We start from the raw sequence: 72,089 nt of genomic DNA on the forward strand, positions 1-72,089 counted from the left end.
TGATTTCCCTTGCACAAAGCCATGTTGACTATCCTTTCCAAATACATGTACATCCTATCCCTTAGGATTCCCTCCAACAACTTGCCCACCACTGAGGTCAGGCTCACCGGTCTAATGAACCACCCTTCGTAAACGGTGGCACCACGTTTGCCAAACTCCAGTGAAAATGAATCTTACTTAGTTGCCAGAACATGAAGTCCCTTAGCATCTCCTCATAAGCGATCAATTTTTCTCCCATGAACTGAAGGATTTTCCAATTGGAAGATATGAGGAGCTGAATGTTGGCCACCCTATCACAGTCTTGGGCCTTTCATCCCAACTGTGAGCTGTTTGCTTCCTGCAATGTGAGAAAGGGAGGAACTGAGTGAGGTGAAAATGGCTGGCATGACTGTTTGTGCTGATGCAGGTAGAGGAAAGTGGTCAGATGTTCTGGGTGCGTGAAAAGGAAGAGCAGAGGGCATTCAGGGTTAGTAATTTTAGGGTTGGCCAGAATTAGAGCTATATGGGGAAGATGCAATAGTGAAAGTGGCAGACCATGAGCCTGAGTGGGAGAAGGATGCACGAGCAATCTCAGAGCGAGGAAGAAGATGGTGACACTTTCCCGTGTGAAAGAGAGAAGATCATTAATGTTCTTATGGTGTTTCTGGGCATTGCTGCAATCTGTGGACTGGATGCAGGGATGATGTATTCCTTTGTTGTGGAGTCTAGAACCAGGGGACACAGTCTTAGGATACAGGGTAGATCATTTAAGTCTGAGATGAGGAAAACTACCTTCACTCAAATGAAAGTGAACCTGTGGAATTCTCTATCATAGAAGGCTGTAGAAATCAAGTCGCTGAATACATTAAAGAAAGAGATAAATTTCGAGGTTTCAAAGTCTTCATGAGGTATGGGATGATAGTGGCATTGTGGCATGAAGATAAAGGATCAGACATGATCCTGTTGAATAGCAGAACAGGCTCAAAAGATCAAATGGCCTCCTGTTTCTATGGATACCTCTGACCTGTGTGGATACTTTGAATGGGGCTGGCAGGTTATGGTGCCATTCTCTCCTATGTTGGTCCTGGGGAAAGAGGATGGTCCTCCTCTTTACCATCTCATCCAACAAGCCCTCCCCATTCCTGTCGGATTGAAATTTGAGTCTGGGATTTAAAATTGGCACGGTGGCACAGTGGTTAGCACTGCTGCCTCACAGCACCAGAGACCCAGGTTCAATTCCTGCCTCAGGCAACTGTCTGTGTAGAGTTTGCACATTCTCCCCATGTCTGCGTGGGTTTCCTCCGGATGCTCCGGTTTCCTCCCACAATCCAAAGATGTGCAGGTTAGATGAATTTGCCAAGCTAAATTGCCCGTAGTGTTAGGTGAAGGGGTAAATGTAGGGGAATGGGTCTGGGTGGATTGCTCTTCGGAGGGTCGGTGTGGACTTGTTGGGCCGAAAGGCCTGTTTCCACGCTGTAAGTTATCTTATCAAATATGGTGCCTGTGATATTATGCCAGAAGGTTGTGACACTGGCAAGCAGTTCTGACATTGGCAAATGGTTCTGACACTGCTGAGTGCAGGATTATACATGAGCGATGCCATAGAGATGAAGTACAGACTCAATGAAATGAGTAGTGGAGAATTGCATGAGAAAAGTCAACAGGGTTTATGGAGGGAAACCCTCTGTAAAGCTCCACAGAAGTGACACAGACAAAATATGGGAAAATTCAGCTTGTGGCAAGTGTATTATTGTCAATCTGTATGAACTCTTGTGCAACCCAAGACATAGCAAAACTATTCCACAGCTAATCAGTCAGAGCTCTGCAGTCATGCCACACTCAATCGTGAATGGGGGAGGACATTCTTGAGAAGATTCCATGAATATACCCATCCTCTATGATGGTAAATCTCAGCATGTGACCAAGGACAAAGTGCGAGCTACTTTCCACATCCTTGCCCAACGCACCTAGCTGCTCATTGTCTTCTGGCTCCAGGAAGACCTAGAACACTTCAGTGATATTCAGTGTTATTCTACAAAAGTCAAACGAAGGCAAGATTATACAATTAAAAGTAGGGCTTTGGGTAGTGTTGCAGAACAAGATACCTAGGAGTTCAGCTACATGATTGTTTGAAGTTTGCATCACAGGTAGACAGGATGGTGAAGAAGGCGTTTAGCACACTTGCCTTCATTGCTTAGACTTTTGAGTATAAGGGTTGGGACATTATGTTGAGGTAGTACAGGACATTGGTGAGACCTCTTCTGGAATACTGTATCCAGTTCTGGTCTCCCTGTTATAGAAAGAATATTATCAAGCTGGAGAGGGTTTAGAAGAGATTTACCAGGATGTCACCAGTAACGGACAGTTTGAATTATCAGGATAGATTGTGAGTTTTTCACTGAAGTGTATGAGGTTGATGGGTGACCTTATAGAGTTTATCAAATCCTGAGCAGTATAAATAAGTTGAATGGCTGGCGTCATTTCCCTAGAGTGGGGCATTTCAAGACTGGGGGCATATTTTTAAGGTGAAAGGAAAAAGATTTTAAAAAGACATGAGTAGCATTTTTTGTTTGCACAGTTACCCACCCATCCACCTCCTCTAACCTTAAACGCCAGGGACACATCAGGTAAGCTTCACTTCTTTTTAAATTTCTGATAAGGGGACGAGCATGGATGCCAGTGCAGGAAGAGGAATGTTCCTCCTGCATGATCTCTGAGGTGAGGGACGCCATTAGTGTCCCATCCAAGTACATCTGCAGGAAGTGCACCCAACTCTTGCTCCTCCAAGACCATGTTAGGGAACTGGAGAGGGAGCTGGATGAACTTCAGATCATTCGGGAAGTGAGTCTGTGTTAGATAAACATTACAGGGAAATAGTTACTCCTAGGCACAAAGAAAGCTGGGTAACTGTTAGAAGGGGAAAAATCTTTCAGTGGAGAGATCCCCTGTGGTCGTTGTCCTTAAAAACATGTATACTGTTTTGGATACTGTTGGGGGAGACAACTTACCAGGGGTGTGCAGTGGGGCCCAGGTCTCTGGCACAGAATCTATCCCTGTTGCACAGAAGGGAAGTGGGGGGTGGGGGGAGGGAGGAGAGTGTTAGTCACTGGAGAATCAATAGTTAGATGGTCAGATAGAAGGTTTGTTGGAAACAAAAGAGACTCACGGTTGGTGTGTTGCCTCTCAGTGCCAGGGTCCGTGATGTCTCGGATCATGTCTTTGGGGTCCTGAAGGGAGAGGGTGACCAGCCCCAAATCGTGGTCCACGTAGGTACCCAACAGCATAGGTAGAATGAGGGTCAGGGATGTAAGGCAGGATTTCAGGGAGCTAGGATGGAAGCTAAGAGCTATAACAAACAGAGTTGTTGTCTCTGGTTTGTTACCCATGCCACATGATAGCGAGCCAAGGAATAGGGAGAGATATCAGCTGAACACGTGCATGCAGGAATGGTGCAGGAGGGAGGGTTTCAGGTATGTGGATAATTCTGGGGAAGGTGGGACTTGTACAAACAGGACAGTCTTCACTTGAACCAGAGGGGTGCTAATATCTTGGGTGGGAAATTTGGTGGTGCTATTCGGGTGGGTTGAAACTAGCTCAGCAGGGGGATAAGAACCAGAGGTGTAGTTCCAGTACACAAGAGGATGAGAGTAGGGAGGGCATGGACAGGATTTCAGGGTCACAGGAATGTGTTGGCAGATAGCAAACTGGATTGAAGAGTGTCTATTTCAACGCCAGGAGTACCTAGAATAAGGTAGGTGAGCTTGCAGCATGGATAGGTACCTGAGACTTCAATGTTGTGGCCATTTTGGAGACATGGATAGAGCAGGGTCAGGAATGGATGTTGCAGGTTTCAGGTTTAGATCTTTCATTAAAATCAGGCAAGGCGGTAAAAGAGGGGGAGGTGTGGTTTTATTAGTCAAGGACAGTATAACAGTGGCTGAAAGAGCTTTTGATGAAGACTCATCTAATGAGATAGTATGGGCTGAAGTTAGAAACAGGATAGGAGAGGTCACACTGCTGGGAGTTTTTTTTATAGGCCTTTGCAGAGTTCCCGAGAAGTGGAAGAGAGGATTGGCAAAATGATTCTGGGTAGGAGTGAAAGGAACAAGGTGGTCATTATGGGGGAATTTAACTTCCCCAACATTGACTGGAAATGCTATAACTCTAGTACGTCGGATGGATCAGTTTTTGTCCAATGTGTACAGGAGGGTTTCCTGACACAGTATGTCGAAAGGCCGACAAGAGGGGAGGCCACACTGGATCTGGTACTTGGTAATGAACCAGGGCAGGTGTTTGATTTAATGGTAGGTGAGCATTTTAGAGAGAGTGACCATAATTCGGTTAGGTTTAGTTTAGCGATGGAAAAGGATAGGTACATGCCACAGAGCAAGAGTTATAGATGGGGAAAGGGAAATTATAATGCAATGAGGCAAGACTTAGGAGGCATAGAATGGAGTAGCAACATGCAGGGGATGGGGTCAATCGAAATGTGGAGCTGTTTAAGGAACAGATATTGTGTATCCTTGATAGGTATGTCCCTGTCAGGCAGGGAGGAAGTGATAAGGTAAGGGAACCATGGTTTACTACAGATATTGCATCTCTTGTTAAACAGAAGAGGGAGGCTTATGTGACGTTGAGATGAGATGGTTCAGATGAGGCAATGGAGAGTTACAGATTAGCTAGGAAGGATTTAAAGAGAGAGTTAAGAACAGCAAGGAGGGGACATGAGCAGTCTTGAGCAGGTAGAATAAAGGACAACCCAAAAGCTCTCAAAGGTATGTGAGGAATAAAAGGATGACTAGGGTAGGAATAGGGCCAGTCAAAGACAGAAGTGGGAAGTTGTGTGTGGACCCAATGGAGATCGGAGAGGTGCTAAACGAATATTTCTCATGTTTTCACTCAGGAAAAGGAGAATGTTGTAGAGGAGAAGATTGAGATAAGGACTATTAGACTAGATAGTATTGAGGTTGGTAAGGAGGATGTGTTATCAATTCTAGAAGGTGTGAAAGTAGATCAGTCCCAGTGCCGGATGGGATTTATCCGAGGATTCGCTGGGAAGCTTGGGAGGAAATGATGGAACCTTTGGCCTTGATCTTTGAGTCACCATTGCCTACAGGTTTAGTTCTGGGTAACTACAGACCAGTGAGCCTGATGTCAGTGGTCAGAAAGTTGCTGGAGAAGGTACTGAGGGATAGGATCGATTTATATTTAGAACGGAATGGGCTTATCAGTGATAGGCAATATGGTTTCGTGCAAGGGAGTTCGTGCCTTACCAACTTAATACAGTTCTTTGAGGACGTGACCAAGTTGATAGGTGAAGGAAGGGCTGTTGATGTCATATACATGGACTTTAGTAAGGCATTTGATAATGTTCCCCACGGTAAACTAATTAGAGAAAGTGAAGTCACATGGTGTGCAGGGTGTTCCAGCTAGGTGGATAAAGAACTGGTTGAGCAACAGGAGACAGAGAGTAGTAGTTGAAGGGAGTTTCTCGAAATGGAGAAAGGTGACCAGTGGTGTTCCACAGCGATCAGTGTTGGGGCCACTGTTGTTTGTAATATACATAAATGATCTGAAAGAGGGCACTGTTGGTATGATCAGCAAGTTTGCAGATGACACGAAGATTGATGGAGTAGCAGAAAGCAAAAGGGACTGTCAAAGAATACAGGAGAATATAGATAGACTGGAGATTTGGGAGGAAAAGTGGCAGATGGAATTCAATCCAGACAAATGTGAGGTGATGCATTTTGGGAAGTCTAATTCTAGAGTGAATTATACTGTTAAAGGAAGAGCTTTGGGAAAAGTTGATGAGCAGAGAGATCTGGGAGTGCAGGTCCATTGTACCCTTAAGATTGCTGGTCAAGAAGGCATATAGTTTGCTTGCCTTCATTGGATGGGGTATTGGGTATAAGAGATGGCAGGTCATGTTAAAATTGTGCAAGACATTGGTTTGGCTGCATTTAGAATACTGTGTACAGTTCTGTCATCACATTACCAAAAGGATGTGGACACTTTGGAGAGGGTGCAGAGAAGGTTTATGAGGATGTTGCCTGGTATGGAAGGTACTAGCTATGAAGAGAGGTTGCGTAGGTTAGGTTTGTTTTCATTAGAAAAAAGGAGATTAAGGGGAGACCTGATTGAGGTTTACAAAATCATGAAGAGTATAGACAGAGTAGTTAGAGATAAGCTTTAAGGATTCAATAACGAGAGGTCACGCTTTCAAGGTGAGAGGTGAAAAGTTTAAGGGGGATACACGCGGCAAGTGCTTTACGTAGAGGGTGGTGGGTGTCTGGAATGTGTTGCCAGCAGAGATGGTACAGGCAGGCTTGGTAGATTAATTTAAGATGCGTCTGGACAGATGCATGAGTAGGTGGGGAGCAGAGGGATACTTAGAATTGGGCGACAGGTTTAGGCAGTAGATTTGGACTAGCTCAGGCTTGGAAGGCTGAAAGGCCTGTTTGTGTTCTATGTTCTTTGTTTGACTGGAGGATTGCAAATGTTGTGCCCTTGTTCAAGAAGGGCAGTAGAGATGACCAGTGAGCCTTACATCTGCTGTTTGAAAAGTTTTGGAAAGGATTCTAAGAGATAGGATTTATAATCATTTATCAAGCAACAATTTGATTGGAGATAGTCAACATGGTTTCATCAAGGACAGGTCATGTCTCACAAATCTCATTGAGTTTTTTGAGAAGATGATCAAGCATGTGGATGAGGGTAGGGTAGTAGATGTGGTGTATATGGACTTCAGTAAAGCCTTTGATAAGTTTCCACATGGTAGGCTTTTAGACAAAATGGGGAGGCATGGGATTGAGGGTGATTTAGCAGTTTTGATTAGAAACTGGCTTTCTGTAAGAAGATAGCGAGTGGTGGTTGATGGAAAATATTCAGTCTGGAGTTTGGTTACTAGTGGTGTGCCACAAGCATCTGTTTTGGGACCACTGCTGTTTGTCATTTTTATAAATTAAATGGACATAGGCATAGGTGGATGGGTTAGTAGGTTTGCAGATAACACTAAAGTCAGTGGAGTGTTGGACAGTGTGGAAGAATGTTGCAGGTTGCAGGGACACTTGGATAAACTGCAGAATTGGGCTGAGAAATAGCAAATGGAGTTCAATGCAGGTAAATGTGAGGTGATTGACTTTGGGAAGTATAACAGGAAGGCCGAATACTGGGTCAATGGAAAGATTCTTGGTAGTGTGGATGTGCAGAGGGATCTGGGTGTCCATGTACATAGATCCCTGAAAGTTGCCGCCCAGGTTGATAGTGCTGTTAAGAAGGCATACGGTGTGTTAGGTTTCACTGGTAGAGGGATTGACTTCCAGAGCCGTGATGTCATGCTGCAACTATACAAAATGCCAGTACGGCCTCACTTCGAGTATTGTATACAGTTCTGGTTGCCCCAGTACAGGAAGGATGTCGTAGCAGTGGAAAAGGTGCAGAGGAGATTTACCAGGATGTTGCCTGTTCTGGAGGGAAGGTCTTATGGGGAAAGGCTGAGAGACTTGGGTCTGTTCTCATTGGAAAGAAGAAGACTAAGAGGGGATTTGATAGAGACATACAATATGATCAGAGGATTAGATAGAGTGGACAGTGAGAGTCTTTTTCCAAGGACGATGATGTCAGCTTGTACTAGGGGGCATAGCTGCAAATTGAGTGATGATAGATTTAAGACAGATGTCAGAGGCAGGTTATTTACTCAGGGTGGTAAGGGCATGGAATGCCCTGCCTGCTAATGTAGTTAACTCAGCCACATTAGGGACACTTAAACAGGCCTTGGATAAGCATATGGATGATGATGGGATAGTGTAGGGTTATAGGCTTAGATTAGTTCACAGGTTGGCGCAACATTGAAGGCTGAAGGGCCTGTTCTGCGCTGTTTTGATCTATGTTCTATGTTCATGTGTGGAATGAACTTCCAGAGGAAGTGGTGGATGTGGGTACAGTTACAATGTTTAAAAGACATTTAGATGAGTACATGAATAAGAAATGTTTGGAGGGTTGTGGACCACGGGCAGGCTGGTGGGATTACTTTAGTTTGGGACATGGAACAGCTGGACTGAAAGATCTTTTTCCGTGCTGTATGACTCTCAGTCTGTAAACCCTTACCTAGGCTTACTCTGCATCATTCCCAAGGCAAGATGAATCACATGGGCATTATATCTCGATTGAAATACTAATTACCTATTCTTGAGCTCCCAACCCTTTTTCATCTTGAACTTAATGTGCATTTTAATATTTAAGCTTTTACAACCCACTGTTCTCAGCAGTTTTTTGGGAGTTCAGAGATTGACAATTTCCAATGTTTTGCATAGGTGTATGCCAGAGTCTCCAAGCATACGTACCTTTCATCTTCTTCCCAGTAAGACAATTTAAGCCTTCCTTTGCATTCTAATAACCAAACCACCTAGACGTACTGTCAACTAGCTTCAGGAAAAGGTCAAATGATTCTCTTCATTTTCCCCTAAATGTAATAATACATTACCAAATCATGACAATCTTCTAAACCTTATAACCATAACAATTATAGTAAAATGTTTATTAATCGTAAGGTAAAGTGTTTAGTAGTAAATTGAGTCAAAAATGACCAAAAATAATAAGCATGCAAGAGAAACAGAATGTTAACAAGTAAAAATGCAGGTAAGCAAAGAAAAGCAGAACAATATTAAGTTTTCATGTAATATATTGTTTAAAAATCATGTTATCTATTTTATCATGTATTTCAGCAATAGAGCTACTCCTAATATCATAATAGTAACAATAATGAAATATTATATTAAGTGACCACAGATTGCTTCAAAGTTACGAAAGACTAGATAAATGCAAAGCGATGTTGTGATTGGCATTTTGTGGTAATGAATTGTCAGACATACACAATTTACTTTTCCCTTCTGTTTTGTTTTATAGAGGTAGTATTTGTAAAAATTATAAAATTCCTGCGCCCATATGTGTGCGACTGAGTAACAATCTGTCCTTTCACTCCTGCTATTTGCATTCAGATCTAACCCAGACTAATTGCATTAAGCTCCCCTTTGTCTAAAACTTCAAAGATTCCTAACTGAAGCTTCAATCTACTTATCATTGGCCTTAGTTTACTGCACAAAACTGGTCATATCTGGCACTTAATGACCCTCCACTGGAAGTTCACTCATGGTGAGCAATATGATGACAGTAATAGAAACAGTGTGAAACATTTACAGCTGAAATGATAAAGATAAATGATAAATGATAAAGTTAACTAATCTGCTTGTGATTTGTATGTTTGGTGCAAAGCATGGAAAATCTCCACACTATAAGGATATCCACTCAAAGTGCAAATTAATATATAAAATAACATGCCCCCAACAAATCCAAGTCTAGAATGTTCGATGTGAGTAAGCGACTGATAATTTTCACAAAGTACAACACATTATTCATGTAATAACAGTCTGTGGTAGTGAGATGTCGAACATACAGCCTAAAATTCACAGATAAATGTGATCTCTAGGAATTCTGAAATAATTTCCCTGAATAATTTTAATGTTTGCCTACACTTCCAGAGAAAGGGCAGACCCTGAATAGAGGATATGACCTAACTGAATAAAGCCTTCTTTTCCCAGACATACTCACGTGCTCCAAATACTAAATCATCCTGAAAAATCCCTTCTTATTTGGATCTAGTCAATAGAGCAAGGGTGGAATAAATTATAATTATGTAATTTATGGCACAGTGGTAAAATGTTTAACCTTTCAGTTGGCATTGGTGCACAAAAATGATTAAAGCCAAAAAGCTGAATCACGCACAGACCACTCTGCAGTCTGGAATGTATTAGGGTAATCCTGGCACATTTGACAGCAGTTACAATTGAAATGTATGTGTTAAAACAGCATCTGTACACTTCCAATGCAGAATAGAATCTTTCTTTTTCGAAGTTTGAAAACTACAAAAACCCAATTAGCGACTGAAAGTTAAATTTTTTTACTAAATCCTCTATTGACAAGCTTATATATCACAATATAGCTTAGAATTAATAAAATAACAGAGAGTAATCCCCATGGATGAGGTAAAAGCTCACAGCATAAAAAGAATCCATTGAACTATAAATCTTTTGAGATCCGTAATCTTTCCGAAATAAGTATTTTCAAGAATTATCGGACATATGGTTCGCTTATTTAGTTGCCACCCTCCATTTTAACTTAGCTTTTTAAATTACCCCATATCTCAATTTGTTTTCCAGGGAAGAGAATAAACATATGACATGCTCATCAGTCTTTGATAACGTTTGTACTGATCAATAGAAGGTAACCACTTCTCAAGATTGTCTTTTTCACAGTAGAGAGCCACCTGATCTGCATTTTTTTACTCTTCCAATCACATGTTTCTACTTGAAATCTCCCAGTGGGTAATATTTGCATTGTTTTGACATTTCTGGAGCTTAATTGGGCAAATTGTTTTTGTTCTGCAGCTAATAGTGGAAATTAGGAATTGTAACCCTGGCAGAATTAGCAATAGGCATTTTGTTGGTAGCATAACAAGATGTAACTGGGTTCATCTGGCAATAGGACATTTTACATAAGAACTGAAATATTCACTCTTAAATGAAGGCATAAAGTGCAACAATGTTCTTGATGAATCAACTGAAAGTAAGTATAATCTTTGATAGTGTATCATGTTATGATTCAGATTGGCACCTTTATTGTTATGATCGCAGGCACGATCGCCAAATTATGTTATGATCTTGTCAGGGAGCAACTGTTTTATTTTTGTAGTAGGCAAAAGGTAAGATCCAGGGCACCACAAAGAGAATAAAGCCATAACATTCTTCCAGCTTGAACAAGCAACAAGACTTTACTATACAAGTTAGAGCAGTAATACAATCCACACTGCTGGTACAATTTATAGCAACCAGAATTAGCATGTGGTAAGCAAGACTAATCTACTGTAATCAAACATCCCACAGTGCACATCAAATACCAAACGTGATCAAACAGATCCCATGGATTCTCAGCAATTCCCCCTAGACATTAATGACATGGGAGGTCATCAAATCTCATTAAACTTTACCAGGGATTATAATTCTTCGCTTTCACTGTCTCAGCCTTGAAACTCTCTCCCTCTCTCCAGAACTGCTCTGTATGGACTGCCTCAATGACTGCTCTTGTTCTGGTCAATTACCCTCTTGTCCTGGGATCAGCTCCTGTTGACTCTGAAACTGCACTCCAGTACTTACTCACTGGCATAACTTCATTTTTTAACCAATAGCTAGCTTCACAGAGCCAGACATGTCCCTTGGATTTCCCAAAGTTCCATCTTACTCAGTTGTATGAAACAAACACTGCTTTTGGGTTTTCAAACTCCACTCAGCTGCACTGAATTATCAATTCTCACAGGCATTTTCTGAACCCTTCATGGCTTCTGCCAACACAAAGTCTTCTCTCCAGACCTTCTGAATCCTGGCCAGACAGGATTGCTCTTGACCTCACTCTGCAGGGTAGCTAAAACTCAGGACTCCAAAGATGGAAACTTTGTTTCAGTTCAACTAAACTGTACCTCCACAACTGCTTTTCAGTGAGGCCTGAATTATTCTGAGTGGCTTATCAAAAAAATGTACAATTAGCTCTTCCCCTATCTCAGAGCACATTGTATGCTGTCACTAACCACTTGTGAAGGAGCAAATTCCTGCAGATGCTAGAATCTGAACTGAAAACAAAAAATGCTGGATATCACAGTGGGTCAGGCAACATCCATGGACAGAGAACAACTTAATGTTTCGAGTCGAGATGACTCCTCATCAAAGCTGACATGAAATGTGGAGGGGGCAACATTTATCCAATAGTTGGGGGTTGGGGGGGGGGGGGCGGGTGTGTTGGAGTGCTGGTGGAGACAGGATGTTAATGATTCAGATTTAGTGATCGGAATGTTAGCATGGCAGAACAATGGTGTGTCTGACTGCCAGACTGGGAAGAACAGACAGTTCCACTGGGGTAGGGGTAGGGTAGAGAGGGTGACAGAGAATGTAATAAGCATAGCTAAAAGAAAGAGAAGAAATGGGTTCACAATTTGAAGATGCTGAACTCGCTATTGAGCCCAGAAGTTGCAAACTGCCTAGTTTGAAGATGAGATGTTGCTCCTCCAATTTGTGCCATGATTGGCTGGAGCACTGTAACATGCTGAAGTCAGACAAGTGGGCATGTGAGCAGGATGCTATGTTAAAATGACAGGAAAGTCGGGGTCATGCTTGCACACAGAGAGCAAAGAGATAACCCAGTCTATGCTTGGTTTCTCCAGTATAGAGTTGGTAACATTGGGGGCAGTGAATACAATGCACAGGATTGGAGGAGGCACAGTGGAACGCTGCTTCACCTAGAAAGACTGCTTAGGCCACTGGATGGTGAGCAGGGAGGAGGTGAAGGGGCAGGTGTTGCGCTTTCTGCAGTTACATGGGAATGTGCCATGGGAAGGGAGGTGTTGGTGGTTGAGGAATGGACTGGGATGTCCTAGAAGGAATGGTCTCGCTAAATGCAGGTGGGGAAGATGTGTTTGGTGATGACATTCTGTTGAAGTTGTCTGAAATGGCAGAGAATGATCCTTTGAATATGAAGGCTGGTGGAATGAAAAGTGAGAACAAGAGGGACCCGATCACACTGTTGTGAGTGATAAAAATGGGCAAGAATGGAAGCATGGGTGATGTGGTTGAGGGCCCTCTCAATCACAGTGAGTGGGAAACCATTGTTATGGAAGAAGGAAGCCATGTCAGCAGCACTATTATGGAAGGTAGCATAATCTGATGTAGATACGATGTAGACAAAGGAACTGGGAGAATGGGATGGAATCCTTGCAGGACATGGGATGGGAAGAGTTGTTCTGAAGGTTGCTATGGGAATCAGTGGCCTTTTAATGGATGGCAGTGGACAGTTTATTCCTCAAAATGGAAATAGAGAGGTCAAGGAAAGGAAGTGTTGAAAATGGGTGATGTGAAAGAGAAGGGTGGAAATTGAAGGAAAATGAATAAAGTTCATGGGCTCCAGGCGGGAGTGTGAAGCAACACCAAAACAGTTATCGACGTACCGAGAAAAGAATAGTGGCCAATCTAAGACTGGAACAAAGATTGTTCCATATACCACATAAAGAGGCAGACATAGCTGGGACCCATGTGGGCACCCACACCCACTCCTTTGACTTAACAGAAGTGAGATGAATTAAAGGAGAAGTTGTTCAGTGAGAAAACAAGTTCAGCCAGGCAGAGGAGAGTGGTGCAGAATGAGGATTGTTCAGGCCTCTGTTTGAGGAAGACGCCAAGAGCCTTCATATCATCCTGGTGGGGAATGGAGATACAGAGGGATTGGACAGCTAATCCACCACTTGTGAAACTTGGTGTTCTATAATATTGCATTCTCTAGAGTACTGGAAATAAACTCCATCACAATCAATATAAAGTGTAATCAGAATTCAGAGATGGAAAACGAATTACTTATTCTGTGACAGAATTAATGTTCTTAAACTATAATTTGTGCTTTTTTTATCATTCAATGATTATTGGTGAAATTTAGCAGTAATCACAAGGAACAATGTTAATAGCCAGATCTTTAATGTGATACCTCACCTATGATAAGATCGAAGATGCTAACATTCTTCTGATTACGTTTTGTCTTGAGTTGAATAGGCCAAATGCACACAATAAAATTGGTGGCAAGTGCTAGAAAATGTAATATGTTCTCGACTGTAACACTGAATCTCACTCCTTTATTCTTTAAATACTGTTGAATGACGAGAAATCAAATGTAAAAGAATAACTAGAATGAATATAAAGCCATGCACTTGACAGCACAAGGGACTTATTGTTGGGTGGATGGCTGATTTGCAGTACAGAGTGATGCCAGTGATGTTACCGTAAAGGAGCCTCCTTCTTCACCTGTCCCCTTGCCTGAGATATGGTGACCCTCAGGTTAAACTTGATCATCTTCCCCTAATGGGGCAGTAGCCTTGTGGTCTGTTAGGACTTTGGTGACTATAGTTTTGGATGGGGAGGTCGGGGCTGTTCAGGGTGAAGGAACGGAACTTTCATTCACCATAAAAATGTCCACTGATGTCACTAAGACAAAGCCAGGGGTTCTTCCAAAAGGTCTGTATTACATTTCCCACTATCTTCACCTTCATGTAGATATCATGTGAATAAAGAAACTACCCCTTCATCCCAATCACAATGACAGAACAATCCTCAGGCTTCACATTCTAAAACTATGAAAACCTGAGTGCTTATGGGAGCTTTTACTATTCATTACTTTAAAGTTAGTATCACTCTACATTAAGCTCATGGCAGTTGAATACTGGCATTAGTCCAGAGGAATATTACGGCACCTGAACATGAACACTATTCCAGATTACAGTCATGGCAGATATATGTTGGCATTGCTCCAGTTTAAGGTTCTGGTCATCAAATGTTGGCATCACTTCATATTTAGATCATAATATTTGAATGTGGCATCACTCCAAAATAAGATCATGACCACTAAGTATTGACATCACTGCAGATTAAGATCAATGTCCAAACTTGGCACTGTTTCAGTTTAAGATCATAGTTACTGAGGTTTCAAAATGGCAGCCAAGACTCTTTGAGAAAAATATGTGATCTTATGATATGCGATCCACTTTAGTTGGGTGAAAGTCTCCTCTATCGGCTGGAAGTAAGGATTTTTACATGAAATAAGTTTTATATAGCTCCATTTCACTTCCTGAAGGTTACAAGCCAGTAGTTCACTCATAATTTATAAGAGATTTGCTCCAACTCAAAGAAACCACAAAAATGGAAAGTGGGAATCATTTTCCTCACAGAATCATAGGAATTTTTCTGAGGCCCAGGTTAAGCCACGTTATTGAACAAAACAGGGGTAGGCTTACTCCCCATCTGTTCTCCCACACCTGGGAGCAGTTGATGTTGGTACTGTGTGACTAAATGGAAAAATGATTCTTTTCTCCAGGTCCTAACATTCATCACCTTGATGAGAAAAAATCTTTAGATAAACTCTTTATTAAAATAGACTTGCCTGCCTACTGTGCTTTGGTCTGTCCAATATTTTTCTGTCTCAATTCCAAAACATAATGCAAATAGAAACTTACAAATTCACAGTCACTACCTCAACAGCTGTGTCAGTGAAAATAAAAAAAACTACATTATTAACATACAGTCACCAAATGATTTCTGGCACATTTTTGTTTGCTTACTCTGTAGGAAAATTCCTATGAGAAAGTTTACTGCTTGCCATTTTAGAAAAAAATCTTAGATTTCCCCAACTGAAATTAAGTCTATAAAAATCTCTTTTATGATCCAACAATCAATTTCAGATGAGTATGCATTGAGCCTGCTATTACATGTCCTTTTGCTTTGCAGCAAGTTATCTAAATCTGATTTGTTGTACCAGGATAGGTTCAACAGACTTGAATGTTTCAAAGATGATGCAGACTCTATTCCTTTCATCAATCCTCCATGATAACATAGAATCCATATCCAGAATATACTGGAAATAAAGATGCTTAAGATGGAAAGAAATTGTTTAACCCATAATGTCTATCACCACACTGATTGGAATGGCTCTAGCTCATTCAAAAACAAAAAAAAGAAAACTCTAAAGAAGTGTGTTTACGTCCAATGCATCAGAATGGAGCATTAAAATGATGTCCACATAAAATTCTCATGTTTGAAGAATTACATTGCAATTTTTTTAAAGCTTTTGCAAAAGGTCTCTCAGGAGCTAATCACATTTCGCAGTCCATTCAAGAGATAATATTCCCAATAATTGTCGTTTGAACTTTCATAAGCCAGGATCTTTTCCAGCCACATATGGACTGTATAATATGTGAAATGTCAGGATGCATCTGCACAGCAGATGACGTCGCTGTTGTTGGCCAAACAAAACGGGAGCATGATTGAATTTTGCACCTCATAATGGCAGCAGCTCATTGAGAGGGACTTTGTTCAAAAGCCAGAAATGGAAAATTAATGTACAACAGATCAACTTTTATGTTACAATATATGCAGACACTGGTATCTGGCCTTATCCTGGAAAGCTGGAGGATATTAGTGCAATGTCCAACACACAAGATAATCTTCAACATTGCTAAACTTTATTGAATTTTGTTTTACCATTTACATTTAATTTTGTGCAGAAAGACTCTTATCTTTGAGTACGTCTGGCAGGAGGATCATCGACACAAGTTTGATGAGCTCAATGAATCATTGACCAAAGGACCATCAAAACGTCAATGCTGTCCTGTAGCAGGCTTAGCCATTTCAGAGTCTAATGAATCACAAAAAGGCCTTGGAGCATTGTTCCTGTGAAAAGGGAAGCTTATCCCCTTTTCTTCCAAGTGTCTATCGACAGCACAAACAAACTATTTGAATATTGAACAGGAAAAATAGCCTCCAAAGAAGAGCCATTGGACTCAAAATGTTAACTGTGTTTCTCTCACCATAGATGCTGCCAGACCTGTTGAGTGTCTCTAAAGCTTTCTGTTTTCATTTCACACTTTTGGGATCTGCAATAGATTGTTTTTATTACCCTTGGTGTTTGGAATCAAACTTTTTCACATGCACCTATTTGGAAAAAAAATCATGGAAGCTGACCACAGAACAACTGAGATTAATATATCAGCCCAGAATACAGTGCTTACTCATCAAATACAAGGCTATTACAAATCTTACAAGCCAGGTAGTTTCTTGGTCACGTCTGGTAATTTAAATCATTTCCATAATCTGTGCAAAACTGTAGATATTCCCGCTGGTCTGTAAATACATCTTAACAGTGTGGAATTGATGACATCTTACATATTGACTTCAGAGGGCAGTACAAATACAACAACTGCAACAAGAACCTTCCAATAATCCAATATGGCAATAGTTATGGAAGACCATGATTTCAGGACTTTGCTGAGGTTCAGAGGCTCTTTTGACCTAATGATGAACATAAAATGAGGATCATGATGAGTCCACAAACCCACCAACATACTAAAACAGCAACTAATGAACTTGAAAGACCCTATACAGACAACAAGCGAAGCTAATGTCTTTTACAAAATACCTTGCAACAACTGCAACAAATACTACATTGGATAAACGCGCAGAAAACTAGCCACCAGGATACATAAATATCTACTAACCACAGAAAGACATGACCCACTCTCACCAGTATCTTTACATACAGATGAGGACGGACACCACTTCAACTGGGACAACACATTGACTCTAGGACAAGCCAAACAGAGACACGCACGAGAATTCCGAGAAGCACGGCACTTCAACCAGAACTCTATCAGCAAACACATTGACTTGGATCCCATTTACCACCCCCTGAGAAAAAGAACAGGACATGACATCACCATGGGAAATGACATCACCGACCCAAGGCAACCTGAACATATAAATAAAAAGTGGGCCAAACCACCAGTGCTTCACCGGAGGCTCACTGATGATGTTACCGAGAATGGTGGACGAAGTGTTTGAAAATGAACCTTCCAGCTCAGCAAGCAAACTTACATCCAGAACCTCAACCTGAGCTACAAATCTTCTCAAAACCCACTATGAGCATAAGATATCCCAATGTGTTATATTCAAAGGCAAGCAAGTTCTTATTTAAAAATCTGTAAGATCATATGATCTTGCAGCAATTGTATCAAGTGCATTTGGACATAGATCATAAAAAGAGATTGCCTGGAGAAACAATATACTGGCCCGGGATGAACCAAGACACCAAAACATCCATAAGAGAATGTGAGATAGTCACCTTGTTGGGTGTTTACTATAGGCCCCCCAATAGCAGCAGAGATGTGGAGAAACAGATTGGGTAAACAGATTTTGGAAAGATGCAGAAGCCACGGGGTAGTAGTCATGGGCGATTTCAACTTCCCAAATATTGATTGGAAGCTCTTTAGATCAAGTAGATTGGACGGGGCAGTGTTTGTGCAGTGTGTCCAGGAAGCTTTTCTAACTCATTATGTAGATTGTCCGACCAGAGGGGAGGCAATATTGGATTTGGTACTCGGTAACGAACCGGGACAAGTGATGGGCTTGTTAGTGGGTGAGCATTTTGGTGATGGTGACCACAGTTCTGTGATTTTCACCTTGGTTATCGAGAGAGATAGGTGCGTGCAACAGGGCAGGTTTTACAACTGGGGGAAGGGTAAATACGATGCTGCAAGACAGGATCTGAGGAGCATAAATTGGGAGCATAGGCTGTCAGGAGGATGTTGTTGAAATGTGGAATGTTTTCAAGGAACAGATACGACCTATCCTTGATATGTATGTACCTGTCAGGCAGGAAAGAAATGGCTGTGTGAGGGAACCTTGGTTGACGAGGGAGGTTGAATGTCTTGTAAGGAGGAAGAAGGAGGCTTACATAAGGTTGAGGAAACAAGGTTCAGACAGAGCGTTGGAGGGATACAGGATAGCCAGGAGGGAGCTGAAGAAAGGGATTAGGAGAGCTAAGAGAGGGCATGAAAAATCTTTGGCGGGTAGGATCAAGGATAACCCCAAGGCCTTTTATGCGTATGTGAGAAACATGAGAATGACGAGAACGAGGGTAGGTCCGATCAAGGACAGTAGTGGGAGACTGTGTATTGAGTCGGAAGAGATAGGAGAGGTCTTGAATGAATACTTTTCTTCAGTATTTACAAATGAGAGGGACCGTATTGTTGAAGAGAAGAGTGTGAAATGGACTGGTAAGCTAGAGGAGATACTTGTTAGGAAGGAAGATGTGTTGGGCATTTTGAAAAACTTGAGGATAGACAAGTCCCCCGGGCCTGACGGGATATATCCTAGGATTATGTGGGAAGCAAGAGAGGAAATTGCAGAGCCGTTGGCAATGATCTTTTCATCTTCACTGTCAATGGGGGTAGTGCCAGGGGACTGGAGAGTGGCGAATGTTGTGCCCCTATTCAAAAAAGAGAATAGGGATAACCCCGGGAATTACAGGCCTGTTAGTCTTACTTCGGTGGTCGGCAAAGTAATGGAAAGGGTACTGAGGGATAGGAATTATGAGTATCTGGAAAGACACTGCCTGATTAGGGACAGCCAGCACGGATTTGTGCGGGGTAGGTCTTGCCTTACAAGTCTTATTGAATTCTTTGAGGAGGTGACCAAGCATGTGAATGAGGGTAGAGCAGTGGATGTAGTGTATATGGATTTTAGTAAGGCATTTGATAAGGTTCCCCATGGTAGGCTTATGCAGAAAGTTAGGAGGCATGGGATAGTGGGAAGTTTGGCCAGTTGGATAGAGAACTGGCTAACCGGTCGAAGTCAGAGAGTGGTGGTAGATGGTAAATATTCAGCCTGGAGCCCAGTTACAAGTGGAATTCTGCAGGGATCAGTTCTGGGTCCTCTGCTGTTTGTAATTTTTATTAATGACTTGGAAGAGGGAGTCGAAGGGTGGGTCAGTAAATTTGCAGACGATACGAAGATTGGTGGAGTTGTGGATAGTGAGGAGGGCTGTTGTCGGCTGCAAAGGGACTTAGATATGATGCAGAGCTGGGCTGAGGAGTGGCAGATGGAGTTCAACCCTGTCAAGTGTGAGGTTGTCCATTTTGGAAGGACAAATAAGAATGCGGAATACAGGGTTAACGGTAGGGTTCTTAGTAAGGTGGAGGAGCACAGGGATCTTGGCGTCTATGTTCATAGATCTTTGAAAGTTGCCACTCAGGTGGATAGAGCTTGTAGGAAGGCCTGTGGTGTATCAGTGTTCATTAGCAGAGGGATTGAATTCAAGAGTCGTGAGGTGATGTTGCAGCTGTACAGGACCTTGGTAAGGCCACATTTGGAGTACTGTGTGCAGTTCTGGTCGCCTCATTTTAGGAAAGATATGGAAGCTTTGGAGAGGGTGCAGAGGAGATTTACCAGGATGTTGCCTGGAATGGAGAATAGGCCTTTTCTCATTGGAACGGCGAAGGATGAGGGGTGACTTGATAGAGGTTTATAAGATGATCAGGGGAATAGATAGAGTAGACAGTCAGAGACTTTTTCCCCGGGTACAACAGAGTGTTACAAGGGTACATAAATTTAAGGTGAAGGGTGGAAGGTATAGGGGGGATGTCAGGCATAGGTTCTTTACCCAGAGAGTGGTGGGGGCATGGAATGCGCTGCCTGTGGGAGTGGCAGAGTCAGAATCATTGGTGACCTTTAAGCGGCAATTGGATAGGTGCTTAAGCTAGGACAAATGTTCGGCACAACATCGTGGGCTGAAGGGCCTGTTCTGTGCTGTATTGTTCTATGTTCTATGTTCTATGTTCTATGTTCTAAGCCTACATGGCCAGTCACCACGAAAAATAAATACTACCTCACAAAGTACGCATATGTCCATGGTCCAGAATTGCAAATGATCTCTTCAGCATCCATGCAGATGATCTTTGCTGGCTCTTTCTCGAAGTTTCCCATTATCTGTCAGTCACATGACATGCTTAATGCAGATAGTGCAGTCATATTGCATCTCTGCCATGCTGAAAATACCAGAACAACCTGGGAGTCCCATGTCCCTGCCCCGAACCTGATGTTTCTTGTTTTTACTGGGTCAGACTGTGGTCAGTGCATGCATTGTTCCTATTAGCAATTGACACATCAATAATCAACAGCCTCCACTGAAACTGGGTCTTGGAGTTCCCTGTGTCTGGAACTGAGAATGTGGACATTCATAGAGTCATTCAGCACATAAATAAACCTCTTGGTCCAACTTGTCCAGGCCAACAAAGTTTCCCAAACTAAATTAGTCCCACTTACCTGTGTTTGGCTCATATTCCTCTAAACCTTTCCTACTCATGTACCTGACCAAATGTCTTTTAAATGTTGTATCTGTACCTGCATCTACCACTTCCTCTTGCAGTTCAGTCCACATACAAACCATTATCTGTGTGAAAGAAACCCCCCTCAGATCCCTTTTAAATTTTTCTCCTCTCACCTTAAAAATATGCCCCTACCCTAGGAAAAAGACCTTTGCTGTTCACCTTATCCATCTCAAACCCTTCAGTCTGGCATCATCCTGGTAAGTTTTTTCTGAATCATCTCCAATTTAGTAATATCCTTCCTAGAGCAGGGGGACCAGAACTGTCCATTATACTCCAAATGTGGCCTTACCAATGTCCAGTATAACTTCAATATGACATCCCAACTCCTATATTCAATGGTCTGAGCAATGAAGGCAAGCATGCTAAATACCTATCTACCTGTGACACAAATTTCTATGTATCTGAACCCCTTGATCTCTTTGTTTGGCAACACTACCTACAGCCCTCGAATTAGCTGCATAAGTCCTGCCTTTGTGTTTTACCAAAATGCAATCCCTCACATTTATCCAAATTAAATTCCATCTGCTACTCCTTGGCCCATTGGCTCGTTTGATCAAGATCCCTTTGTCAACTTAGATAACCTTCTTCATTGTCGATGTTACCACCAACTTCGATGTCATCCACAAACTTATTAACTATGTTTCCTAAATTCTCATCCACAAACAGAAGTGGACCTAGCATCAAACCCTGAGGAACATCGCTCGTCACAGGCCTCCAGTTCAAAAACCAACCATTCATCACCACCCTCTGTTTCCTACTGTCAAGCCAATTTTGTATCCATTTGGCAGGTTCTCCCGAATCCCATGTGATCTAACTTTACAAATTTGTCTACCATGCAAAACCTTGTCAAAGGCTTTACTAAAGTCCAAATAGACAATGTCTACCACTCTGCCTTCGTTGATCTCTTGACTATGTCGTCAAAAAAATCATTCAAGTTTGTGAGACACAATGTCCCATGTACAAAACCATGCTGACTATCCCTAATCAGTCTCTGCCTCTCCAAATGTGTGTAAATCCTATCTCTCAGAATCCCCTCCAACAACCTATGACATCTGTTATCAGACTCACAGGTCATTGGTTCCCAGGCTTCTCTTACAGCTTTTCTAAAATAAAAGCACAACATTAACCACTTTCTGGCCTACAGCACTCACCTGTGGCTGTAGATTATGCAAATATTACTGCTAGTGGCCCTGCAATCTCTTCCCCAATTGTCCTCGGATACACTTGATCAGGTGTTGGAGATTTAACCACCTTTATGTTTTTTAAGACCTCCAGCACTTCCTGTTCTGTCATGTGGACTGCTTTCAAGCCATAGGCAAAAGGGAGGATTGTAGATCAGAGTCTAGATTAGAGTAGTGTTGGAAAAGCATAGCAGGTCAGGCAACATCCAAGGAGCAGAAGAATCGATTTTTCAGGCAAAAACCCTGATGAAGGGCTTTTGCCCGAAATGTTGATTTTCCTGCTCCTCGGATGCTGCCTGACCTGCTGTGCTTTTCCAGCACTACTCTAATCTAGACTGCTTTCAAGACATCTCTATTTAATTCCCTGAGTTCCTTAGCTTCCATTTCTTTCTCCACAGTTAAAACTGACACAAAACATTCAGTTAGTATCTCTCCCATCTCCTGGAGTTCGACACATAAACAATTTTGTTGATCTTTAAGGGGTTCTATTTTCTCTCTAGTTGCTCTGTTGCTCTTAATGTACTTGTAGAATCTCTTTGGATTATCCTTAACCTTACCTCATATCCCATTTTTACGTTTCTGATTTCCCTCTTAAGAATGCCCCTGCACCCCTTATACTCCTCACTTGATCCCAGTTGTCTATAACTAATATATGACTCCTTCTTATTCTTGATCAGAGCATCAGCATCTTTGTTCATCCATTTTTCCCTTCTCTTACCAATCTTACTGTTCACTCGAAAAGAACATAATAACTCTGCGTTCTCATTATAACACTATTGAAAGCCTCCCACTTGCCAGATATCCCTTTACCTGCAATGAGTTTACTCCAAACAACTTCTGAAATTTTCCATCTCATACCATCAACATTTGTCTTACTCCAATTAAGAACTTCCATTTTTATACAAGCCCTATCCTTTTCCATTACTATTTTAAAACTAATAGAATTGTGATCACTGGTCCCAAAGTGCTCCTCCACTATCAATTCAGTCACTTGCCCTGCCTTGTTTCCCAAGAGGTTCAAGTTTTGCTCCTTCTGTAGCATCAAATATCGATCAAGAAAACTTTCTTGAACACATTTAGCAAATTCCTCACCATACACGCTATTAACACAATAGCAGTTCCAGCTGTGTTTCGAAAGTTAAAATCCCCTACTATTACAACTGTATTATTCTTACATTTGTCTGAAATCTCTCTACATATTTGCTTCTCAATTTCCCTCTGACTGTTGGGGGGCCTATAGTACACTCCCATCAAGTTTTAATCCGTCTTTTTTCTGAGTTCCACCATATAGTTTTGCTGGACAATCTTCTCTAAGTACAGCTTTAATATTCTCCTTAATCAAAAATGCCACCCCACCTCCTCTCTTACGTTCTCTTCTATCCTTCCTAAAGCTTCTAAACCCTGGAACCTTGAGCTGCCAGACCTGTCCTTCTCTCAGCCTTGTTTCTGTAATAGCTATTATGCCTCAGTCCCATGTTCCATTACATATGGCGAGATAGTCAGCCTTACCTGTCAGACCACTTACATTGAAATAAATGCAGTTTAATTCTTCAGAGTTACCTTGTTCTCTGACTTGGTCTTGCCTGCCTTTTCTAATTAACTTGCTTTTTTTAAATTCAGAACCATCCCCATCTGTTTTTCTATTATAGAGTCATGGAGATGTACAGCATGGAAACAGACCCTTCGATCCAACCGGACCATGCCGACCAGATATCCCAACCCAGTCTAGTCCCACCTGCCAGCACCCGGCCTATATACCTCCAAACCCTTCCTATTCATATACACATCCCAAATGCCTCTTAAATGTTGCAATTGTACCAGCCTCCACCACATCCTCTGGCAGATCATTCCATACACGTACCACCCTCTGCGTGAAAAAGTTGCCCCTTAGGTCTCTTTTATATCTTTCCCCTTTCACCCTAACCTATGCCCTCTAGTTTTGGACTCCCCAGCCCCAGGTAAAAGACTTTGTCTATTTATCCTATCCATGCCCCTCATAATTTGTAAACCTCTATAAGGTCACCCCTCAGCCTCCGACGCTCCAGGGAAAACAGCCCCAGCCTGTTCAGCCTCTCCCTGTAGCTCAGATCCTCCAACCCTGGCAACATCCTTGTAAATCTTTTCAGAACCCTTTCAAGTTTCACAACATCTTTCCGATAGGAAGGAGACCAGAATTGCATGCAATATTCCAACAGTGGCCTAACCAATGTCCTGTACAGCCACAACATGACCTCCCAACTCCTGTACTCAATACTCTGACCAATAAAGGAAAGCATACCAACGCCTTCTTCACTATCCTATCTACCCGTGACTCCACTTTCAAGGAGCTATGAACCTGCACTCCAAGGTCTCTTTGTTCAGCAACACTCTCTAGGACCTTACCATTGAGTATATAAGTCCTGCTAAGATATGCTTTCCCAAAATGCAACACCTTGCATTTATCTGAATTAAACTCCATCTGCCACTTCTCAGCCCATTGGCCCACCTGGTCCAGATCCTCTTGTAATCTGAGGTAACCCTCTTCGCTATCCACTACACCTCCAATTTTGGTGTCATCTGCAAACTTACTAACTGTACCTCTTATGCTCGTATCCAAATCATTTATGTAAATGACAAAAAGTATTCTTGCAACTTTGGTTCCCCCGACGCCCCCTCTTACACTTACTCCCCTCACCCAAATAGCACTAACAAATCTGACAGGATCGTGGTCCCTTTCAGTTCAGGTGAAACCCATCTCTTTCAAAAAGGTCTTTTCCACCCAAGAAGAGATGCCAATGCTCCAAAAGTCTACTGCACCATCTCCTCAGTCATCGATTTATCTGCCCTATTCTTATTCCTGCTCTCAGAACATAGCATATCAGTTCTCATTGCATTTCATTTGAATAGTCAGAGTACCTCTTTGAGAGCTCAGGCGCTCCTGTGGATATTTTCTCAGGACAACATGGGGGTATGGGTCAGATATCCTTTGGGGATAGGGTTTGCAGATCCTTTGGAAAGGCCAAGTGCCCTTTGTCACTGTTAACTGCAGGGAGCTTTGTGCATAAATGTCTTGAAACTATCTAACTTGTCAACACCTGTCAATACTTGTCAAGAAGTGTCTAAAAATGTCATCAAGTGTTGACCTGTTCATAAATATTAACAGTTAATGATCTGTCAAGAATTATCAATCTGCCAAGAATTAACAAGAATATCAACAAATGTCAAGATCTGGCAAGGGTGTCAAGAAGTGTGATTTTTTTTTTGTGAATGAGAGTGGTTTTCTCAATATTATGTAGCCTGAAATGCTGAAATTTAAATTATACTTTTTCTCCTATGTGCATAACTACTAGGATTGATGTGTTGGTTGAAGGTGGAAACTGTGGTGAATGAAAGTAACATTAACTTTGCAAAGTAGTATAAGGGGCATTGGGAGATGGGAGGAGTCATTAGGTCACATGGGCTGACATTCATGGGGCATATAGAATATATGGGAGTTTGGTAGGTATGAGAACTGAGGCCTTTTATGTTTTATATTTTTACATTTTATATTTCTCTCTCCTTAGAGAGATAAGGCACTCTGTTAGATTTGGTCCAAAGGGACTTCTGCTATGGATGGGCACATTTTGGGAGAAGTAAGGTATCTTTCAGTGGAGATCAAGCACCTTTTGAAATTGTGAAAAGACACACTTGTGTATAAAAAAAAACCCTTTGGGAACTGTGGAAACTTCAAGGAACATAATTTGTGGGCTTAAATAAAAACTAGTTATGTCAGAGTGCCTATTCACATAGAATCATTATAGGATTTGTGTTAATTTACTAAACTATTGTTTCAATAATTGATTGACTATTGATGGACTGCTTCAACTGCTAACTGAATGGAAATGTTTGGTGGCACAAGAGATTAAGCACTTAAAGAGTAAATAATTAAGTTTGATTTTATAAGGGATCATTTGCATGAATTTCAATCTAGATATTTTTCATTATTAACAAGGGTGTTGCTTTTTCCAATTGTGATATAGTTAAAGGACACTATCGTCAAGTCCCTTGAGATTTGGCCATGATGGATACTAGGTAAGTTGGAATAAAGAAGGAAGGTGTAATGTCTGGTGGGTAGGGGATATAACTTGGTATGATTTGAGGTGAGTTGAATTAGGGGCTATAATGGTCCATGGGTGATAATTAAATAGAGTGGCACTAGGAAGTACGATGAGCTATTGAGGATTGATAGATTGTTATTAGGTTACAAAAGTGGCATGGGGGTTAGGTAGATGGGCTGAGAGTCACACAAGGAGAGCAGAGAGGATCATGGATAATACGTTTCAGGATATGGTCACCTCTTGGATTAAGAAAGCACAAGCAGAGTGGATTTGGAGACGACCCAGCAAAAGAAGGGGACCAGGCAGGGAGTGAGGGAAAACTTCAAATGCATCTCATTTGGAAACATTGTCGGCCTCAGAAAATTGTGAGAGTGATAGTTCTTCTGTGGAGGCCAGCCAGATCCATGGGCACGGCACTGTGGGTGGTCCAGCTGTTCAGGGAAAGTAAGGTGTATGATCAAGATATTCGTATATGACATGAAAATTGATAGGGCAATAAATGGTGAGGAAGGTACTGTAAACTGCAGGAGGATATCAACGAACTGGTCAGGTAGGCAGAGAATGATAAATGGAATTCAACTCAGGAAAGTGTGAGGTAATGCACTTGGGAGGGCTAACAAGGAATGGGGTTACACTATGAATGTTAGCACCCTAAAAAGTACTGAAGATCAGAAGGATCTTGCTGTTCATAGCCACAGATCCCTGAAGGCAGGTAAAGCTGAGGCAAAGGATACAAGTGTAGGGAGGTTATACTGAAACAATTTCAGACACTTGTTAGGCATGCAGTAGTGGTCACCACATTATAGAAAGGATGTGATTACATTAGAGAGAAGCAGAGGAGATCTACCAGGATGTTGCCTGTGTGGTCTGAGCTGTGAGGAAAGATTGTATAGGGTGGGAATATTTTACTTGGAACAGTGAAGGTTTATATGGGACCTGACAAAGGTGTATAAAATTATGAGGGCATAGATAGGGTGGCTTGGAAGATACTTTTTCAGTTAGCAGAGGGGTCATAGGATGCATAGATTTAAGGTAAGAGATAGAATTCTAAGAGGGGAGTCAAGGAGAATTATTGTCACCCAGTGAGTGTTGGGAGTCGTGACTCACTGCTTGAAAGAATGGTTTAGTCAGAAACCTTTGCAATATTTAGATTTTCATGGACTGTCATGGACTCCAGTGGCAAGGGTCAAGAGCTGGAGTCTTACAGTACTGTATTTACTGCAGTCAGATCTTTGTTGACATATGTGGGCACGATGGTCTGAATGGCCTCCTTCTGTGTTCTAAACGTTTATGAGTCTATAAGTCTGACAGGGATCACAGTTTAACATTGACGTTTTCCTGTAATATAGAGGAAGAAATATCACTTCTTAATATGTGGTTTCCTCCCTCTAGTTTCTCCTTGAAATTAACATGATGGAAACTGACTTTTTGTCTTTTCTTCTATTGGCTCCTCGCGGTCTACAACATGACTTGAATATTTTTTTCTTCTCCCTGCCTCCAATCTAGCTGAACCTCCTAACAACCTTTCATTAAAAGCACTTTTCATTTTTATAAAAACATTGGTCTGGATATTGCTTTTTGTTAACACACCCCCAACATGATTGAGTGACTTCATCCAAGCTGGAATTGTTAGACCCGGTGGCTTGTAACTCACTAGCTTGCCTGGCAGCAGTCTGGATTTCAAGTGCTATTTTGTGACTGGAGTAGACATGAGTCTGCCTTCTACCAACCATTTCCTCTGTAGCAATGTTTCTCTCAAACTGCAGACAAAGCGATCTCTTATTGCACAGTCAAGAAATACACCAGAGTCACATGTTTTGGACAGTTTTCACAGTTCTGCTATCAACAGAGAAATATTTCCATCATTCCTTTACCTCCTCTGGTTAACCTTAAACTATTCCACAAAATCAAGTGGCTTTGAATCAGCAGAGTTTTGAACATTTGGATCAATTCTGGACTTTGCTTTGTTTGTAGCAGAATAGAAGCTATCAGATCCTCAATTAATCATATATATATATATATATATATAGGAAAAAAAACTGACATATTTTTGAAAGGAAGAAATATAGCATTTATCCATATAGCATTGTCACAATGACTAGATGAATCCAAACATTTTACTGCAAATGAAGTACTTTCTTTTTAAGCATAGCCACTGTTGTAAAATAAGAATTACATGGCTGCCATGTCAAATAGCAATGTAGTAATGGCCTGATCGTCTGTTTTCGTGCTGTTAATTGAGGGATGAAAATTGGCTAGAATTGCTGCTCTCCTTTAAAATACTGCCATAGATGGTGTCTCAGTGTAATGTCTCATCCAAAAGATTGTATCTCTGAAAGTGCAATACTTCTTCTGTACTACCCTGAAATGGGACTTGAGTCTCGAATATTTTGAGATTGACTAAGCCACAGCAGACACACTATAAAGTTTTGGCCATATTGAAAGCTCACCTGCCTCAAAATAAATATGAAATACTCTTACAAATTTGCAGAATATTTTTCTGACTTGCAACTCTTGTTGACATGATTTTAAAAATTAAGTAACAAGATTCCCTACAGTGTGGAAATGGGCCATTTGGCCCAACAAGCCCACACCAACCCTCTGAAGAGTAACCCACCCAGACCCATTTCCCGCTGACTAATGCACCTAACACTGTGGGCAGTTTAGCATGGCCAATTCATCTGACCTGCACATTTTTGGACTGTGAGAGGAAACCAGAGCACCCAGAGGAAACCTGCACAGACACAGGGAGAATGTGCAAACTCCACACAGACAGTCGCCTGAGGTGGAGAGCAAACCTGGGTCCCTGGTGCTGTAAGGCAGCAGTGCTAACTACTGAGCCACGGTGCCACCCAAAGGTTTATTCTATTTCAATCTATTTAACAATGCATTGTCCTGTATTGTTATCATGACGGTAATGTCTAATTAAATAATTAAGTTATTGTGGAAATAACTAAAGTTTAACTTCCTGATCTGATAAAAAAAATCAACCAAATAATAACAAAACCATTATAAGACAAACCTTACTGCAAGTTGCTTACTCCCATTAGTAGGCTATCTAGTGTTCAGGTAACAACATGTTAGCATATTACATGCCAAGGTAGTCATTCTTTCAGCTTTGAATCAGAAGATTTTGATTTTTAAGCTCCAATCAAAGACCTGAGTACAAAATCTCGGTTGATAGTTCAATGCCGTACAGAGGGACTGCAGCATTTTTGGAGATACTGTGCCGTTTTCTAAAGAAGAGCATCTCACGGGTACGGTGTGAGACTTACAATTGAAGCCTTAGGTTTTAAAATCTTTTGAGCATAAATTTGCTGGATTTGCAAAGAGATAATGTACTGTGCAGGCAGTTAAATCATTATGCAGCCTTCTGCAACTGTGGAGTGCAGTAGGGAAAAAAAGTGTATCCCCTTAACCAACGAGATTAATCAATTGAGAATTAAACAGAAGATGTGGAGGAAGGGTGAAAAGAAAGTAAATAAAAGGAGAAATATCATCTAGCTTACTCAACTGGGATTATCTGATTTTGTATTATTGTGTTTAAATTGGTTTATAGTCTTTGCTTTCGTATAATCAGTGAGATTCTGTAAGCACATTAAGTTTCTGTTGAGATGGTGTGCATGCTAGTTTCAAATTCTTTGAGACTAAATTAGAAGGACATCATCAAATTATTTATTTGAAAAGTATTGGTTCACCACAAGTATTATATTAATTATTTCTTAAACTGTTTAAATTTTTGATGTGCAGTCAAGCATTACATCCTCAGCTATTAATCACCAGTGGCTGCTTTCCCTTTATCGACTGCTATTTTATGTGACTGAACTAAATCTAACTGTTGCCAAGGGAATTAAAATCTAGGTGAATGAATGACCCACAACAAGTGCTTCTAATCATGGAAAAGCTGAAATTCTTCACTTTTAGTCCATTTTAGAATTATAAACTTTCATAAAGTACAAATGAGATACCGGTTTTGTTTAAACGCTAAAAAGAAAGGCATTGAAAACTACCAGGAGACACTGCTTGGAATTATGCCAAAAGACATTAGAAAAATATTTAGAAAAGCTTTAGAATATTTGTTACACATAATCATTTAAATCAGATCTGTGAGTTTTACGTTTACAAGTAAAGTCTTACTCCCAATTTTCAGTTAATCTTTAACAACACTGATGTTTAGTTTCAAGTCCCATATTTCATCTTCAAGGTAGATTCCACAGACTGTTATTATAGTAAAACATACCCTTACATAGAAGTGACAAACATACATTATGGAAAAATTTGCCCTTTGCTTCGATCATTAGCTTAGAGACTTGTGGCAATTTATGTTTTTGCAAACTAAAAATGTGCAGAGTAGTTTGTAGATAATGCAGGGGCATAAAAATCCTGCTAAAGGACTTGCAGGGAAAAATCCTAATACTCTTCTAAACTGAGACAAACTTCTCCTATTTAATGCTAAGACTAGGTTTTTGGTTAAGATTTACTACTCTACATCAGTACAGTATTAATATTTTCATTATAGAATAATGGCCAATAAGCCATATTGTGTGAGTTTGAGAATCTTGCCAGAACTCTGTTACAAAATACCAACTTGTGGAGAAAAGTCAGTAGTTTCTAAGAAACGTCTATAAGGTAAACTTTGAAGAATTAAATATACAACATGTTATGCATTTTACGTTTGTAAATTGTTTTATTAAACTAATATAAGTTAAAAATCACACAACACCAAGTTACAGTCCTACAGGTTTATTTGGAAGGACTAGCTTTCAGAGCACTGCTCCTTCATCTGGATGATGGAGCAGCACTCCAAAAGCTAATGCTTCCAAATAGACCTGTTGGACTATGACCTAGTGTTATGTGATTTTTAACTTGTCCGCCCCAGTCCAACACTGGCACCTCCACATCAAACTAATATAAATCATAGTCTTTTTTCAATCCCTTTAAGTAAAGATGTTATGGATAGATATGTATCTAGGGAGAGTATCAAAAGCAATTTCAAGTATTTTATGCTTGGCCTGTACTGAAGAAATTTTGAAAATTGGGGCATTAATACTTTTATTTTGCCACAATAAGTACATTTTTCCCAATATGTTTGAAATACAGGGGTAAAAGGTGAATTCCCAATTCAACTGAAAAATATGAATAATCCCTTTATGTTTGTCAGAAATCTGTGCGTTAACTTTACGTAAGAAATAGGAACAGGATTTGACCACTTGACCCCAGGGGTTTGCTCTGTCTTTCAATCTGGCCTCGATTGATCTTCTGTCTCAGTAGGGCTCTCCTGCCCACTTCCCATGTCCCTTGATTTCCTGAGAATAAAGTCCCTACTGATCTCAGTGTAGAATATGCTCAATGTTGGAGCATTAATAACTCTCTGTGGTAGATGATCCATAACCCTCTCAAAGAAGACATTTCTGCTCATCTGGTCCTCAGTGCTTGACCTCTTACCTTGAAGGTGTGTGCTCTGGTTCTAGATTCCCCAGGAAAAAAAAACATACCAGGCTGTATCCTATTAAGCCCCTTCAGAATCTAATAAGGTTAGGATTACCTCTCGCTTCTCCAAACTCCAGAAAGTATAAAGGAAATTTATTCTCCCTCTCATCATAGAACACTCACATCTCAAGGACCAAGGTAATGAATGTTTGCAGTAATGTGGCCAAACCATTCATAACAATCCTTAGAAAAGGAGACGAACATTTCTTATGGAAACGGCCAATGTGGTCTCACCAAGGTTATAGACACTTCTGGCTAGACAGTTTTATTTTTATACTTCAGTCTCTGTGAAATGAAGACCAACATTTATTTGCTTCCTAATTGCTTGCTGTATCTGCATACGAAAATTCTGTGTTCCTTTTACACGAAGGAACATTTAACATTTAGAAGATCATTTTAAAAATACACTGCGTTGTTATTTGACTTTCACTGTGAGAGTGAATAATCTGAAACAGCCTTATTGTACTGCATCCACCACCTTGTTGTCCACTCACTTAACCTGTTTATATTTCCTTGTAGCTTCTTTGTCTCCTCCTCACAGGACACTTTCCCACCTAGTTTTGTATTGTCAACAAACTCGGATACATTGCCCTCAATCTCCTTGCCTAAGCCATTGATATTTAGAGTCATAGAATCCCTACAATGTGGTAAGAGGCCCTTCAGCCCAACAAGTCCACACTGACATCCACTGAAGAGTAAGGCAGCATCCGAGGAGCAGGGAAATCGACATTTCAGATCTCTCCGCCCTCTTGGCTCACAAGCCTCATTCCTGATGAAGGGCTTTTGCCTGATCTGTCGATTCTCTTGCTCCTCAGATGCTGCCTGACCTGCTGTGCTTTTCCAGCACCACACACTCGACTCTGATCTCCAGTTCTCGCTTTTACCTCATTGAAGAGTAACCCACCCAAGCCCATTCCCCAACATTTACCCTTGACCAACACACCTAGCCTACTCATCCCTGAACACTATGGGCAATTTAGCATGGCCAGTTCACCTGATCTGCACATCTTTGGATTGTGGGAGGAAACCAGAGCACCCGGGGAAACCCATGCAAACAGGGGGAGAATTGCAAACTCCACACAGACAGTCACCCGAGGCTGGAATTGAACCCGGGTCCCTGACACTTTGAGACAGCAGTGCTAACCACTAAGCCACCGTGCTGCCCTTAATACAGGTTGTAGGTAGCCAGATCACAGCACAGAATCTTAGGGCATTCTGCCAGTTAACCCTATCAACTTTAAAAGGTCCTGCTTCAACATTCTCACTGCTAACCAACCCTTCATGAGTTCTTATCTTACATATTAACTACTTGTCTCACATCTTATTGAATGTTCCTTGGAAATCCAAATAAATTGCATCTACTGCTTCCCCTTGATCTACACCATTAGTTAGTTCTTAGGAATTTATTGACTCTTAATCCCCTAAGGTTCTTCCCTGATTATACTATTTGACTTAAGTACTTCACTCTTATTAGTCTCTTGTTATACCCACTGTTTCTGGCATGTAATTTGTTTCTCCAAGGGTGCATTTTCCTATTTTTGGCATGGTGTTTCTTTTTGTGAGATTCATAGTAAGCTGAGCATCATGGTCTATTTTGACTTTTCTCACCCAATTATTTTCTTTTCAGTTCATTAAATATGTATCTGGCCACTGGAAGTATGGGACTTTTACATTGCTGATACCACATTTAAATACCAGCTCCACAGCACTTTAGCTGTTGCATACCATGAACTGCCCCTCACGACCTGCTGCTTGACTCTCAGCACTGAGGACATGGCTGAGAAGGGCAAGTTAAACCTTCATTCATTAGAATTCCCCAAATCTTCAGATTGTCAGGCTACTGATGGCAAACATTGGTGTTCCACACCACAAGTATCATCAACCATTTTTATATCAACATCGGGTCATTTGAGACACTCTGTGCATGCAAGTTCCAGACATTTTTTAAGCTGCAGTGATGCTTTATTTTCACTTGCCCAGTGTCCCAGCAATGTTAAATGCTGGGTTACCTGCTATCCTCATGGCATATGATACCACTTCATTGGGCCAGGTGTACTCAGAGTAGGGCTAAAATGCAGTATACACAAAGGCAAGGATGAGAGTTAAATTAACCAGTGTGATGCTTAAAAGAAGGCTTTGGTGTCTGGATAAGTCTTAGTGTGTCTTGCATTATTTGACAAGAAATACGCATCAACTAATATTTATCAGAAGTCTTGTCTCAAGAAAGATCAAATGGAATTATGTTTTATCCATGTATTTACTGTTCTTGTGCTTCTGGATAGTAATGTTTATGGGTTTTTATGGTGCTGTCTTTGGAAACTTGGTGAAGTTTTGTATCACATCTCATAGATGGCACATGCCCGTCCCATCCAGGACCCTGCCCTGAGGAATTATTGGCTCTTACGGCTTGGAAGTACTGTCCCTACCTCTGGCAGACCTGGGTTTAAATTCCTACCAGTTTCAGAGATGTGTAATAACATCTCTGAACAGGTTGATCAGAAAATATTTCCCCTGGGGAATGTCTTGCAGCTGACATGGCTAACAGCCATGACCGTCTTCCTTTGCGCCAGATATGACTCTAACCAGCAAACAGTTTTCTCGCAATTCCCATTGATTCCAGTTTTACAAGGATTCCTTGATGCCCCATACTCAGTCAAATGGAACCTTCATATCAAGGGCAGTCAATCTCACCTCACCTCTGGAATTCAGCTTTTGTCTAGGTTTGAACCAAGGTTGTAATGAGGTCAGGAACCTTGTTACTCTGGCAAATCCCAGACTGGGCGGCACTGAGCAGATAATTGCTGAGCAGGTCCTGCTTGGCAGCGCTGTTGATAACACCTTCCATCATTTACTGATGATCAAGAGTAGAGTGATGGGATGGTAATTGGCTGGGTTGGATTTGTCCTGCTTTTTTGTAAAGAACATACCCAGGCAACTTTCCACATGGTTGAATAGATGCCAGAATTGTAGCTATACTGCAAGTACTTGACTAAGGGTGCAACAATTTCTGGATCAATATATCCATGGCCAGAACATAATCAAGGACAATAGCCTTTGCAGTATTCAGTGTGATCAAGTGTTTCTTGGCATGTAGATTGAATTTAATTGGCTGAGGACTGGCACCTGTGATGCTTGGGATCTCTGGAGTAGGCTGAGATGGATCATCCACTGAGGAAGGGGATATTTGTGGAGTGTCCTCCTCTAGTGCTTTGTTTAATTTCCCAAGACCATTCACAACTGGACTGCAGAGTTCAGATTTGATCTATTGATTGTGGAATGCTTTGCTCTGTCAATCTCTTGCTGCTTATGCTGATTTGCACATAAGTAGTCACTGTCTAGTTGTAATAAAAGAGCAAAGAAAGTTTACAGCTCAGGAACAGGTCCTTCGGCCCTCCATCAAACGTACTTCAAATGTACTGTCTAAACCTGTCAGTCAATTCCTAAGCATCTGTATCCCTCTGCTTCCCACCTACTCATGCATCTGTCCAGACGCATCTTAAATGAATCTACCAAGCCTGCCTCTACCACCTCTGCTGGCAACGCGTTCCAGATGCCCACCACCCTCTGTGCGAAGTACTTGCAGCTTTACCAGATTGATTTTTTGTTTTTAGTTATGTCTGATGTTGCTCCTGACTAACCCTCCTACACTCTTCAATGAATAAGAATTGATTCCTGGTTTGATGGTAATGATAGAGAATGGGTCATAAGGTTACAGATTGTGTTGGAGTATGATTCTGCTGCATTTGATGTCCCACAGCACCTCACAATGCCCAGTCTTAGGTTGTTGAATCTATTTGAAGTCTATTCATTTAGCACACTGATAGTGTCACACATAATGGAGGGCATTCTCAATGTGAAGAGGGGACTTAGAGTCATAGAGTCATAGAGATGTACAGCATGGAAACAGACCGTTCGGTCCAACCCGTCCATGCTGACCAGATATCCCAACCCAATCTAGTCTCACCTGCCAGCAACTGTGGCCAATATACCTCCAAACCCTTCCTATTCATGTACCCATCCAAATGCCTCTTAAATATTGCAATTGTACCAGCCTCCACCACATCCTCTGGCAGCTGTGGTCACTCTTACCAATACTGTCATGGACAGTTCCTTCGTGGAACAAAGATTTGGAAGATTTGTGAGGATGAGATTAAGTACATTTTTCCCTGTTGTTATTTCCCTCACTACCTGCCACTGATCCAGTCGAACAGCTATGTCCTTTCGGACTTGAACAGTTTGGTCAGTAACAGTGCTGCCAAGCTCCTGTGGTTGAAGAAGAACAAGGTCCCTCATCCACAGTAATTCTGCTCCCTTAAAGCCCTCAGGGCTTCCTCCAAGTGCTGTTCAATTTGAAGGAGTACTGATTCATCAGCTGAGGAATATGACTATCAGCAGGAAGTTTCTTCATCAGGTGGTTGTGAAGCAGAGCCATAAGACACAACATTTATAGCAAAGAAATTACAGAATCATGCAACTGAAATGATATATTGAACAAACCGCGATTGCTGTTAAGTCCAAATAAACCTGTTGGAGTATAACCTGGTGTTGTGTGATTTTTAACTTTGTCCACCCCAGTCCAACACCCACACCTTCACATCTTACTGAGCAGGCTGCAGATATTTATTTGCAGTTGTAAAATCGCAAGAACTGCTGAGTTGATCCCTGCCATGATCTTTTCACTTTCAGATGCTCTGTGAGAACCATAAGAGAAAGCTCATAGTCCTAGTAAAGAGGCAGCATTCCTCACAAAGCTCTGTGATTTGTCCTCACAGAGGTTAGTCTTGCACCTAGTCTTCAGACAGAATGTTCTCCATATGGTTCTGCATTGCCATTTGCCAACAAAAACCCAAGAGCTTGGAGACATTTACTCCAGCAGGACTACCTTCGAGCCTGACCAAATCACTTCCCATGCACAACAGACAACCTGACCTCCTGCATAGTGGACCAAGAAAATGTCAATGTGGTTTTCAGGAGGCCTCCTGTTACATCCCTCAACCCCACCCCACAACCCAACTGCATGAACCCTTCCCTTCAGCCTTTGTCTTTTGAATGAGGAGATGATGCATACAATGTAACAGGTCGCAGTCCTCGGTGACTGTGTGCCTTTGGTGAATGTAAGGTGAGATTTTGCTTTGGAGAATCTCCCAATCTCCATTGACACTTATTGATACAAGAGAGATCACAAAATGCCAACTCTGTCTCAATGTGTTTTCACCTGGTACTTCATGAGCTCAGGGCAGAATTGGATGTTGTGAGGTAGCATTTTGGAAACTGTTTTCTTGGGCATTGGTTCAGTTAAGCCCAGCAATGCAAAAGGCCTGCTCCCCAGCACACAATGTACTTTCATTCAGTGTTTCAAGAGATCAGGTTATAAATGCATCATGAATTACTCTTTTAATTCAGTTGAAAAATTAGCCAAATGAATTTAATTAACAACCCTTAAAGAGGCTTTGTAACTAAATCACAAGTCAAAGTTACAAATTCAAATTAACATGTGGTTTTTGGCCCACTGATCACAGAAGGTCTCAAACATATCAAGGACACTGCATGTTGCCTCTCCAAGTGCACCCAGCTGTGGACATAATCACAAGAGAGGGGCAGCCAGTCAATTGCTCATTGACTGGACCTGTTTATGGTCATCTTGGCTATGCTCAGAAGCAGACTCACAAGGAAATACTGTTCATTCCCCCTACTGCCCTGGCAAACTGTGAGTTACCTTATCCATCAACTGCATAGGACTGCTGCATGTAACATCATCAATGAGAAATCTCTGGGGGAAGAGAGGAGGACGGCTGTGTAGAAATCCTCTCAATGGTTTCGTTGGGGAGGGGTGGATATGGAAACTGTTATTTTAAATGGTAGAGTAGAATGTCACATTGTGTCCAGACAGTTGATGGAAGAGGAAGTGAAGAGTGTGTAGCAGCAGCCCATATAGGAAATTCCTCTGTGCCAGGAAAAGCAGCCTGGGGGAAATCCCCATGAGAATGTTCAACTTGCAAGGTACCTATGGGAGTTTTCTGGGCCCAGGGCTGATATGAAACTCTACCCAACTAGTAGTCAGTTCAGATGGGAGTCCACCTCATACTTGAGCCATCTTGATGCCAGGAGTGCCATCGGGGCTGAGTACCACAGTTTTGAGGTGATGGTTGGCATTGGCAGCAAGTTGGATACTGGATGCTATGTGATATGTTGAATTGCTGATTAAGTGTGAATTAAAGACTGTGAGCACTGTGTAATCACTGTACTCCTGATTATGAAAATAGCTCTTTTTACATGACCTCATCTTTCAGTCATGAATTCCATCCTTTTTCAAAACCAGTACAACTTACTCCTCCCAATATGAGTACTGCTTTGAGGATGTTGAAAGTTTATTTTGTGGTTGAATTTTGGATCAATATGGTCCACTATAGAGTTTGCATTTACTGCAGTGATTGCCGGCTCTGCCTGTGACCCATGATATCACCCCATTCTTCATCTTCTGTACTGTATTGCAATCCTGTTTCCCTGATGAACCTTCATTTTCTCTCTGTTTTGCCCCTGAAGTCCTTGATGTTAAGGTCCTGATTCCCTAGTTGGCCATGTATCCTCCTCATATTCAGGCAAGAGTCCATGACCTGCCGTGAAGCTCTTTCATTACTTCGAGACAATAGAGTCCCCTACCGTATCCTCCGAGATGCCGGCCTCTCTTATAAGCACTTTAAGTGCCCTCTATGACTATGAATATTCTCTCGTCTCATGAATAAAACCAGGCAGTCCCCAGACTTCAGCTGCCAAACAGCCTTAATGGAACATTGGAAAAAGCTTTCCAATGACACCACCTCATTCCCTAAACTGAATTTACAAGACACTGCCTCCCCAACCAAGAATGATTTTTCTTTGCTTTCAAGAGTGACAATGGTCCAATCCCTGAATTGAAAGGACACTAAAAGCTGGATTTGTTTCAAACTAACCATCTGACTGACCATGGCCAACTCCCTAGACTAGAAATAGCTCAACCCCTGTACTGACTGTGATGACTCTCGATCACTGTCTAGAGGCTACCCATGCCTCCTGAATCATTCACATATTGTCATGTTCTTCATACAAATGCAGTGCATTTGTTTTGTACATTGCATGCACGTACATCACCTCTGACATTGATGTAAGACCATGTATGTACACCCCTTTCCCATTGATGCCTCTCATTTTCCTAAAAGAACATGCTCCTCTCTTGACTTCTGTGCCAAAGTGTTACTGAAAGCCTCAAGCCGCATCCTGGATAACTGTACTAAATGCCACTGTGAGACAAAAGCTATTGGCTGATCCTTCATATTAAGCTGACCCTGTGAAGCAGAAGAGATGCATTGCCATTCTCCAGCTGAGTTCAGTGATGGGGCAGAGAAAGAAATTGCCTTTGTCCTCTTGGACATGCCTACAATTGTAGAGTTAACTGCAAGAATAAGGCAATGAGCAGTGAGAAGTTTTTGCTAGATGCAGTAAAAGCTATTTACTCACTTAGGCAGAAGAATGGGTGCAGAATGTTCTCCGGGGGAGAGGGACCAGCAGGAGGTCATTGTATACATTGGAATCAATGATATAGGAAGGGAAAAGGATGAGATTCTGAAGGGAGAATATAGAGAGTTAGGCAGGAATTTAAAAAGGAGATCCTCGAGAGTAGGAATATCTGGATTAATCCCGGTGCTACGAGCTAGTGAGGGTAGGAATAGGAGGACAGAGCAGATGAATGCATGCCTGAGAAGCTGGTGTATGGGAGAAGGATTCACATTTTTGGATCATTGGAATCTCTTCTGGGGTAGTAGTGACCTGCACAAAAAAGACGGATTGCACCTAAATTGGAAGGGGACTAATATATTGGCAGGGAGATTTGCTAGAGCTGCTCGGGAAGATTCAAACTATTAAGGTGGGGTGTGGGACCCAGGGAGATAATGAGGAAAAAGATCAATCTGAGACTGGTACTGATGAGAAAAGAAACGAGTCAACCAGTCAGGGCAGGCAGGGACAAAGCAGAGAACAAGGTAGGACTGATAAATTAAACTGAATTTATTTCAATGGAAGAGGCCTAACAGGGAAGGCAGGTGAACTCAGTACATGGTTAGAACATAGGATTGGGATTTCATAGCAATTACAGAAACATGTCTCAGGGATGGACAGGGCTGGAAGCTTAATGTTGCAGGATACAAATGTGATAGGAAGGACAGAAAGGGAAGGAAGAGAGGAGGGGATGTGGCGTTTTTGATAAGGGACAGCATTACAGCTGTACTGAGGGAGGATATTCCCGGAAATACATCCAGGGAAATTATTTGGGTTGAACTGAGAAATGAGAAAGGGATAATCACCTTATTGGGATTGTATTATAGACCCCATAACAGTCAATGGGAAATTGAGAAACAAGTTTGTAGGGAGATCTCTGTTAATTGTAAGAATAATAGGGTTGTTATGGTAGAGGATTTTAACTTTCCAAATATAGACAGGGACTGCCATAGTGTTAAGGGTTAAGATGGAGAGGAATTTGTTAAGTGTGTACAAGACAATTTTCTGATTCAGTATGTGGATGTACCTACTAGAGAAGGTGCAAAACTTGACCTACTCTTGGGAAATAAGATAGGGCAGGTGATTGAGGTGTCAGTGGAGGAGCACTTTGGGGCCAGCGACCATAATTCTATTAGATTTAAAATGGTGATGGAAAAGGAGAGACCAAATCAAAAGTTGAAGTTCAAAATTGAAGGAAGGCTAATTTTGATGGTATGAGGCAAGAACTTTCGAAAGTTGCTTGGTGGCAAATGTTCGCAGATAAAGGGACAGCTGGAAAATGGGAAGCCAGCAGAAATGAGATAACGAGAATCCAGAGAAAGTATATTCCTGTCAGGGTGAAAGGAAAGGCTGGTAGGTATAGGGAATGCTGGATGACTAAAGAAAGTGAGGGTTTGGTTAAGAAAAAAAAGGAAGCATATTTCAGGTATAGACAAGATAGATCGAATGAATCCTTAGAAGAGTACAAAGGCAGTAGGAGTATACTTAAGAGGGAAATCAGGAGGGCAAAAAGGGGACATGAGATAGCTTTGGTAAATACAGTTAAGGAGAATGCAAAGGATTTTAACAATATATTAAGGACAAAAGGGTAACTAGGGAGATAATAGGGCCCCTCAAAGATCAGCAAGGCTGCCTTTGTGTGGAGTCGCAGGAAAGTATTTTGCATCAGTGTTTACTGTGGAAAAGGACATGGAAGATATAGAATGTAGGGAAATAGATAGTGACATCTTGAAAGTGTCCATATTACAGAGGAGGAAGTGCTGGATATCTTAAAAGACACAAAAGTAGAGAAATCCCCAAGATCTGATTGAACTCTGTGGGAAGCTAGGGAGGTGATTTTTGGGCCTCTTGCTGAGATATTTGTATCATTGATAGTCTCAGGTGAGGTGCCGGAAAACTGGAGGTTGGCAAACGTGGAGCCACTGTTAAAGAAAGGTGGTAAGGACAAGCCAGAGAACTATAGACCGGTGAGCCTGATGTCGGTGGTGGGCAAGTTGTTGGAGGGAATCCTGAGGGACAGGACGTACATGTATTTGGGAAGGCAAGGACTGATTAGGGATAGTCAACATGGCTTTGTGTGTGGGAAATCATGTCTCACAAACTTGATAGAGTTTTTTGAAGAAGTAACAAAGATGATTGATGAGGGCAGAGCGGTAGACGTGATCTATATGGACTTCAATAAGCTGTTCGACAAGGTTCCCCCGGGAGACTGGTTAGCAAGGTGCGATCTCACGGAATACAGGGAGAACTAGCCGTTTGGGTACAGAACTGGCTCAAAGATAGAAGGCAGAGGGTGGTGGTGGAGGGTTGTTTTTCAGACTGGAGGCCTGTGACCAGTGGAGTGCCACATGGATCAGTGCTGGGTCCACTACTTTTCATCATTTATATAAATGATTTGGATGTGAGCATAAGAGGTATTGTTAGTAAGTTTGCAGACAACACCAAAATTGGAGGAGTAGTGGACAGCAAAGAGGGTTACCTCAGATTACAATGGGCTCTTGATCAGATGGGCCAATGGGCTGACAAGTGGCAGATGGAGTTTAATTTAGATAAATGCGAGGTGCTGCGTTTTGTAAAGCAAATCTTAGCAGGACTTATACACTTAATGGTAAGGTCCTCGGGAGTGTTGCTGAACAAAGAGACCTTGAAGACCCTTGGAGACCTTTTTTTGCAGCAGAGAGCGGGGGGAGCTGGGCGGAAGTGAAGTCGGAGCGCAAAGCCGGTCGGGAAGGTAAGTGATTTGTTATTTGAGTGGAGAAGGAACACGAGACACTACACGTGTAGTGTCTCCCACCCTCCCTCCTCCTCTAACCTAAAAAAAAGGTAAGCTACTTAGTGTTCTTGTTTTGGAGATGAGGTGTAGAGTTATGGCAGCGCAGGCAGAGGAATGTTCCTCCTGCAGGATGTTTGAGGTAGGGGTGACCACCGATGCTCCTGCTGACTTCATCTGCGGGAAGTGCAGCCAGCTCCAGCTCCTCACAGACCGCGTTAGGGAACTGGAGCTGGAGTTGGATGAACTGAGAATTATTCGAGAGGCTGAGAGGGTGATAGATCGAAGCTCCAGGGACAGAGAACACCAGAGTTACACCAGAGAACAGAGGTAGCTGGGTAACAGTTAGAGGTGGGAAGGGGAGGAAGCAGGCAGTGCAGGGATTCACTGTGGTCGTTCCCCTCAACAATAAGTATACCGCCTTGGATACTGTTGGGGGGTCGTCCTAGCAGGGGTAAGCTGCAGTGACCGGGTCTCTGGCATGAGGTCCGGCTCTGAGGCTCAGAAGGGAAAGGGGGAGAGGAGGAGAGCGCTAGTTATAGGAGACTCTATAGTTAGAGGGACGGACAGGCGGGTCTGTGGACATGGGCGAGACTTTCAGTTGGTTTGTTGCCTCCCGGATGCCAGGGTCCGAGACGTCTCGGACCGTGTCTTCAGAATCCTTAAGGGGGAGGGTGTGCAACCAGAAGTCGTGGTGCACATTGGCACCAATGACATAGGTAGGAAGAGGGGTGAGGAGGTCATTCAGGAGCTCAGGGAGTTAGGCTGGAAGCTAAAAGCTAGGACGGACAGAGTCGTCATCTCTGTGTTGTTGCCGGTGCCATGTGACAGTGAGGCAAGGAATAGGGAGAGAGTGCAGTTGAACACGTGGCTGCAAGGATGGTGTAGGAGGGAGGGCTTCAGGTGTTTGGACAATTGGACTGCATTCTGGGGAAGGTGGGACCTGTACAAGCAGGACGGGTTGCACCTGAACCAGAAGGGCACCAATATCCTGGGAGGGAGGTTTGCTAGCACGGTTCGGGGGGGTTTAAACTAATTTGGCAGGGGGATGGGATCCGGACTTGTAGTCCAGCAAGTAGGTTAGCTGTTTTTCAGGATGTCCAAGAAGGTAGGGAGGCTGTGGAGAATGTAGCACTGACAGGGAATACTTGCGGACACAGAAATAGGTTCAAGTGTGTATACTTCACTGCAAGGAGTATAAGAAATAAGGTGGGTGAACTTAAGGTGTGGATTGATACTTGGGACTACGATGTTGTGGCCACCACGGAAACGTGGATAGACGAGGGACAGGAATGGTTGTTGGAGGTTCCTGGTTACAGATGTTACAGTAAGATTAGGGAGGGTGGTAAAAAAGGAGGGGGTGTGGCATTGCTAATTAGAAATGGTATAATGGCTGCAGAAAGGCAGTTCGAGGGGGATCTGCCTTTGGAGGTAGGATGGGCTGAAGTCAGAAATAGGAGGCAGTCACCTTGTTGGGTGTTTACTATAGGCCCCCCAATAGCAGCAGAGATGTGAAGAAACAGATTGGGAAACAGAAAGGTGCAGAAGCCACAGGGTAGTAGTCATGGGCGATTTCAACTTCCCAAATATTGATTGGAAGCTCTTTAGATCAAGTAGATTGGACGGGGCGGTGTTTGTGCAGTGTGTCCAGGAAGCTTTTCTAACTCAGTATGTAGATTGTACGACCAGAGGGGAGGCCATATTGGATTTGGTACTCGGTAACGAACCGGGACAAGTGATGGGCTTGTTAGTGGGTGAGCATTTTGGTGATGGTGACCACAATTCTGTGATTTTCATCTTGGTTATGGAGAGAGATAGGTGCGTGCAACAGGGCAGGTTTTACAACTGGGGGAAGGGTAAATACGATGCTGCAAGACAGGATCTGAGGAGCATAAGTTGGGAGCATAGGCTGTCAGGGAAGGATGTAATTGAAATGTGGAACTTTTTCAAGAAACAGATACGACGTGTCCTTGATATGTATGTACCTGTCAGGCAGGAAAGAGATGGCTGTGTGAGGGAACCTTGGTTGACGAGGGAGGTTGAATGTCTAGTAAAGAGGAAGAAGGAGGCTTACATAAGGTTGAGGAAACAGGGTTCAGACAGAGCAGTGGAGGGATACAGGATAGCCAGAAGGGACCTGAAGAAAGGGATTAGGAGAGCTAAGAGAGGGCATGAAAAATCTTTGGCGGGTAGGATCAAGGATAACCCCAAGGCCTTTTATGCGTATGTGAGAAACATGAGAATGACGAGAATGATGGTAGGTCCGATCAAGGACAGTAGTGGGAGACTGTGTATTGAGTCGGAAGAGATAGGAGAGGTCTTGAATGAGTACTTTTCTTCAGTATTTACAAATGAGAGGGACCGTATTGTTGAAGAGGAGAGTATGAAACGGATTGGAAAGCTAGAGGAGATACTTGTTAGGAAGGAAGATCTGTTGGGCATTTTGAAAAACTTGAGGATAGACAAGTCCCCCGGATATATCCTAGGATTATGTGGGAAGCAAGAGAGGAAATTGCAGAACTGTTGGCAATGATCTTTTCGTCTTCACTGTCAACGGGGTTGGTACCAGGGGACTGGAGAGTGGCAAATGTTGTGCCCCTGTTCAAAAAAGGGAATAGGGATAATCTCGGGAATTACTTCGGAGGCAAAGTAATGGAAAGGGTACTGAGGGATAGGGTTTATGAGTATTTGGAAAGACACTGCCTGATTAGGGACAGCCAGCACAGATTTGTGAGGGGTAGGTCTTGCCTTACAATTCTTATTGAATTCTTTGAGGAGGTGACCAAGCACGTGGATGTGGGTAGAGCAGTGGATGTAGTGTATATTGATTTTTGTAAGGCATTTGACAAGGTTCCCCATGGTAGGCTTATGCGGAAAGTCAGGAGGCATGGGATAGTGGGAAGTTTGCCCAGTTGGATAGAGAACTGGCTAACCGGTCGAAGTCAGAGAGTGGTGGTAGATGGTAAATATTCAATCTGGAGCCCAGTTACAAGTGGAGTTCCGCAGCGATCAGTTCTGGGTCCTCTGCTGTTTGCAATTTTTATAAATGACTTGGAAGAGGGAGTCGAAGGGTGGGTCAGTAAATTTGCAGATGATACAAAGATTGGTGGAGTTGTGGATAGTGAGGAGGGCTATTATCGGCTGCAAAGGGACTTAGATATGATGCAGAGCTGGGCTGAGGAGTGGCAGATGGAGTTCAACCCTGTCAAGTGTGAGGTTGTCCATTTTGGAAGGACAAATAAGAATGCGGAATACAGGGTTAACGGTAGGGTTCTTAGTGAGGTGGAGGAGCACCGGGATCTTGGGGTCTATGTTCATAGATCTTTGAAAGTTGCCACTCAGGTGGATAGAGCTTGTAAGAAGGCCTATGGTGTATGAGCGTTCATTAGCAGAAGGATTGAATTCAAGAGTCGTGAGGTGATATTGCAGCTGTACAGGACCTTGGTAAGGCCACATTTGGAGTACTGTGTGCAGTTCTGGTCGCCTCACTTTAGGAAAGATATGGAAGCTTTGGAGAGGGTGCAGAGGAGATTTACCAGGATGTTGCCTGGAATGGAGAATAGGTCGTACGAGGATAGGCTGAGAATGCTAGGCCTTTTCTCATTGGAACGGCGAAGGATGAGAGGTGACTTGATAGAGGTTTATAAGATGATCAGGGGAATAGATAGAGTAGACAGTCAGAGACTTTTTCCCCGGGTACAACAGAGTGTTACAAGAGTGCATAAATTTAAGGTGAAGGGTGGAAGGTATAGGGGGGATGTCTGGGGTAGGTTCTTTACCCAGAGAGTGGTGGGGGCATGGAATGCGCTGCCTGTGGGAGTGGCAGAGTCAGAATCATTGGCGAACTTTAAGTGGCAATTGGATAGGTACATGGATAGGTGCTTAAGCTAGGACAAATGTTTGGCACAACATCCTGGGCCGAAGGGCCTGTTCTGTGCTGTATTGTTCTATGTTCTATGTTCTATGGAGTGCAAGTTCATAGCTCCTTGAAAGTGGAGTCACAGGTAGATAGGATAGTGAAGAAGGCGTTTGGTATGCTTTCCTTTATTGGTCAGAGTATTGAGTACAGGGGTTGGGAGGTCACGTTGCGGCTGGACAGGACATTGGTTAGGCCACTATTGGAATATTGCATGCAATTCTGGTGTCCTTCCTATCGGAAAGATGTTGTGAAACTTGAAAGGGTTCAGAAGTGATTTACAAGCATGTTGCCAGGGTTGGAGGATTGGAGAGGTTGAATATGCTGGGGCTGTATTCTCTGGATTGTCGGAGGCTGAGGGGTGACCTTATAGAGGTTTATAAAATCATGAGGGACATGGATAAGATAAATAGACAAAGTCTTTTCCCTGGGATGGGGGAGTCCAGAACTAGAGGACACAGGTTCAGGGTGAGAGGGAAATATATAAAAGTGACCTAAGGGGCAATGTTTTCACACAGAGGGTAGTACGTGTATGGAATGAACTGCCAGAGGAAGTGGTGAAGGCTGGTACAATTGCAACATTTAAGAGGCATCTGGATGGGTGTATGAACCGGAAGGGTTTGGAGGGATATGGGCCGGTTGCTGTCGGGTGGGACTAGATAGGGTTGGGATATCTGGTTGCCATGGAGGAGTTGGACCGAAGGATCTGTTTCCGTGCTGTACATCTCTGTGTAACTCTTTGAGTCTATGACTAAGTTGACAGGTAAGTCTTTGTTTAATGCAGTCAAGTTTCAGAAGTGTTGCATATCTCAATTGGGCAGAAGCTAATTGGGAAAGGGACATTAATTATGGTGAGAGTAGTTAAGCGACTCTGCAGAAATGAGTTCTACTGCAGTTAAAGAGATATAAATGTATGTTTATAAGCTTCCTGTTACTGAATGCTGAGAAAGCTACAATTGTAGCTGCAATTGTATAGGGGCTTTGTGAGACCACATCTGGAGTATTGTGTGAAGTTTTGGTCTCCTTACCTTAGAAAAGATGTTTTGTCTATCCAATGAGTGCAACAAAGGTCTGCTAGACTGATTCCTGATGTGCAGGGAGAGACACTGGATTGCTTAAGACTATATTCATTGACATTTAGAAGAATGATCTCAGATTTCATAGAGACCTATAAACTTCTAACAGGCCTAGACAGAATAAGTACAGAGAGGATGGTCCAGATAATTGAGATAACCAGTCTGAGGTAAGGGGTAAGCCATTTAGGACTTGGATGAGGATAAATTTCTTCACCCAGAGAATGTGAGTCTGTGAAATTTCCCAGCACAGGAATGTTGAGGCCAAAGTATTGAATGCTTTGAAGAATGATTTAGATATAGTTTTTATGGCTGAAGGGGTCAAAGGATATGGGGAGAAAGTGGGAAGTAGATACTGAGTTGGATAATCAGCCAAGAGCAGAGCAGGCTCGAATGGCCAAATGAACCACTTGTGCTCCTATTTTCTATATTTCTGTGTAAAGCCAACTTGTTACCTAAGTAGTGAACATGTATCTCAACAGCAACAATCTGATTCTTGGACTCTTGCCCAATTCAGTCATCTCACCTGCCATTATTCTCACCACTTCAAAGAGAATTACATTCAACTCCAATATTTAGTTATCTCTCAATGCACAACTGGAATGGAACTGATTACTGTGTTCCTCAAATGATGATAGTGGTACATTGTAGGGCTTCAAGAAAACGTTGTGTGTTGACAGAGATAAAGCCAGTAAAAATGGAGCATCAGGATCTTTCCCATGTCTAGTGGTTTGATATTTATTTTAAAAATTGCGTTCGTTTCTAATTTCTCAAACCCTCACTTTGACAAACAAATTGATTAACAAATGTAAAAACTGAAATATTTTTCATTTTCGTTCCCTGTATTCTTAATTTTGGTGAATAATTTAGCTATAAATTCTTCCAAAGTAATTATACAGTTTCCCATGACACAATTGTCTGTGTTTATGGTGCAAATTTCACAGACTCATCGAACCCTGTGTGACTGATGATGCAAAAGATCTATTTATTTTTGTAGTGAAGACCTAGAGAAAACAAGCATCAGTGTTAATGTGTCGATTTGAGCTCTGGTTAAATATTATTTCGTCTGTGAAATATTTCCCATCATCTCTTTTGAATTTGAGCTGCATGGATGTCAGCCCTTGAGCAAATGATTACTGTTTGTGCACTACCCTTGTACTGCGCTGTAATGTTCTATGTCTATGTCTATGACCACCTCAGCCTAGATCAGCTGAGATCTACATGGATCAGCATAGATTAGAAACACAATCTAGAATCTTAATTATTATGGCTTAATTGCATCCCATGCAGCATGTTCATTGACAATGACATCAAGGAAGATCTTGAAAAATATTTTTAGAAGAATGCAGATGGGTTCAGGGCATGGTTAGGACCATGGGACTGGGATATCATAGCAATTACAGAAACATGGCTCAGGGATGGGCAGGACTGGCAGCTTAAAGTTCCAGGATACAAATGCTACAGGAAGGATAGAAAGGGAGGCAAGAGAGGAGGGGGAGTGTCATTTTTGATAAGGGATAGCATTACAGCTGTGCTGAGGGAGGATATTCCCGGAAACACATCCAGGGAAGTTATTTGGGTGTAACTGAGAAATAAGAAAGGGATGATCACCTTATTGGGATTATATTATAGACCCCCCCAATAGTCAGAGGGAAATTGAGAAACAAACTTGTAAGGAGATTCAGCTATCTGTAAAAATAATAGGATAGGGGATTTTAACTTTCCAAACATCGACTGGGACTGCCATAGTGTTAAAGGTTTAGATGGAGAGGAATTTCTTAAGTGTGTACAAGACAATTTTCTGATTCAGTATGTGGATGTACCTACTAGAGAAGGTGCAAAACTTGACCTACTCTTGGGAAATAAGACAGGTGTCAGTGGGGGAGCACTTTGGAGCCAGCGACCATAATTCTATTCGTTTTAAAATAGTGATGGAAAAGGATAGACCAGATCTAAAAGTTGAAGTTCTAAATTGGAGAAAGGCCAATTTTGACAGTATTAGGCAAGAACTTTCGAAAGCTGATTGGAGGCAGATGTTCGCAGGTAAAGGGACAGCTGGAAAATGGGAAGCCTTCAGAAATGAGATAACAAGAATCCAGAGAAAGTATATTCCTGTCAGCGTGAAAAGGAAGGCTGGTAGGTATAGAAAATGCTGGATGACTAAAGAAATTGAGGGTTTGGTTAAGAAAAAGAAGGAAGCATATGTTCAGGTATTCAAAGTTTGTGAGAAGATTTGTAGCTCGGGTGCTCGTTGTTGTGGTTCTGTTCGCCGAGCTGGGAATTTGTATTGGAGACGTTTCGTCCCCTGTCTAGATGACATTCTCAGTGCTTGGGAGCCTCCTGTGAAGCGCTTCTGTGTTGTTTCCTCCGGCATTTATAGTGGTTTGTCTCTGCCGCTTCCGGTTGTCTGTTCCAGCTGTCTGCTGCAGTGGCTGGTACATTGGGTCCAGGTCGATGTGTTTGTTGATAAAATCTGTGGATGAGTGCCATGCCTCTTGGAATTCCCTGGCTGTTCTCTGTTTGGCTTGTCCTATAATAGTAATGTTGTCCCAGTCGAACTCATGTTGCTTGTCATCTGCGTGTGTGGCTACTAAGGATAACTGGTTGCGTCGTTTCATGGCTAGTTGATATTCATGGATATGGATCATTAGCTGTCTTTCTGTTTGTCCTATGTAGTGTTTTGTGCAGTCCTTGCACAGGATTTTGGACACTACTTTGGTTTTGCTCATGCTGGGTATCGGGTCCTTTGTCCTGGTGAGTTGTTGTCTGAGAGTGGTGTTGGTTTGTGTGCTGTTATGAGTCCTAGTGGTCGTAGTAGTCTGGCTATCAGTTCAGGTATAGACAGGATAGATTGAGTGAATCCTTAGAGGAGTACAAAGAAAGTAGGAGTATACTTAAGAGGGAAATCAGGAGGGCAAAACAGGGACATGAGATAGCTTTGGCAAGTAGAATTAAGGAGAATCCAAAGGGTTTTAACAAATATATTAAGGACAAAAGCGAAGAATAGGGCCCCTCAAAGATCAGCAAGGCAGCCTTTGTGTGGAGTCACAGAAAATGGGGGCGATACTAAATGAATATTTTACATCAGTATTTACTGTGGAAAGGATATGGAAGATATAGACTGTAGGGAAATAGATGGTGACATCTTGCAAAATGTCCAGATTACAGAGGAGGAAGTGCTGGATGTCTTGAAATGGTTAAAGGTGGATAAATCCCAAGGACCTGCTCAGGTCTACCCGAGGAAGCTAGAGAGGTGATTGCTGGGCCTCTTGCTGAGATATTTGTATCATCGATAGTCACAGGTGAGGTGCCGGAAGACTGGAGGTTGGCAAACATGGTGCCACTGTTTAAGAAGGGCAGCAAAGACAAGCCAGGGAACTATAGACTGGTGAGCCTGACCTCAGTGGTGGGCAAGTTGTTGGAGGGAATCCTGAGGGACATGATGTACATGTATTTGGAAAGGCAAGGACTGATTAGGGATAGTCAACATGGCTTTGTGCATGGGAAATCATGTCTCACAAACTTGATTGCGTTTTTTTGAAGAAGTAACAAAGAGAATTGATGAGGGCAGAGCAGTAAATGTGATCTATATGGATTTCAGTAAGGCGTTCGACAAGGTTCCCCATGGGAGATTAATTAACAAGGTTAGATCTCATGGAATACAGGAGAACTAGCCTTTGGATACAGAACTGGCTCAAAGGTAGAAGACAGAGGGTGGTGGTGGAGGGTTGTTTTTTCAGACTGGAGGCCTGTGATCAGTGGAGTGCCACAAGGATCAGTGCTGGGCCCTCTACTTTTTGTCATTTACATAAATGATTTGGATGTGAGCATAAGAGGTACAGTTAGTAAGTTTGCAGATGACACCAAAATTGGAGGTGTAGTGGACAGCGAAGAGGGTTACCTCAGATTACAACAGGATCTGGACCAGATGGGCCAATGGGCTGAGAAGTGGCAGGTGGAGTTTAATTCAGATAAATGCGAGGCGCTGCATTTTGGAAAAGCAAATCTTAACAGGACTTATACACTTAATGGTAAGGTCCTAGGGAGTGTTGCTGAACAAAGTGACCTTGGAGTGCAGATTCATAGCTCCTTTAAAGTGGAGTTGCAGGTAGATAGGATAGTGAAGAAAGCGTGATATGCTTTCCTTTATTGGTCAGAGTATTGAGTACAGGAGTTGGGAGGTCATGTTGCGGCTGTACAGGGTATTGGTTAGGCCACTGTTGGAATATTGCGTACAATTCTGGTCTCCTTTCTATCGGAAAAATGTTGTGAAACTTGAAAGGGTTCAGAAAAGATTTACAAGGATGTTGCCAGGGTTGGAGGATCTGAGCTACAGGGAGAGGCTGAACAGGCTTGGATATGAATACATGGCTCGTAAGTTTGCAGTTGACAGCAAAATATGTGATGTAGTGGACAGTGAAGGCGATTACCTCAGAGTACAATGGGGCCATGATGGGCCAATGGGCCAATAAATGGCAGATGGAATTTAATTTAGATAAATGTGAGGTGCCGCATTTTGGTAAGGCAAACAGTGCAGAACTTATACAGTTAATGGAGAGGCCCTCGGGAGTGTTGCTGAATAAAGAGACCTAGGGGTGCAGGCCCTTGAAAGTGGAGTTGTAGGTAGACAGGTTGGTGAAGAAGGTATTTGGTATGCTTGGTCATTGGTCGTAATACTGAGTAAAGGAGCTGGGATGTCATGTGACAGCTGTGCAGGACATGGGTGAGGCCACTTTTAGAATACTGTGTATAATTCTGGTAGTCTTTCTATAGGAAGGATGTTGGTAAACTTGAGAGGATGCAGAAAAGATTTACAAGGATGTTGCTGGGATTGAAGAGATTGAGTTTTTGGGAGTAGCTGAATAGGCTGGGGTTTTACCCCCTGATGTGTGAGAAGCTGAGGGGTAATGTTATTGAAGTTTATACAATCATGAGTGGTATGGATTGGGTGAATAGCCAAGGTCTTTTTCATAGAGTGGGGGAGTTCAAAACTAGAGGGCATTGGTTTAAGATAAGAGGGGAAGAGTTTAAAAAGGACCTGAGGGGTAACGTTTTCATGCAGAGATGTTGTGTGTATGGAACAAACTGCCAGAGGAAGTGGTGGAGGTGGATACAATTACAACATTTAAAAGGCACCTGGCTGGGTATATGAATAAGAAGGATTTAAATGGATATGGGCCAAATGCTGGCAAATGGGACTAGGTCAGAATGGGATGTTTGTTCGGCACGGACACATTAGACCAAAAGGTCTGTTTCTGTGCTGTATGACTCTTTGAGTCAATAACTGGTATTTTTGTGCAACTAGTTAAAAATTGAAGTTTAGATTTTAGCTTTTTGCATTTAACTTACTGGAAAACAAGTTAGTCACAATTCAATAGAAACAGCCTGTCAGCGGTAGTTAACAGTTGACAGCAAATCAACCATTGTTGCCTCTGTGGGTGCAGTTTCCTCCTCTCACTCAGAAATGGAAAACTTTGATTCAATTTGTAACCTTCCATCACCTTTATATAATTCAGCTCTGGCTTTTACCTTCCCTTTCCACCACCTCTTTCTCCATTTCTGGGGACAGGCTATCGACATTGATTCATCATAAACCCCCTGACTCTCATAACTACATTAACTACACTACTTCACGCCTTGCTTTCTGCAAGGACATCTGTCTACTTTTTTTCATTTTATCTAAGTCATATAGAAACAGTCATAAGCCATTCAGCCCATTGATCCTGTCCCATCATTCCCACAACATGCATGTGAAATGAACTTCCTGAGAACGGGTACAATTGCACCCTTTTAAAGACATTAGGATAGATACATGAATAGGAAAGGTTTGGATGGATGTGGGCCAGGAACAGGCAGGTGGGACTAGTTTAGTTTGGGAATATGGACTGGTTGGACCGAAGAGTCTGTTTCCGTGCTGTATGACCATGACTCTATGATCATGGCTAATCAAACTCCATCCGCATAATCCTGTCCATCATTGGTCATCAGAAATCTATCAATCTCTACCTTAAACATACTCAAAGAGTGAACTGCCAAAGGTTAACAACCTTTGAGTAAAACCCTCTGAGTGGGCGTGGCACAGTGGCTCAGTGGTTAGCACTGCTACCTCACAGTACCAGAGACCCAGGTTCGATTCTAGCCTCGGGCGACTGTCTCTGTCGAGTTTGTACGTTCTCCCCGTGTCTGCGTGGGTATCCTCCCACAGTCCAAAGATGTGCAGATTAAGTGAATTGGCCATCCTAAATTGCCAATAGTGTTAGATGCATTGGTCAGAGGGAAATGGGTCTGGGTGGGTCACTTTTCGGAGAGTCGGTGTGGACTTGTTGGACCAAATGGCCTGTTTCCACACAGTAGGGAATCTAATCGAATCTAAATTTTTTTTTAACTTAACAAAGATCTAAATGCCGGTCTACTTATTTTTAAACTGTGCCTCTGGTTCTTGACTCTCCAACCAGGCGAAATAACTTATTGTCGACATCTTTCAGTATTTTGTCAGTTGTGATTGTGCAACCTCTAACCCAGCATTTCCAATATGCGTCTTCCTTTCTCCTCAAATGAGAATTCCTCTACATGGCACCACCATGACTGATTGAACCCTTCACTGTTCTGGCCTTTTCCCAACAGTTTTGCTCTCACCCCTGCCCCTCTCTCCAGGAATCACAATAGGGTTCTCTTATCCTTCTTTTTCACCCACCTGCTTCAGTATTCAATGGTTCACCCTCCACTATTTCCACTCACTCCATCACAAAGCTACCACTAACACATATTCCCCTCTCCCCCATTTCAGCATTCGTAAAGGACTATTTTCTTCACAACACCTTGGCCCACTCATCAATCAACCCCAACACCACATCCTCTTTTCATGGCACCACTCTGTACAAAACCAGAAATGCAACACCCACACTTTAACCATTTCTCACCTCACTGCTCAAGACCACATACACTCCTTTCAGGGAAAGCAGCGATGTACATGTACTTCTCTCAATTTAACATTTTGCAGTCAAAGCTCATGATAAGGAGAGCCAACATTGGGTCAGCTGTGTATGCTAAACCTTCTACAAACTATTACAATTAGTGTTTGGCAGCAAAGACTTTCCTAATTTAATAAAGCTTCCTGTGCATAAAGCAATTGCTATCACTACATTAAACAGACCTGGATAATATCGTCCTTCCATAAACATTCAGACAAAGCCTGTGCAAAATTATCTTTAATGGACTAAATAGATGCCCAAGAAGCATCCCTTCCCATCAGGTCCTGTTTTTCTCAGTTTCCATATGATCAATGTCCAGGAAGAGACAAACAAAATGCTACAAAGACACTTTTGAAACTCTCCATGAGGCATAGCAATATTGATGTGAATTATTTGGAGCAGCCTGCCACCATTTGTTTGAAATGGTAACACCTTGTCCTTCAAGCTGCATCATGCTTTGAATCACATTTTGGTATGTGGCTGAGTGGCAGCAGTGAAGGGTAGAAAAGAAAAGAATTCCTTTGACCCAGATCCCACTGCCTTGTGGGGCATCCTACCCAAGTGCCCATCGATCGATGGATTGAGAATTGGTCAGTCGTGTCACATGAAGACACGTGGCAGAAACTCGCAACCCCAAGTATACATCATCCTCGGATTGTGTGCCAGCCAACAATGACAGCCTCCGTGCCTGAGGAAGAGTATGTACTTACCTTAGAGGCTGTGCAACGAAGGTTCACTAGATTGATTATTGGGATGACAGAGTTGTTGTCTGAAAAGAATTTGAGCAAACTGACCCCGTACTTTCCGGAAATTAGAAAAGAAATGACAGATGATCTATTGAAAATGTAAAATTCTGAGAGCGTTTGGTAGGGTAGATATTGAGAAGTTATTCTCCATTGCTGGAGATCCAAGAACTAAAGAGCATATTCTCAGGAAAAAACATCAGCCGATTAGGGGTGTAACAAGGGCAAGTCCCTTTATTCAGAGCGTTGTGAATTTATGGAATTTGTTTCGCCTGTAGGCTGTGAATGGGTAAATTTATGAACTTGAAAGGAATCTTGGAGTTTGGATGGAACAGTGGAGTGAGGTCAAAGATCATCCATGATCATATTAAATCACAAATCTGGCCCAAGGGACTGAAAAGCCTCCCCCTTCCCAATCTCGTTTGCTCTTATTTCTATTCATGTTACCATGTTCCAGTTTGATGCTTTCAAAAGCAATTGACTCCATGTGTACATTCAATAACTGTGAAATAACTTCACAGCACAGATTTATAAACCTGCATCTGAAGTGTCATTTTTGTGTATTGAAATTATAAAGTCATTCTACATAAATGGTCTTATGTTAAAAGACAATGTACAAAGGCAATCATTCCATGTCAATCCTCTCGGAGAAATTGCGTTGTTTTTTTTTCCTGAATGGAATTTGATGGATGTTCTATCACTTCATAATTCATTATTATCTAATTACAAAAAATGACACAATTTGATATCAGTTGTGAGCAAGAGTAAAATCCTAAGATATCCTAGACAGGTACAAGTTGGCTACGTAGAACAGTTGATCTTCCGTAATTACACCGGCACCACTCCCCACCTCTTCCTCCGCTACATTGATGACTGCATTGGCGCCACCTCGTGCTCCCGCGAGGAGGTTGAGCAATTCATCAACTTCACCAACACATTCCACCCTGACCTTAAATTTACCTGGACCATCTCTGACACCTCCCTCCCCTTCCTGGACCTCTCCATCTCCATTAGTGAAGACCGACTTGACACTGACATTTTTTACAAACCCACCGACTCCCACAGCTACCTGGATTACACCTCTTCCCACTCTATCTCTTGCAAAAATGCCATCCCGTATTCCCAATTCCTCCGCCTCCGCTGTATCTGCTCCCAGGAGGACCAGTTCCAGCACAGAACACACCAGATGGCCTCCTTCTTTAGAGACCGCAATTTCCCTTCCCACGTGGTTAAAGGTGCCCTCCAACGCATCTTGTCCACATCCCGCACCTCCGCCCTCAGACCCCACCCCTCCAACCGTAACAAGGTCAGAACGCCCCTGGTGCTCACCTTCCACCCTACAAACCTCCGCATAAACCAAATCATCCGCCGACATTTCCGCCACCTCCAAACAGACCCCACCACCAGGGATATATTTCCCTCCCCACCCCTTTCCGCCTTTCGCAAAGACCGTTCCCTCCGTGACTACCTGGTCAGGTCCACGTCCCCCTACGACCCACCCTCACATCCTGGCACTTTCCCCTGCCACCGCAGGAACTGTAAAACCTGTGCCCACACCTCCTCCCTCACCTCTATCCAAGGCCCTAAAAAAGCCTTCCATATCCATCAAAATTTTACCTGCACATCCACTAATATCATTTATTGTATCCGTTGCTCCCAATACGGTCTCCTCTACATTGGGGAGACTGGGCACCTCCTAGCAGAGCGCTTTAGGGAACATCTCTGAGACACCCGCACCAATCAACCAAACCGCCCCGTGGCCCAACATTTCAACTCCCCCTCCCACTCTGCCGAGGACATGGAGGTCTTGGGCCTCCTTCACCGCCGCTCCCTCACCACCAGACGCCTGGAGGAAGAACGCCTCATCTTCCGCCTCGGAACACTTCAACCCCAGGGCATCAATGTGGACTTCAACAGCTTCCTCATTTCCCCTTCCCCCACCTCATCCTAGTTTCAAACTTCCAGTCCCCTTGAATGTCTGGACTTGTCCGACCTGCCTATCTCCTTTTCCACCTATCCACTCCACCCTCTCCTCCCTGATCTATCACCTTCATCTCCTCCCCCACTCACCTATTATATTCTATGCTATTTTCTCCCCACCCCCACCCTCCTCTAGCTTATCTCTCCATGCTTCAGGCTCTCTGCCTTTATTCCTGATGAAGGGCTTTTGCCCGAAACTTCGATTTTGCTGAAGCTCCTCGATGCTGCCTGAATTGCTGTGCTCTTCCAGCACCATTGATCCAGAATCTGGTTTCCAGCATCTGCAGTCATTGTTTTTACCAGGTACAAGTCTCAACAGAGCTCAAAATATGTATAAATTATGAAGAATTCTTAAATAATTTTCAGCTGTTATCTGAACCCTTCATTTGATTATATTGACTGCAAGCTATCCAACGTATTGATAAATTTTTGTAATCTGTGCTGTTGTTTCCTTTTTCTTGTTGAATGGACATAATGTGCACCTGATTGGGACGGATTTTTTTTACATGTTCTCAGTGTTCCCACACTCCTATAATGAAGTATGTCAAATAATCATGGAATCATTGAGTTTTAACAGCACAGGAAAACTCCCTTCGGCCCATCAAACCTGGGCAGGCCATTCAGCATTTATCTATTTTGATCCCATTTTCCACCACTTTGCCAGTGGTTGTGTATGCTGTGGTGTTTCAAGCTCATCTACATACTTTTGAAATGTATGGAGGGTTCCTGCCTCTTCCATCTTTTCAGGCAGTGAATTTCAAATGCCCACCAACCTCCAGGTGAAAACATCTTTCGCCAGATTACTACCTTAAAACTGTGTTCCCTGGATATTGACCTCTCTAATAACAGGAAAACTTTCTCTCTGTATATCAGAACAACACTCCTCAATCAGCATACCTGTCAGCACCCTCTGCTCTAAAGAAAACAAGAGGAGAAAGTGAGGACTGCAGATGCTGGAGATCAGAGTCGAGAGTGTGGTGTTGGAAAAGCACAGCAGGTCAGGCAGCATCTCAGGAGCAGGAGAATCGATGTTTGGGGCATAAGCACTTCATCAGGAACGAGGCTTGTGGGTGGGGCTGAGAGATAAATGGGAGGGCGCTGGGGTTGGAGGTAAGGTAGCTGAGAAAGCGATAGGTGGATGAGGTGAGGGAGAAGGTGATAGGTTGGAGGGGAGGGTGGAGTGGATAGATGGTAAAGGTGATGGACAGGGTAGGAGGCGGTGCGGAGTTGGAGGCTTGGGACTGGGATAATGTGGGGGGGAGGAGAAATGAGGAAACTGGTGAAATCCACATTGATCCCGTGTGGTTGCAGGGTCCCAAGGAATATGAGGCGTTCTTCCTCCAGGCGTCAGGTGATAATGGTTTGGTGGTGGGGGAGGCCCAGGACCTGCATGTTCTTGACAGAGTGGGAGGGGGAGCTGAAGTGTTCAACCATGGGGTTGGTGGGTGCAGGTAACCCAGAGATGTTCTCTGAAACGATCAGCAAGAAGGCGTCCTGTCTCCCCGATGTAGAAGAGACCACACCGGGTGCAACGGTTGCAGTAGATGACATTGGTAGAGGTACAGGTAAATTTGTGTTGAAGGTGGAAGGATCCTTTGGGACCTTGGACAGAGGTGAGGGAGGAGATGTGGGTGCAGGTTTTGCATTTCCTGCAGTGGCAGGACAAGGTGCCAGGAATGAGGTGAGGGCTGATGTGGGGCGTGGACTTGACGAGAAAGTCACGGAGGGAATGGTCTCTCTGGAATGCTGATAGGGGCTGTGAGGGAAATGTATCCCTAGTGGTGGGATTCATTAGGAGGTGGCGGAGGATGATGCGATGTATGTGGAGAGTGGTGGGGTAGAATGTGTTGGTCTATCCTTGTTGCATTGGGAGGGGTAGGGTTCAAGGGGCAGTGGTGCAGGAAGTGGAGGAGATTTGCTGGAGGGCATCGCCAACCACGTGGGAAGGGAAATTGTGATCTTGGAAGAAGGTGGCTATTTGGGATTTTCTGAGGTGGAATTGGTCATGCTGGGAACAGATGTGGCAGAGGCGAAGGAATTGGGAATAAGAGATGGCATTTTACAGGAGGTAGAGTGGGAGGAGGTGTAGTCTAGGGAGCTGTGGGAGTCGGTGGGTTGTAGTAGATGTCGGTGGTTAGTCAGTCACTGGAGATGGAGTTGGAGAGGTTCAGGAAGGGGAGGGAGGTGTCTGAGATGGTCCAGGTGAATTTGAGGTAAAATGAATGAACTGTTCAACCTTCCCGTGGGAGCACAAGGCAGCACCAATACAGTCATCGATATAGCGGAGGAACAGGTGGGGAGTGGTGCCGGTGTAACTGTGGAAGATTGACTGTTCCACGTACCTGTCAAAGAGGCAGGCACAGCTGGGTCTCATGAAGATGCCTATGGCTACCCCTTTGGTTTGGAGGAACATAGAATATAGAACATAGAACAGTACAGCACAGAACAGGCCCTTCAGCCCATAATGTTGTGCCGACCACATCCTCATGTATGCTCCTCAAATTTCTGTGACCATATGCATGTCCAGGAGTCTCTTAAATGTCCCCAATGACCCTGCCTCCACAACTGCTGCTGGCAATGCATTCCATGCTCTCACAACTCTCTGTGTAAAGAACCCACCTCTGACATCCCCTCTATACTTTCCTCCAACCAGCTTAAAACTATGGCCCCTCGTGTTAGTCATTTCTGCCCTGGGAAATAGTCTCTGGCTATCGACTCTATCTATGCCTCTCACTATCTTGTATACCTCAATTAGGTCCCCTCTTCTCCTCCTTTTCTCCAATGAAAAAAGTCCGAGCTCAATCAACCTCTCCTCATAAGATAAGCCCTCCAGTCCAGGCAGCATCCTAGTAAACCTCCTCTGAACCCTCTCCAAAGCATCCACATCTTTCTTATAATAGGGCGACCAGACTGGACGCAGTATTCCAAGTGCGGTCTAACCAAAGTTTTATAGAGCTGCAACAAGATCTCACGACTCTTAAACTCAATACCCCTGTTAATGAAAGCCAAAATGCCATATGCTTTCTTAACAACCCTGTCCACTTGGGTGGCCATTTTAAGGGATCTATGTACCTGCACCCCAAGATCCCTCTGTTCCTCCACACTGCCTTAATCCTGTACTCAGCTTTCAAATTCGACCTTCCAAAATGCATCACCTCGCATTTATCCAGGTTGAACTCCATCTGCCACCTCTGAGCCCATCTCTGCATCTTGTCAATGTCCCGCTGCAGCCTACAACAGCCCTCTATACTGTCAACGACACCTCCAACCTTTGTGTCATCTGCAAACTTGCTGACCCATCCTTCAATCCCCTCATCCAAGTCATTAATATAAATTACAAACAATAGAGGCCCAAGGACAGAGCCCTGTGGAACATCACTCACCACAGACTTCCAGGCAGAATATTTTCCTTCTACTACCACTCGCTGTCTTCTGTTGGCCAGCCAATTCTGTATCCAGACAGCTATGTTCCCCTGAATCTCATTCCTCCTGACCTTCTGAATGAGCCTACCATGGGGAACCTTATCAAATGCCTTGCTGAAGTCCATATACACCACATCCACAGCTCAACTCTCATCAACTTTTCTAGTCACATCCTCAAAGAACTCGATAAGGTTTGTGAGGCATGACCTGCCCCTCACAAAGCCGTGTTGACTGCATTTAATCAAGCCATGCTCTTCCAGATGGTCATAAATCCTATCCCTCAGAATCCTTTCTAACACCTTGCAGATGACAGATGTGAGACTTACTGGTCTGTAATTGCCGGGGATTTCCCTATTTCCTTTCTTGAAGAGAGGAATTACATTTGCCTCTCTCCAGTCCTCAGGTACGACTCTAGTGGAGAGCGAGGATGAAAAGATCTTCGCAAGTGGCGAAGCAATTACATTTCTTGTTTCCCAAATCAGTCGAGGACAAATCTGGTCCGGGTCTGGCGACTTGTCAATCTTAATGTTTGACAAAATTTTCAGCAAATCAGCTTCCTCTATCTCTATCCATTTCAGGATGCACACCTGCTCTTCAAAGGTTTCATTCACTACAAAGTTCGTTTCTTTCGTAAAGACAGAAGCAAAAAACTCATTTAGGGCTTCCCCTACCTCCTCAGACTCCACACACAAATTCCCTATGCTATCCCTGATCGGCCCTACTCTTTCTTTGACCATTCTCTTATTCCTCACATAAGTGTAAAATGTCTTTGTGTTCTCCCTAATCTGTTCTGCCAAGCCTTTCTCGTGCCCCCTCCTGGCTCTCCTCAGACCATTTTTAAGCTCCTTCCTCGCCTGCCTGTAATCCTGTAGAGCTGAGCTTGACCCTAGCTACCTCCACATTATGTAAGCTACCTTTGTCCTTTTGACGAGAAGCTCCACCACTCTCGTCATCCAAGGTTCCTTTAACTTACCACTTCTTGCCTGTCTCAGAGGGACATATTTATTCATCACTTGCAACACCTGTTCCTTAAACAGTCTCCACATGTCTATAGTGCCTTTACCATAGAACAATTGTTCCCAATCCATGCTTCCTAACTCATGTCTAATCGCATCATAATTTCGTCTTCCCAAATTAAATATCCTCCCATTTTGCCTAATCCTCTCCTTCTCCATAGCTATGTAGAATGTGAGGCAGTTGTGGTCACTATCACCAAAATGCTCTCCCACCACAAGATCTGATACCTGCCCCGGCTTGTTTCCGAGCACTAAGTCTAGAATGGCCTCTCCCCTTGTCGGCCTGTCAACGTACTGAGTTAGGAAACCCTCCTGAACACACCTTACAAAAACAGCTCCATTCAAATCTTCTGCTCGAAGGAGGTTCCAATTGGGAAAGTTAAAGTCACCCATTACAATAACCCTACTATGCCCACACTTTTCCAAAATCTGCCGACCTATGCTTTCTTCCATCTCCCTGCTGCTATTGGGGGGCCTGTAGTAAACCCCTAAAGAGGTGACTGCTCCCTTGCTGTTCCTAATTTCCATCCATACTGACTCGGTAGGCAGATCTTCCTCGACAATGGAAGCTTCTGTAGCTGTGATACCCTCTCTGATTAGTAGTGCTACACCCCCTCCTCTTTCCCCCCCCCCCCATTCTTTTTAAATGCTCTAAACCCTGGAACATCCAGCAACCATTTCTGCCCCTGAGAAACCCATGTCTCTGTTATGGCCACAACATCATAGCACCAGGTACTGATCCATGCTCTAAGTTCGTCACTTTTATTCCTGATACTCCTTGCATTAAAGCAAACACACTTTAACTGATACCTTGGTTCCTTGCCAGGAAAATCCTTCCCACTAGCTGGTCTACCTCTTGCTATTGCCTCATCTGCATCAACTCTCACCTCCGGTATACAGCTCAGGTTCCCACCCCCCTGCCACACTAGTTTAAACCCTCTTGAACTACTCGACAAACCTTCCACCCAGGACATTGGTCCCGTTCCAGTTCAGATGCAACCCGTCCTTCTTGTACAGGTCCCACCTTCCCCAGAAGGCATCCCAATTATCTACATATCTGAAGCCCTCCCTCCTACACCAGCTGCACAGCCACGTATTAAGCTGCGCCCGCTCTCTGTTCATCGCCTCGCTATCTCGTGGCACCGGTAGTAAACTAGAGAACAATACTCTGATCGTCCTGCTTTGCAGCTTCCATCCTAACTCCCTGAAATCACTTTTTATATCTTCAATCCTTTTCCTGGCTATATCATCAGTGCCAATATGTAACAAGATTTCTGGCTGTTCGCCCTCCCCTTTTAGAACCTTATACACCCAATCGGAGATGTCCCGGACCCTGGCACCAGGGAGGCAACATACCTTCCGGGAATCCCGATCCTGACCACAAAATCTCCTGTCCATTCCCCTAACTATCGAGTCCCCTACCACGAGTACTTTTCTATTCTGCCCCCTTCCCTTCTTTGCCACAGTGTCAGGCTCAGTGCCAGAGAACTGACTGCTATGGCTTTCCTCTGGTAGGTCATCCCCTCCAGCAGTATCCAAAACGGTATACTTATTGCTGAGGGGAATGTCCACAGGGGATCTCTGCACTGTCTGACTGTCCCTTTTCCTCCCCCTAACTGTAACCCATTTATTCTTGTCCTGAGCCTTAGGAGTGACCAACTCCCAGTAACTCCTTTCAATTACCCCCTCAGCCCCAGGAAGTGGGAGGATTGGAAGGAGAAATTGTTGAGGGTGAGGACCAGTTCAACCAGGCAGATGAGGGTGTCGGTGAAAGAGTACTGGTTGGGACAGTGTGAGAGGAAGAAATGGAGGGCTTCGTCATGGTGGATCGATGTGTACGGGGACTGGATGTCCATGGTGCAGATGAGGCATTTGGGACTGGCGAAACAAAAATCTTGGAGGAGGTGAAGGGCGTAGGTGGTGTCCTGAATGTGGATAGGGAGCTCCTGGACTAAGGGGGACAGGACGGTGTCGAGGTAGGAAGAGGTGAATTCAGTGGCACAGGAGCAGGCTGAGACAATGGGTCAACCGGGGCAGTCAGGTTTGTGAGTCTTTGGTAAGAGGTAGAATCAGGCGGTGCGGGGTTCACGGACACTGAGGGTGGTGGCTGTGGATGGGAGATCCCTGAGGTGATGAGGCTGTGGATAGTCTGGGAGATGATGATTTGGTGATGGGAGGTGAGGTCATGATCAAGGGAGGAGGTGTCTGTGAGTTAACTCCTGGCTTCAGTAGATTAGATTAGATTACTTACAGTGGGGAAACAGGCTCTTCGGCCCAACAAGTCCACACCGACCCGCCGAAGCGCAACCCACCCAGACCCATTCCCCTTCACCTAAAACTACGGGCAATTTACCATGGCCAATTCACCTAACCTGCACATTTTTGGACTGTGGGAGGAAACCGGAGCACCCGGAGGAAACCCATGCAGACACAGGGAGAATGTGCAAACTCCACACAGTCAGTTGCCTAAGGCGGGAATTGAACCTGCATCTCTGACGCTGTGAGGCAGCAATGCTTACCACTGTGCCACTGTGTAGAGGTTGGTGCACGAAACTACCACTGTGCCCCCTCTTGTCTGCAGGTTTGATGGCGAGGTTGGGGTTGGAACGGAGGGAGTGGAGGGTTGCGTGTTGTGAGAGCAGGAGGTTGGAGTAGTGAGGGGGGTGGACAGGTTGAGGCAGTCGATATCACGGCAGCAGGTTCAAATGAAGAGGTCAAAGATGGGTAACAGGTCAGCATGGGGTGTCCAGATGGGTGGGGTGTTTTGGAGGTGAGAGAAAAGATCCTCAGTGGGTGGGTGGGAGTCTTGGTTGAAAAAGAGGGCCCAGAGGTGGAGGCAGTGGAAGAACATTCAAGGTCGTGATGTGTGTTAAACTCATTAATCTGGGAGTGTAGAGGGATGAAGGTGAGGCCTTTGCTGAGGACTAAACATTCATCCTCAGTGACGGGGAGGTCTGGGGGAATGGTGAACACAAGGGATGGGAGCTAGGACCTGGAGTTGAGCTGGAGCTGGAGCTGGAGGTGAGGGCAGAGACAGAAACTTGAGTGGGCATGATTATAGGGTTAGGAGTGACATCACCAACAGAAGTGACACCTACAAAGTGGGTAGAAGGGAGGCCTACAGCGGTGTCCATGGGGACAGAAGTGACATCACGACTGACATGGCCGATGTTTCGGTTTGGTTCTCGGTGGGTGACGTCACTGGTTAGAGGAGAGGCTGTGGGGGGGGGGGGGGTACAATGAGAGAGGGACTTACTAAGACTAGTGTGGAGAGAGGAGGAGAACTTCTTCAAGATCTCGATGGTGCCCGATTCTACCTCCTACCAAAGATTCGCAAACCTGACTTCCCCAGTCAATCCATTGTCTCAGCCTGTGCCAGTCTCACTGAACACATCTCTACCTACCTCGACACCGTCCTGTCCCCCTTAGTCCAGGAGCTCCCTACCTATATTCCGGACACCACCTATGCCCTTCACCTCCTCCAAGATTTTCAATTTCCCTGGCCCCCAACACCTGCCCTCTATTTCTTCCTTTCACACTGTCCCAAACAGTACCCTTCCACCGACACCCTCATCTGCCTGGCTGAACTGGTCCTCACCCTCAACAATTTCTCCTTCTAATCCTCCCACTTCCTCCAAACCAAAGGGGCACCCATGGGCATCTTCATGGAACTCAGCTATGCCTGCCTCTTTATCGGGTACATGGAACAGTCCATCCTCTGCAATTATACCAGCATCAGTCCCCACTTGTTCCTCCACTATATCGATGACTGTATTGGTGCCACCTTGTAGTCCCACGAGAAGGTTGAACAGTTAATCAACTTTACCAAAACCTTCCACCCCGACCTCAGATTCACCTGGACCATTTCAGACACCTCCCTCCCCTTCCTGGACATCTCCATCACTGTCTCTGGAGATCGAGTAACCACAGAAATCTACTAGAGGCCCACCGACTCCCACCCTACCTCCTGTAAAAATGCCAACCCTCACTCCCAATTCCACCACCTCTGCCACTTCTGTTCCCAGAATAACCAATTCCACCTTAGAAAATCTCTCTTGGCCTCCTTCCAAGATCACAATTCCCCTTCCCATGTGGCTGATGATGCCCTTCAGCCTTTAAATCCCACCTCTCCCAATGCAACAAGGACAGAACTCCTCAGTCGTCACCTTCCACCCCACCAACCATTGCATCATCCTCCGCCACATTCGCCACTTCCAAACAGACCCAACCACCAGAGATACATTTCCCTCCCCACCCTTATCAGCATTCCAGAGAGACCATTCCCTCCATGACAACCTCATTAGGTCCACACACCCCACCAGCCCACACTTCACTCCCGGCACCCTCCCCTGCCACCGCAGCAAGTGCAAAACCTGCACCCACACCACTCCCCTCACCTCTATCCAAGGCCCCAAAGGATCCTTCCACCTTCAACAGAAATTTACCTGTCCCTCTACCAATGTCATCTACTGTATCCATTGCACCTGGTGTGGTCTCTACATTGAGGAAACAGGATGTCTTCCTGCAGATTGTTTCAGAGAACGATCTCTGGGACACCCACACCAAACAACCCCACCCTCCTGTGGCTGAACACTTCAGCTCCCCCTCCCACTCTGTCAAGGACATGCAGGCCCTGTGCCTCCCCCACCACCAAACCGTTACCACCCGACGCCTGGAGGAAGAACACCTCATATTCCGCCTTGAGACCCTGCAACCACACAGGATCAATGTGGATTTCACCAGTTTCCTCATTTCCCCTCCCCCTGCCACTTTATCCTAGTTCCAAGCCTCCAACTCTGCACCGCCCTCCTGACCTGTCCATCATCTTTCCCATCTATCCGCTCCACCCTCCTTTCTGACCTATGACCATCTCCCTCACCTCATCCACCTATCACTTTCCCAGCTACTTTTCCCTAACCCAACCCCCTCCCATTTATCTCTCAGCATCCCACCCCCCCCCCACCACCGGCACATAAGCCTCATTCCTGATGAACAGCCTATGCCCGAAACATTGACTCTCCTGCTTCTCGGATACTACCTCACCTGCTGTGCTTTTCCAGCACCATATTCTCTCTTCCTAGCTGAATCATTCCAGCCAGAGCAACACCCTGGTGAATCTCCTCTGCACCCTGTCAATTACAATCACATCTTTTCTATCATGTGGTGTGCAGAACAGCACACAGATTCCAACTTTATATGCAACTCCATCATAACCTCCCTGATCATATATTCAATGCCTTACTTAATAAAGGAGAAAGTGAGGTCTGCAGATGCTGGAGATCAAAGTTGAAACTTTATTGCTGGAACAGCACAGCAGGTTAGGCAGCATCCAGGGAACAGGAGATTCGACGTTTCGGGCACAGGCCCTTCTTCAGGAATGAGCAGAGAGTGTTCAGCAGGAGAAGATAAAAGGTAGGGAGGAGGGACTTGGAGGAGGGGCATTGGAAATGTGATAGGTGGAAAGAGGTCAAGGTGAGGGTGATAGGTCGGAGTAGGATGGAGGCGGAGAGGTTAAGAAGAAGACTGCAGGTCAGGAAGGCGGTGCCGGGCTGGAGGGATCCGGCTGAGACAAGGTGGGGGGAGGGGGGATGAAGAAACTGGTGAAGTCCAAGTTCATCCCCTGCGGTTGGAGGGTTCTCAGTCGGAAGATGAGACGCTCCTCCTCCGACCGTCGGGTTGTCCACTCCCGGCACCTTCCCTTGCAACCGCAGGAGGTGCAACACTTGCGCCCACAACACTAACACCTTCCACCCCAACCTCAAATTCACCAGGACAGTCTCGGACTCCTCCCTCCCCTTCCTAGACCTTTCTGTTTCTATCTCAGGCGACCGAATCAACACGGACATCTACTACAAACCAACCGACTCCCACAGCTACCTGGACTACACCTCCTCCCATCCTGCCCCCTGTAAAAACGCCATCCCATTCTCCCAATTCCTTCGTCTCCGCCGCATCTGCTCCCAGGAGGACCAGTTCAAAATACGTACAACACAGATGGCCTCCTTCTTCAAGGACCGCAATTTCCCCCCCGACGTGGTCGACGGTGCCCTCCACCGCATCTCCTCCACTTCCCGCTCCTCCGCCCTTGAGCCCCGCCCCTCCAACCGCCACCAGGACAGAACCCCACTGGTCCTCACCTACCACCCCACCAATCTCCATGTACAGCGCATCATCCGCCGTCACTTCCGCCACCTCCAAACAGACCCCAGCACCAAGGATATATTTCCCTCCCCTCCCCTATCAGCTTTCCGTAGAGACCACTCCCTCCGCGACTCCCTTGTCAGATCCACACCCCCCACCGACCCAAACTCCACTCCCGGCACCTTCCCTTGCAACCGCAGGAGGTGCAACACTTGCGCCCACACCTCCCCCCTCACTTCTCTCCAAGGCCCCAAAGGAAACTTCCATATCCACCACAGATTCACCTGCACCTCCACCCACATCATCTACTGCATCCGCTGCAGCCGGTGTGGCCTCCTCTATATTGGGGAGACAGGCCGCCTACTTGCGGAGCGATTCAGAGAGCACCTCTGGGCCACCCGGACGAACCAACCTAACCACCCTGTAGCACAGCATTTCAACTCCCCCTCCCACTCCACCGAGGATATGCAGGTCATTGGACTCATCCACCGCCAAACCACAACAACCCGACGGTCGGAGGAGGAGCGTCTCATCTTCCGACTGGGAACCCTCCAACCACAGGGGATGAACTTGGACTTCACCAGTTTCTTCATCCCCCCTCCCCCCACCTTGTCTCAGCCGGATCCCTCCAGCCCGGCACCGCCTTCCTGACCTGCAGTCTTCTTCTTGACCTCTCCGCCTCCATCCTACTCCGACCTATCACCCTCACCTTGACCTCTTTCCACCTATCACATTTCCAATGCCCCTCCTCCAAGTCCCTCCTCCCTACCTTTTATCTTCTCCTGCTGAACACTCTCTGCTCATTCCTGAAGAAGGGCCTGTGCCCGAAACGTCGAATCTCCTGTTCCCTGGATGCTGCCTAACCTGCTGTGCTGTTCCAGCAATAAAGTTTCAACTTACTTAATAAAGGCAAATATCAACATGCTTTCATAATCGCCTTCTCTACCTATCCTACTGTCTTCAAGAATAAATGGACAGGCATGCAAAGATCTCTCTGAACCGTTATACTTGTTAGGATCCTACCTTACCACATGCATTCCCTTGTCTTGTTACTTGTCCTGAAATACATCACCTCAAATTTTCCAGCATTAAATTCCATTCACCACTGTTCAGCCCATCTGACCCACACATCTGTATTGCCTTGCATTCTAAAAATGGCCTCCTCAATATTTACCAATTAATTTTTGCATCATTTGTGAACTTACTGGTCACATTGCCTGGGATATTTCAATCTGTACTGGTTACAAGGCAATCTGATCAATAGTGATGGATCTCATAGAATTTACCCTGTAAGTAGGTAAATTCTCAACCTCAACTTCTCTATCTTTCTCTCCTCTTCAAGACATATCTTAAAACTTATATCTTTATCCAAACTTAGGTTACCTATCTGAATATCTTTTTTATTTGACTCACAGTCAATTCTTGCAGAATTAAGTTTTGTTGAATGGACTGTATAAATGCAAGTTGATGTCGACTATTTGACTCTGGGGAACATTACAGCCCAGCTTTGTTGTGCCACAACTGTATGTATAAACATGTGTATTTCCCAGAACAAGGAGATCCTGTTTCTTGATCAACAGTTAATATTGGACAGTAATACAGACAAAACTAAAATAAAACAGAAGACACATCGCAAAGAAGAAACAGAACCAGATGATTATTGATAAAAGGAAGTTCCCAACAAAACTTGAATTTCTCTTAAAAAGCCAAAATTATTTAACACCAAAAGGAGACACATGTTCCCTAAGCTTCTACAATGGCAAAAGGAAAGATCCCTGGAGAGTTTCACAGGTCAGCTTTTAACATTGCTGTTTGTTATTTTAGCATAGCTGTAGTTTAGATTTCACAATTATACAGTAATAAAAAAGGCATTCCATAGTTTAGATTTTCACTTTGATAAAACAGAGGCATTGATGTCTTTGATGAATTACTGTGCACATGTGATTTTTCCAGAAGCTGGACTTTGTCTCCAAGCAAGGACATGTTGATAATGGTACCAGCTCCCAACAGTTTAAAACCAAACCTTTGGCTTTCCTTATTTAGTAAACAAAACCTTTAAAAGAAGCAGACTGAAGGTGTTATTATTTCATGTTATAAAAGAGAATGATAAAGATCCTGCGCCCCTATTTTGATTAAAATGTTGTTGACAATGATCTATGGCTAACACAACTTGTTTATTCTTTGTTTAAGCTAAAACAGCACAATATGTGCAGCCACCATACTAAATAAAACAGAAAGTACAGAAATTAATTTCCTCACAATTGTAGTTTGCTAAAACAAACAAATGAAATATGCTTCTCTAGTGACAACTAGCAATATTATGGTATCTGCATATGTAATCACATATAAACGTCATTAAATGTAAAGAAATAATGTCTTATTTGTAAAAAATTCGGGAAATGAAACACTGTTTTTCAGTACATTAGACATACCTATGTTGATTAGTAGTGGTTGCCTTTGGTGTTGACAAAATTTGACGTCCAGCAGTACCTTGGGTGTAATTGGCAAAGGAACTGCTGGACAGATAAGTAAAAGGTGGCATGTTTTGGTCATAAGAATAAGAAGCTATATACTCATTGAAAAATGATGGCAGAATTTTCATTGAGGTATCAGGAATCCAACGCACAGATGAGTTCCAGATCACCACTACACACAGAGCTGCTTTGCTCTTGTAACATGGTTTTACACTGTATACAGCCTAATTGGCTGCAAGGCAAGTTTGACACCCAATTAGTGGCATCAGGCACCTATGGGGAGGTAAAACTGTCCAATCTGATACCACAGCAAAGGTAGGCAGCAGTCATGTTGACGGCTGCCACTATCTTTCTGACTGGAGCAAGCAGCTCCTAAGAAGGGCCTGGAGGTCGAATGAGGTGGGCAGTGACCCTACATGACAAATTATGGGCCGGCACTTAGGCCAACAACACCTGGTCCCAAAGATTTGTTTCAAAAACAATCGCAGAGAAATTTATTTGGACCCTGTGGTAAATCCAATAACCGCAAGCTAGCATTCAAGGGTCTGCTGATTGATCGGAAGACAAATTGCCCCTTGTTTGAGCTACTCAAAACCTTTCTCAGCGACATTGAAATCCAGAGAATACCAATGGGACTGAGCTTTCCAAAAGCTGCCCTCACCCAGCCCCTTTGAAAATCCAGTCTTCAATGTCTAAGTACATAGAGGAGCAGAATGATCCAGATGCAGAAACACAAGTCACTAAAATCAGTGATTCGGGTTAATAAGATCATATAAAGAAAAGCGAACAAAACACTGGGCCTTATTTTTAGACAGGTAGAATTAAAAATTAAATGGTTATTTTAAACTTGTCTCAAACCTTAGTTAAAGTAGGGGTACAATAAACAGTTTGAGTCTCCATTTGTAAAAAGGGCATAGAGTCACTCAAGTAAACAACTATTGGATAGCAGCCATGCTTCCTGTTACATTAACAATTTCTGGACAGCCAACAGTAGGCCCTCCAGCAACTCCCAGTTGAGGCTGGTGAGTCCAACATGAGGCCTACCAGCACCAAGCAACATTCAAGGAAAAAGTGGTCACAACTTTAGCAGGTAACTCACTGAACATGAAGGAAGTCTCCCTGGAACAATATCCCCTTGGTCACAGGAACATAGGAACAGAAGTAGGCTATTCAGCCCTCAATCCTGTTCCATGATGAAGCTTGGTCTGCCTTCAAATGCCAACTCTGATCATTGATTTTGTAATCACCTTGAGTAGCTCAGGTATTTTGTGTCGGTCTTCACAGAGAAGGATACGAATAACATGCCAGTAATTGACAAAGAGACAAAGGTAAGTGAGGATCATCATCATGAAAGAGGTAGCATTGGGCAAGTTAATGGAGCTAATGGTAGACAAGTCTCCTGGCTCTGATGGAATGCATCCTAGGGTGCTAAACGAGATGGAGGGAGAAATAGCAAATGCACTTGTAGTATTTTTCCAAAATTCACTGCATTCTGGGGCAGTTCCAGCAGATTTGAAAACAGCCAATGTGACACCAGTGTTTATAAAGGGAGGTAGACAAAAGAAGGGGAATTATAGACAAGTTAGTTTAACTTCTGTAGCAGGGAAAATGCTTGAGTCTGTTATCAAGGAAGAAATAGCAAGGCATCTACATAGAAATTGTCCCACTGGCCAGATGTAGTATGGGTTCGTGAATTGCAGGTCATGATTAGATTAGATTACTTACAGTGTGGAAACAGGCCCTTCGGCCCAACAAGTCCACACCAACCCTCTGAAGAGCAACCCACCCAGACCCATTCCCCTACATTTACGCCTTTACCTAACACTACGGGCAATTTAGCTCAGCCAATTCACCTAACCTGCACATTTTTCAACTGTGGGAGGAAACTGGAGCACCTGGAGAAAACCCACGCAGACATGGGGAGAATGTGCAAACTCCACACAGACAGTCGCCTGAGGCAGGAAATGAACCCGGGTCTCTGGCACTGTGAGGCAGCAGTGCTAACCACTGTGCCACCGTGCTTAGCTAATCTTTAGGATTTCTATGAAGACATTACAAGCATAGTGAACAATGGGAACCCAACAGATGTAGTGTATCTAGATTTTCAAAAGGCCTTTGACAAGATGCCGCACCAAAGGCTGCTGCATAAAATCAAGATGCAAGGCGTTACAGGTAATGTATGAGCATGGATATAGGATTGGTTAACCAACAGGAAGCAAAGTGTTGGAATAAATGAGAGCTATTCTGGTTGACAATCAGTGACTAGTGGTGTGCCTCAGGGATCAGTGTTGGAACCACAATTATTCACAATTTACATAAATGATTTGGAGTTGGTGACCATCTGTAGTGTGTCAAAGTTTGTGAATCACACTAAGTTGAGTGGTAGAGTAAAGTGTGCAGAGGACAATGAAACTTTGCAAAAGGATATAATTTAAGTGAGTGGGCAAAGGTCTGGTGTATGGAGTACAGTATTAATAAATGTGAAGTCACCCATTTTGGTAGCAGTAATAGTAAAAAGAACTATTA

Source organism: Chiloscyllium plagiosum, unplaced genomic scaffold, assembly GCF_037043375.1.
Source record: "Chiloscyllium plagiosum isolate Xiang-an unplaced genomic scaffold, Cpla_swu_hap1 HiC_scaffold_9, whole genome shotgun sequence".
NCBI classification, from domain to species: Eukaryota; Metazoa; Chordata; class Chondrichthyes; order Orectolobiformes; family Hemiscylliidae; genus Chiloscyllium; species Chiloscyllium plagiosum.